Source organism: Dreissena polymorpha, chromosome 5 (assembly GCF_020536995.1).
Source record: "Dreissena polymorpha isolate Duluth1 chromosome 5, UMN_Dpol_1.0, whole genome shotgun sequence".
In the NCBI taxonomy this organism is placed as follows: domain Eukaryota; kingdom Metazoa; phylum Mollusca; class Bivalvia; order Myida; family Dreissenidae; genus Dreissena; species Dreissena polymorpha.
The window spans coordinates 79256975-79329063 of NC_068359.1; the positions used below are offsets into that span (position 1 = coordinate 79256975).

Consider the following 72089-nt stretch of genomic DNA (forward strand, 5'->3'; position numbering starts at 1 on the left):
TGTATCTGAGTCGGAGATTACCAAACATTCTACCACATTCGCACACGCATGCAAATTAGAATGAGAAGGGAGCTGAGCGTGGGTTATTATCCCGATATACCAACGGTTGTTTCAAGTGACGTCACTTTGATTGTCCGCGCACTGTTTATGAATGAAGACGATGTCATTTGATTTTCATTGTTGTGGTGACGTAACGTTTTCGCGGAAAAGTGGAGGACGTTCGGTTAATATAATTCTCATTTATAACGGTAACTTTTAAATCGCGGATAACGTATTAATGAAATCGTGTTAGAATCGAAATAATCGACGTGTAACCTTTGGTTATTGCGCTAATAACAAACGATGTCGTTCCGATGCTTGTTATCAAACCACTCGGGCTGCACCCTCGTGGTTTAATAGACCCTTTTCACAATGTGCCAAAATCGATAGGAGCGCGAAGTCATTTGACTCGCAGAATTCCAGAACGAGGCGGAACGTGATGCCGTTTATAATACCACGCAATGCCGCATCTAATTTCAACCCACCATGCTTTTGACGTTACGATATTGTCAACACAAGATGACATCGTCAGTAAATATCTACTTCCCAGTTTAGGTGTCAATACATTGTATACATTTTCTTGATTAAAGTACTTGTTTTTATTCACATGTTTGCACAAATTTTGACACTGTTTGTTTGAGCCTTTTTATCGCGGTGTTTAATCAAAGATCTATCAATAATCTTGTTTATTGGTATATCTTTTGTTTAATTGTCCCTGTGTTCAGCACAAACCCATTATCTCGTTATGATCAGATACTGTGCCGACACATACTAAATAACAACAAGGGGTCATAAACCACTTGTTGCGGATGTCTGGTCATTTCCACATAATTTACGATACCCCCGTGTCTTCTCGTGGTAGTGGTATTGCATTGTCATTTCTTAGAGTTATTAAAAGTCAAATACTCAACTTTTGCTATAATTCGATGTATAAGATTTTGTAAAAATTGCCATAACATTCGTTCCATATGTACATTTATTAGAATAAGTGATACAAAACTGAACGGAATAAAACAATTGGGACCGCATAAGAAGTTGATATGTTGTTCTTTGTAAAACTTATAATTATGATGGTATGCCTAAGAAAGGAATCGAAGAGGCTTTTTGTGAATAACCATCGTTGTGAAGAGTAAGACATGAAGATTTATTCTTTATTTTAGTCTCAATTACATACAATACAATACAAACATTCAACTATATATAGAAAATTTGGAATACGGACAAAACCCCTCCCGGATAAAAACCCTGCCGTCATTTTCATAGGGGGCGGACGAAAACCCTCCCATGAATAAACATGGGCGGACAAAAACCCTCCCATGAAAAAAACGGGGGAGGACAAAAACCCTCCCATGAAAAAACGGAGGCGGACAAAAACCCTCCCGTAAAAGAATTTAACACTTAGTGCTGCATTCATTAAATGAGGCCATTTATAAACAAGTGAATTTAAATTTAGAATAAATGCAATACGATACAGTGCAACGTTTAATCGCGTCATACGCTCATTCATGCAAAAGACGTGATTTCCGGGAAGTTTCTGAAAACTTTGCGAAAATGAAAGTAAAATTATGTTAACAACTAACAATTCGTTAGCATGTAACTAATTTGTCTTAATTACTTATTTAATTTATCTTTGACTGTAACGTTTTCAATTGCACTTTTGCAGACAATATATAAAGCATACTGTGTTGTCGAATGTAGGTAAAAATGCCAGAGGCAAAAATGCCATAGGTAAAAATGCCAGAGGTAAAAATGCCATAGGTAAAAATGCCAGATGTAAAGTGGTAAAAATGCCATAGGTAAAAATGCCATAGGTAAAAATGCCAGACGTTATATAGTAAATAAAGAATACTAGGTCGGTGCCGAATAAAGCAAAGTTTATTTTGCGAGGCTTAGAAAATCTGAACCACGAACCTTGGCGAGTGGTTCAGATTTTCGTGCCGAGTAAAATAAACTTTGCTTTATTCGGCACCGACCTAGTATTCGATTTATCCCATCAATTTTCTTAGTCGCAAATTATTTCTTTAAAAATAGGATAGGGAAATCGAACTACACGGAAAATCCCAAAGTTATTTTAAGCAAACATTGTTTCATTATTTTAATCGTGCCGAGCCTAATACATTACAAAAATATCAGTAACTAACCTGTTTTTCTGTTTATCATACCTCTAAGTCCCCAAATTTTAAGAAATAATGAAAAAAACAAACACTAAACAACTGCATCTTTAGCGTGAAAGAACATGCATTGTGTTGTATGACGTGTTAATAATGACGTCACGAGTACGCGCACTTAATATTTGTAAATAATGTTTTGTTTTTGCTTTTTGAGTTGCATTATTAGTTAAAAATAAAAATAAAAAATAAATCTTGGTATCAAATTGTATGTTTTGTTGAATCTGAAGCGATTTTACTAAAAATGATTACTTTATAGTTGATTCCGAGTAATATGACCATTCTCCGCCGCGCGTGACAGCTATATTTCAGCACTGCCGAAATAGAAGAAAATTTATTCCACAGTGGTTTATTTCGACAATGCACGTCTGATGATGGTCTAAAACAGATTTTTGAGCAATATTTTTTAAGGATAATGAGTATTGTACAGAAACAATTTTTTATGTATTTTGTTGTTTTGTTGTTTTGTGCTTTATTTATTCTGTTTATTGGTTGGGATTTTTTGTTTCTTTGATGAATCGGTCATTAAAGGAAACTTGTTAAATTCATTGTAAAAGCTATTGGATTTTTATTGATGTAATGGAATCTTTAGATTTTTGAGGATAATAAATTATTAAAGCAATGTGAAAAACAAGCAGGGTTTTGATGGTGATTATGTTCACATTGATTATTAAATGAGGCATGTATTGCTACGTCTTGCTAATTACAACATTTAAACTTAGAGCCGATAATATAAAGATTTTTTAGAGAGTAAATTTTCCCCCCACAACTAAAATTTTGTACATAACATCTAACTGTATTTTTTTCTTTATCAATTGCGGATTTTAAAAATTCACTTAACTTTGTTAAAACAGAAAGAGCTTTCTCTTACATCATACATTCTCACAAGTCATATATTTGTACAAAATGCATAAACATATTTTTGGTGTTATTTTGATGCATGTGTATTGTGTATTTATTATTATGGTTGTTTGATGTTTAGCTGTATATGCTTATGTCGCAAATAAACTCGCTGTTCTGTTCTGTTAATTTTATAATATTGGGATTTATTGTGCTCGAATCAAAGTCAGGGAAAGTCTACACTGTGTATTAGCAACCTACGCATCGAAACTTCATACCGTTGGTTATAACCGCAATAACCAACGGTTACCCGTCCATTATTTCTTAATTCTACCACATTCGCACACGCATGCACATTAGTTTGAGAAGGGAGCTGACCGTGGGTTATTACCCCGATATACCAACGGTTGTAAGTATGACGTCACTTTGATTGTCCGCGCCCTGTTTATGAATGAAGATGATGTCATTTGATTTTCATTGTTGTGGTGACGTCACGTTTTCGCGGAAAAGTGGAGGGCGTTCGGTTAATATAATTCTCATTTTATAACCTTTAAATCGCGGATAACTTATTAATGAAATCCTGTTAGAATCGAAATAATCGACGTGTAAGCGTTAGTTATTGCGGTAATAACCAACGGTTCGTCGTTCCGATGCTTGTTACCGAAACCATTCGGGCTACACCCCCTAGTGGTTTAATTAGTACTACGCATCGGAACTCCAAACCGTTGGTTATCACCGCAATAACCAACGCTTACACGTCGATCATTACTAAAATAAATGATCATTAAAATTACAAGTTTTATCATCATATTATCGTCACTGAATCTTAAGAGAAAGAAAGTTCAGTCAATTCACGATGTAACAATGTATTGACTCATGTCATCAATTCTATAATGGTCTGATGTTTCTTTAGATTGATTGCGGGCTTAAATCGTTTATTGATTGACAGCTGGCTATAATACAAACGATGTATCAATGTCAGAAACATGGCAAAGCATTTGGGAAACACTACATATATTCACAGCAACTTTATGTAAACAGTTTTGATATGCCAATATACATATATGAGTTTAGATTAGTGTAATCAAATCAAAAGACTGTTATATAAACATTTTTATTTAAAAAGTTGCGTTCAATCAGCGGCATATATAAGCAATTGGCCCATGGTTTAATAAATAAATAAACACAACCAGTAAAGGTTTTTGCATGAGTTAGTTCTTTAGTTAACAGCATATTTCAAACGTCAGTTTCAAATAAATATCAACGTGGAAAAACTCGACTCTCTTCCTTTCTAGTTAAATATAATTACGCGATATTATGTTATTTCTTTGTGTGTTGAATTCGAAAGCCACTGAAGTCAACAGACGTTTTTCATTTAGAAGTTAAAAAAACAAAAACATTTCGAGCTTAAATTTGAGATGTAAGTTCTTAGCTCTAAGATATCATAAATTGTATGTTCTGTTAATTGATACCAGAAGGAGCAAAATATACATTTGATATAAAAGTATTATATTTCTACTGTTATAAAAAATATTATAACCTCACGAACATGAGTAAATGTACGTCGTGTAAAACCATTAATATAACCAAGCATTCTCGTGGTTAGGGATGTCTTCCATAACCAAAACATTTGGTCACACTAGTACATCGAGTTCAACCGTTTATTACCGGGAACAAAGATGCCTCGCCATAAATTTGACAGTCCTTGACAGCGCCAAATCAGCGCTTTCTTTGTTGTAATTTGCCTTGTTGTTCGAATTGGTGAACCCGTGACCAGCTGGGTACATGAAAAGCTCGAAATCCTTCTTGCCCTTCATGGCCGCCTCGAATGCGCGCGCATCTGCCGGCGCAGAGAAGCCGGCGATGGTGTCCAGTTCCCCGAAGTGCGCCTGGATCGGGATTATGATTGTCTTGACGTCACAACGCTCCGCCTTAGGTATGCCGTAGAATGGGGCGGCCGCCGACAGCTCCCCGACGAGCGCCGCTGATGCGATACTCAAAGCACCGCCCATGCAGTATCCGGTAACGCCTACCTTTTTTGAAAAAAATAGTTGTTAAATAACATTTTATAGAGCTGGTTTAGAAATGGATGGCCTCTCCATATAAAACTACTTTTAGTGTATTGACCCAAAATAGAATCCTTTTAATGGTTTTAACGCATTAAAGAATTAACGTATACGTTTGCCTTCTTAAGACGATATGATGAGAAAACCTTTCTACGCGAACATAATTTATGTTAAAAATATAGGAATATGACCGATTTACGATTTTTCGGACTAAGACACATAAACCAAGCGCATTGTAAAATAACATTTTATTTGAACAAGTATTGGAAAAGAAAAGCGGAACGAGTAAAGTGGAGTAAGTTTAATCTATGCCCCCGGATCGAATGATCGGGGGCATATTGTTTTTGGCCTGTCTGTCTGTCTGTCATTCCGTCATTCTGTCATTCTGTCCCAAAACTGGGTTAAAGTTTTGCGATAGCTTTTGAAATATTGAACATAGCAACTTGATATTTGGCATGCATGTGTATCTCATGGAGCTGCACATTTTGAGTGGTGAAAGGTCAAGGCCATCCTTCAAGGTCAAAGGTCAACAAAAAAACTCAAAGCGACGCATTAGGGGGCATTGTGTTTCTGACAAACACATCTCTTTTTTTCAATTAACCCAACATTTTGGTCGCAAAAATCACTGGCACATGTACATTGAAGATAATATTCAAGTATGGTTATTCTTCAAACGCATTATAAAAGGAAAGAACTTAATACACTTTGAAAACACCCGGAAAATGTGAACGTTAACCTTATGCAACACGCAATTGAATATGTGAAACCAATGTATCCTTTTAAGGACATGATTCACATTAAGGTAATTAAAACCCATTACCTGACAAAATATTATTTCGCCTCAGTAAGAAAATACCAAACAATATAATTACCAACAAAACGAATTCCGTTACGTAATAAAAAAGATACCTTTCTGCACCCCTTGCCCATCAGGAACAGCGCGGCGCCTCGGATATCCTCTATAGCTCCTGCCCAGTCTAAGCTGCCACTCAGGTGCCCGGCTTCCTCGTGGTCCTTTGCAACCTTCCCGCGGTACAGGTCGGGAACCAGCGTGACGAAGTTGCCCATTTCCGCGAGTTCCTTGCCACGAGCGATGATTTGCTCGTTCATTCCCCACCATTCCTAATCATCATATTAAAACAAACATGCTTCATCAAAAGAAGCAACAATAACAGCAAAATCTATAACATCCAAATAATAACGCTTACGAATGAATCAGGCGGGCGTCCCAATTATTAATAAAGTAACGTACCAATATTTGAAGGGTAGAAACAGAACTTATGAATAAACGTAAAATTTAAAATATTAGATAAATAAATATCCCTTTTTTTGACCTCAACTTTGACGCCCGCAAGAAGCCAAACCTCTCCAGTGTTGTCATAACAAAAGTAGCTTCTGTGCCTGCCGCTGATGTAGAAAACCACGAATGGTCATTTTTATTAGAATATCGTGTTGAATGAAATAAGGAAAAACAACTTTTCGGGTATTAGTGTCTATCAAGTGAAAGTACCATTTTTACTTTGCAAAAGGATTTTTTTCTTGAAATCGACTCGAAAGAGATGACACAACATAAAAAATTTAAACGCAAGCTACACTGGTGTTTCTGGATTAACCCATTTATGCCTAGCGTCTAGAAAAAAGGCCTTGGCAAACAGCGTAGACCCTGACGAGACGCCGCATAAGGCGGCGTCTCATCAGGGTTTGCGCTGTTTGCTTAAAGGGATTTCTGTAAGAAATATTCTAAATATAGAAATAAATATACTAGACATCCCTAATTTTGGAAATAAATTGATCCAATTCAGAAGGATGGGAGAGTCCACTAGGCATAAATGGGTTAATATTTCAGTGTATTTATATGGCGTGTACAGAGACTACTGTACTCACCTGTAATATCACGAGGCCCATGTTGGACGTCTGTGGGTCCAGTACTCACCTGTAATACCACGATGCCCATGTTGGACGTCTGTGGGTCCAGTACTCACCTGTAATACCACGAGGCCCATGTTGGACGTCTGTGGGTCCAGTACTCACCTGTAATACCACGAGGCCCATGTTGGACTTCTGTGGGTCCAGTACTCACCTGTAATACCACGAGGCCCATGTTGGACTTCTGTGGGTGAGGCCCATGTTGGACGTCTGTGGGTCCAGTACTCACCTGTAATACCACGAGTCCCATGTTGGACGTCTGTGGGTCCAGTACTCACCTGTAATACCACGAGGCCCATGTTGGACTTCTGTGGGTCCAGTACTCACCTGTAATACCACGAGGCCCATGTTGGACGTCTGTGGGTCTCCGTGCATCATGCCCGGGCAGTCGCCGAGAGCGCTGTTAGTCTTAAATGTGACTGACGTCATATTCTGTCAGACGTGTACGAAAGAAAATAGGGAAATAATTAAAATAGTAATTAAGGAATTCGCTTGAAGACAGTATGCAGGTAAAACTCTCCTCTTTATATGGATTTACCTCACATTTCCACAAGTGTTATCTCTCACAAAACGGACGATGCGATTTGTAAACAATACTAATATTAATTAGTTTAGAAGTCACTCTGCGATCGTCAATCGTAAGATTAATACTTTTAAATTGTAAAGAATTTAAGTTCAAGCGTTTTAAATGACAATAGCGCGTACGTTTAACATTAATGTTGATTTTAATAATCAAATCGACAGCTTTAGGAGTTAAATACATATTATTAAATGTTCATGTCAAACTGTGTTCAAGTTACTTGATAAAATTATAAGTTCATAAGCAATAAAACTAAGTTTTGTAAATAAGATGTATAAAATACTGACCTGCTGATGTTAAAAATGCCGGACAGAATAACACTGTGAAACATTACCAAAAACAATAAAAAGGTTGAGTTGTTGCTCGTAAATCTGTTTAACCCTTTGCATGCTGGGAAATTTGTCGTCTGCTAAAATGTCGTCTGCTGAATTTCTAAAATTAGCATTTTCTTAATTTTTTTTCAAAGAATACTATCAGAATAGCAAACAGTTTGGATCCAGATGAGACGCCACGTTCTGTGGCGTCTCATCTGGATCCAAACTGTTTGCAAAGGCCTTCAAAATTCGGTTCCCGCACTGAAAGGGTTAAGCATCTTATATGCATCTGTTCCTCAATTGATGCTAATTTGTAATACAAGGCTTTTTTTCCATCAGTCTCAGATTGTGTTCGTTAATTGGATAATTCGGTGAGGCAATATGAATCAATCAAATTACACAGCGACTCATTACGATCCATGTATAATAAAATAGAACAATTAGGTAAATACATGGATCATAACGATTTACGGTATAAAACTATTATTATTATTTTTACGTCGTTGATAAAGTCAAATTAATGTTAAATTACATAAACAATTACTTTAACAAACTTTGTTATTCTTTAATCAAAAATAACCACCACACACGTTTTACTATACTTCGTATAGTGTACCGTTAGGGAAAATCGTCACATTATTCAAACATTTGGGTGAAACTTTATTTAGAAACGTATAATTGAACAACAAATTCGATTTAAGACATCGTAACCGGCAACTGCATCCATTTTAAGCAGTAATAACTCGATACGAATGCCTTGTTTAGAAAAAGTACATATTTTTAACAAATTGGTACCGCAAGGTTTTTACTATTCTGCTGAAATCTGGGGCACGTAAAAGAAAAGAATGTTATAAGAGACTACACATAAAACATTTTAAATAAATATGCGTCTACAAATCAACACATATATCAACACTGTATCATGGCGAATTACAAGAACACCCTTTTATCTGTTAAAATTGAACTACTCATATTTTAATATTGGTTTGAAAAATATCATCTACAAATGACAGTCGATTAAAAAGCGGACACAAAATTTGCATATACCACATTAATTTTACTTTACCAAATCATATTAATACCCGAGCAGTTAGGTTTAAGTTATATATGAACGGAGCAAGAAACCTTCATGGACAAGTATGTTCAAACATACACTTTCAACGATTATTTGATCATAACAAACAACACTTGTAAAGAGCGAAAGACAATTCACCATAATCCTCTACAATGTACATACTGCCGCATCAGATATACGTTCCATGCAGAACAATATCTTGATATCATTGCAACGAACACATTTGTTAAGGCCCCAACGAAATAAAATATCAGTCTTTATAAAAAAAGTAAATTAATTCTTCTGATTTATAAAAAAAAAGTTTAAAACAAATGCTCTTAAACAGATTATCAACAATCCAAATAGGAAAAAAAACAATTAAGCGAGTTTAATGACATCATCGATACTTTAGCAAGAACATGCATTACTGACGCGGCGTTTAAATTAACGTTGAAATTCAAATGCCTGCGTAGTGTAGCCGAAGTAGCAGATTTTCCTATATATCCTTGGTTCAAATCAATGGCGTTCATTTATTTTTTCCCCTGGTAAGCTTCTCTACTAAAAACTAATCCATATAAAAATCTAAATTAAGTTAATGCTTTTGTTCAAAAATACCGAAATCGCTGAGCATGCCCCTTTAATATCTCAACACATGTGTATAACAGTGACCGTAGTAAATGGTTTCACGTGATGATAGGGTTTAATAATTGTTGTATGTATACACTACTATTAAAAAGAAACTAATGCAGCTATAAATTTAAAGTATACACACAACTATCAAATATATCAATAACACAGATTTTAATCTCGATAAAAACATAATGCCCTACCTGTATATCTTCAAAATCAGACGATCACATGTATTGTCAATCTGGATCAGCAGACGATTAAATGCAAATATCTATCTTACGGAGGTTCCGGAGATAGTCGACGTATCACGATTGAGGTTTTACGACAAACTATCACATCATGGTTATGTGTCTATTTGGCTTAAGATTATTTGCACAACGATTTCGGTCCACGACCTGTTAAATGTTGATTCAAGGACCTCATGGTTATCGCGAAATTTTAATGGGTTAAGATGTTTTAAAGCCACATGAATTCTCAAAATCAACGAATATTTCGTTAAATATTTCGTAAAATAAAGTTAACCGATAATAAATCAGTCTTCTTGCTAGCAATAGCCAACATTTCAACGCTAGATGATGTCTGGTAATATTTATTTTGTGTATGACAATATATCATATGAGAACTTCCCGCGACGATATCCGAAAATTTTACGAGCGAACGCGAGATTGGCTTCGAGCTTTCGACGCTGCCCGAAGCCATGCTACTGTTTGATCGTAAATGTATGTATATATATATATATATATATATATATATATATATATATATATATATATATATATATATATATATATATATATAAATTATTAGTATACGATTGTTAACCGGTTCCTTCAATTCAAAACGACAAAGTTTACGCCGATACTGATACGTATAATATATGTTTTAAATGTGGATGAACTATGCTGCAAGCAATAGTGGGAATTTCCCAAAAATGCAAATACCTTTAGAATAAAACTGGGTTTTTGACTGTACAGCAGAACATTATTCGGTATTGTGTATAATCTTAATGCGTTTAGTTTTGGGCATCGCTTCTTTAGAACTTTAATTATAGTTTTTTTTTATTCATCACCGTTGTATCTTTGTTAAAACATTTATCTAGGCTCGTATATGCTCGCTTCAAATATGAGCCACGTTCTGAGAAATTTGGGCTTAATGCATGTGCGCAGTGTCTTCCCAGATTAGCCTATGCAGTCCGCACAGGCTAATCAGGGACGAGACTTTACGTTTTAATATTATTTTTAGTTTCAAGGAAGTCCCTCCTTACCGAAACTAAAGTTTAGGCGGAAAGCGTCGTCCCTGATTAGCCTGTGCAGACTGCACAGGCTAATCTGGGATGACACTTTACGCACATGCATTAAGCCCAGTTTTGTTAGAAGAAGGCTCATATAATTATAATCGTATAAACTCGGTTTAAAGGAATATATGTAGCCATGTGTATTAAATAAAGATGAAACGTTGATGGTTTTAAAACTTATATAAAAGTTCAAAAGAAGTCATACGCTCTTTTTCACGCCGGGTATGCGAATACTTCGTTGACGGATGGCACTTCACTAACAGAGAACAACAAAAGCCACGCGCGAGAGGTGAGTTCTTCAGTTCTTTTTTGTATTTATGTTCTGTTTATTTGGTTTTTAGACACAGAACATTGTTTGGGTGATTCATGGTATAGCACTTCGTATTGCGAAGAAAGAAATTCGCTGAAAAACGGTGAATTATTTAAAAAAAAAAAAGACAAAATTCCGTCGTTAATCAGCATGAATTGAATGATCAGTACATATTTTAACAAAATAAACATACTTGGAAATAAATCAAGAACGTGATTACTATTCGAAATAAAAGATCAATATATCCAGTAATGTTACAACATGTTACATTTTATGTTACTAATGTATTTGAGAAAATTCAAATGTTTTAAGAGTCGCATGCACATTTTTCATCTGTACTTCGTTTACCGATCATCTAAAAAACAATGGCACTTCGTTTACCGACATCTAGACACTTTTTTTCCAGATATAACACACTCGTTTTTTGGTGAATCAAACATACAGAATTCGCCGGGGAATACTGTAAAAGTAAGCAGGCAATAAATAAAAATGTATGTACTTAGTACGCAAATAAAAAACGAATTACCGAGGCATGTTCTTATACCTTTGAAATATAATTATGATTTGGTATAAATGTGAAAAATAAATGTAAAACAAATTGGATATGTCTATAAATGAGTAAAATCTATATGACCATATATTTTAAATTACGTTCTAAACGGTTGATCTAAAGCATTTATCTTTATGTCCAAATGAAGTTACTAAGTCTATTTACTTATCTATTAGATAGCATGTCATGAATAATCACTCTGCTTAAACTGCCTCTCAGAGATTAATATCAGCAGCGATGCAGGTTCGAAATTCTATTGGAACTTTTTGGCTCAATGCCAATAAACGAAAATAGCAATAAAAGAACGAGCGGGGTCGATTTAATCACACGACAGTGGTGTAAAAAGTTATGCATATCCGTCTTTGTTTTTAATATAAACACAACACGTGCTGCATATGAAGTTGCATATAAGTGACACAATTATTTATTACAGGATGAGTGAATCGGAGCTTATGAATGCCGCCGACGGTTCGTTGTTGGACATTAGTTTAGAAGAAGAATTGTGTACAAGCGAACGGTTCTCGTGTGGAATTTGTGAGGTCAGTTATGCTAGGAAAGCCTACTTGAAACGTCATTTGAAGACACATGAGGATGGATGCATAAAGTGCTCAGTGTGCACTAAGTTCTTTAAGACTGAGGAAGACAAGTTCTATCCTATATAGCACCCTAAACTTCGTTTGTGGGGATATACTAAGTACTGACTCCATAATATAACATTTAAACATTTTATGTACGCATTCCTTTTTTCCAGAATCAGTTGTTTTTACGATTTAATTTTACCCGTGTTTCTTTAAACTCAACCTATACAGTGATTTAGGGTCAGGTGAATCGCACTTCGAGCAAACGTTAGCGTTGCGTAAAGGGAAGTGCTCCCTATAAGCAGGGCTCAAAATTAAGGGAGTTTTACCATTCTCTTTAATTGTGTTGCTACGCATAAGTATCGTCGTGATGATGCGATTCAAATAAGCACAACCGACATAGGGTTTTATGAAGAACAAATGTGTATTTGCCTCATAAAGACCCCTTCACTACAGTTATCTAGAGCCCTGCTATAAGTAAAATTAAACATTATCCGTTGTTTTTTCATTTCTCTGAATCTCAAGTTACCAATAAAAAAACAAGTTCATTATGTACACATTTATTTAATAATAAATATTATCTTATTTGAAAATTGCAATTATAATAAACATAGTATAAATTAATAGTAATGTGATTTTTGAAAAATATATTTTCAAAATGTTGCGTATGAATAGCCATAATATAAATAAATGCATTTAAGGTAGAACATAAAACTCAGTTATTAGAGTGCCGGCTTTGTTGGAAGTCTCCGTAATCTGAAGTGCCCTTTATCGGTAAACAAAGTGCCTGCAACTTTATGTATGCCACCTATTACAACATGCACTATCTTTGTTTATATTTCATTGAATACTTTCAAAATTTCAGTATTTGAAGTACAGTGATTACTCTACATGCTGGAATAGCAAACAATTTCTTGCAATAATTTTAAGTAGTTTTATTTTGTTAAAATGTTTACTCTTCATCCAGTTGATGCTGTTTTCCGATCGAATTTTCTATTTTTTGGGCAAAACTGTACCATTCTTCCGTAAAATTGTGTATTCCCAATACAAAAGGATACACCAGTTATCAACTTGACCATGTGTCTTGTCTTAAAAACTAATCTTTAGGATATAACTTTAAATAAATCAGAGGAACTTACCTCTCGCGCGTGGCGTTTGTTGTTCTCTGTTAGTGAAGTGCCATCCGTCAACGAAGTATTCGCATACCCGGCGTGTTTTTTAATCGTCAACATGCGGTATAATTAAAGAAACATATTTTTTAAATCGTATAAATTCGCTTACAGCGTTTTAATTGTGGCATTGATATTGCATAAACTCGCTTTAAGGCCACTATTAAATATGTCTTTTCAGCTTGTATGTTTCGTATCAATGCGAACTATAAGTCTGACCACGTCATGACATATCGTCTGTTTACGTCGGATACAGTCGATTGGTGTTTAGCGGATTTTATTGAGTAACGGATAGCTTAAACGTTTATTGCAAAATACTTTCATTTATGTTAAGATTTATAGTTTTCTATTAATTGAATACAATAAGCCTATCATTGTTAAGTCGATTCATGTTTTTGTTGATGTGTGTCAATGTTTACAACTGTTTCTTTTTTCGAAAGCAAAACAAGGTCACGTTATGTACGCACCGTTTTTGTGACGACAGGAAAAGTGCGGACGAATGGTTTCTTGAATTTTGCAGATTTTGTTTGGTAAACATAATGTTCGTTGATGTAATATTTTAGTATTATGTGTCCTTTACAAAAGTAAGAATGCTCAGAAACCAATTTGATGCGTACCATATAAAATAAGCATGAAAGCTGCAACTCGGGATTTAGTGAATAACGGACATGTGGTGACCCATATTCAGGAATGTGGGGATTGTCTCAAAATAAATATAAACTCAATTGAAGCTGTCCATGTGGTAAGCGTGTGGCTATGATATTAATAAGTTTTTAATGTGGCTATGATATTAATAAGTTTTTAATGAAAAACAATCAAATTATAACGAAAAATCGATTTCTCTGAAAATATATTTTCCGCTATCAAATCTATATATAGATTCAACTCAAAATGACCCGAATATAGGGTGCATCGCTTTGAACAGCAATTACTTCATCAATTGTGCAGCGATTTCCATGAATTTGGTCTTATTAAACGCAGAAATAAATTTCCTTTCTGGAAATGTACATATATTGCAATTATTTTTTACAAATGCTGTGTCAAATTTCAATAAATAACACAATACACATGTAATCCGATAAAGACCTAAGCGATCCGGTAATGGCTGAATCAGTGTACCATGAAATTCGCGCTGTAAACAAATAATATTTTTCGGAAATTTAAAACCGCTGGGATGTTTTAATAGGAAAGACATGTGTCTATCTAGGTTTAATGGTTTAATTACTGAATGCATGGTGTTTACGTTAAAATGAGACTCGAAGTCCTTAGCTATCCGTTATACACCAATCGACTGTATAAAGTCGTATTTCACATAAAGTTACGAAAATGCGCAAAAATTAGGTTGTTATACAATAAATTTGAAAGTGCTTACATCTACTAACTCGAAATATTGAAAAAAATCAGAAATCTCGTGTAAGCAGTTTGTTTTTCACGGATGTAGTATTAATAATGTCAACGTGTCCGTAAATAATGTGAAACGTGACGATGACGTCGCATTGTACAACAATATTGACTTATTTTAATAATAACAATAACAATTTTCCAGAACAGTAAATTTATAAATATAATACTAATAATGTTGACTAAACATACTTCATGTTTAACACTAAAATAATGTGTCCACAAAGTCGATAAGATTAATTAACACCAAATCATTCTTTCACTCGTTTCTTAACATCCAGCCATATTCCATTTTCCGTTCTCATGACTACTGCAAGCTTCTTTCTAATGGTCTGCCCTTCCTTAACTTTGAATGTGTACCTGAAGTGGATTTACATATACTGATTATATGTACAGCAAATTATTGCCTATGCAATCTAATCGAATTACATGAACAGCAAAGTATTGCCTACGCCATCTAAATAAGTGATACATGAACGTCGGTTCTTGAAGCTTGATGGGTATCCGCCTTAGTAACCAACACGCAATTATATAAATACACAAATACATAAATACAAAATTATCGAATAGTAACACTGATCAATTATGGATTTATAAGAATAACCGTTTATGAATTACTGACGTATTTTCATGTAAGACTATAACAGGGTGCAGGATCACGTGACTTTTTGGGGTTCCATCTTTTAACTTTAATGGATTTTAACACGACGGTAAGTGGTTCTTTACTTCAAATAACTTTTTTAACAAGTTTTCTTAAGCATTTGAACTAGTGTATAAACGACAGGCTGTTATGCTTCTTATAATAATGTGAAATACATCAGAATTACTTTATTTAATGGGCATGTGTTCTTGTTAAAAAATTTCATTTTTACTGCATTCATCGCACACGGTTATATTTCACGCAACGTCACCGATTTTAGATGTATTCAAGGATTTATTCTTATACCTTAATATATCGGAACGAACTGCAAGAAAAACTGTCTTTTATGCACTATAGTTTTTTTCATAAATGTATTTTAATAACTTGAGATATTTGCAAAAATAAAGTTCTTAACGGTCTGATAACATTCTGTCCAGCCCGTGTGTAAACCCCTGAAAACCCCGTTTTTTGTTCTGCACCCTGTGTACACATGGATAACGATAAACACACATTTACCCGGAATCCAGTTTGACAGTGAACATTCTTAAACAACAGTACTAAAGAAAGCATTCAACATTAACTGAAATAGTAAGTCTTTCATCAGACCAAACATTTATAATGTGCGTGACGTTATGAAATCACATATTTATAAACAGCAACTATTACCTGTTTATAAGTCGGGATAGCACAATTTTTAGTTCGTTCATGGCAAAGATTTGTCCGATGCAGTTCCTAAAAGATACAAACAGCTTTGTCATACTACATATAGGCTGTGGCTTATTGTACCGGTATAATATAAAATATGGTAGATCTATTATTAATTATAACGGATACGACATTATGTGTGTTGTGGAATAATTGCCATGTTTGAAAGTCACATTTTTATTTTACTGACAAATCGTACTATATTTACTGTACATATTTAAAGTTTTAATCACGAAATAATCATTTAATAAAACATTTAGTTTTTGATATTATGCGAATAGTATTCGTTAAAAAAAAGCACACTATACTAGAGCGTTACACATTTAAACAGATATATCAATAGAACTAACCTTTGCCCGGCACTGAATGGCAGGAAGGCATACGGGTCCATCTGTCGCGCAGTCTCCGGTTCGAATCTCTCTGGTTTGTATTCGTCATAGTCCTCACCCCAGACCGTGGCGTTGTGATGCAAGTTGTAGATATCCAGGGCTACATGGGTACCTAGGGTTGAGTGGCAGGCATTCAGTCAAAATAGCGCCATTCAAAGAAATAAATCATTTGGCCTTTTTTTTTCAGTGCATATTTGCATTATTAACTTAGTATGAGCGGAGTTTTCAGAGAGCAAAAACACATCAATGGTTGAATTATCGAGAAAAAACAGGCCTAAACCTGTTTATGAAGCCTCGAATTTCTCATAAACGCATGTCAAATTACACATAAAAAAATGACCAAAATAAATAATACGGCAGGTTATGCATACTTGCAGAGTAAAATGTGCTCTACCATCAGACATGCACAATACATGTGTATGATTTATATAGCAAGAAAAGTAATTAAACAATCAATAATGTATCTATTGAATACCATGTTAATTACAATGTATATAGCTCGACATAAAAAGTCTTTCAAATTCGCAGTTCTATTAATCGGTAATAAAGCAAAATAAACCCCGACTAAAGAAAACAGTGTCCTTTTGTAATTTTGAAACACAGTTTTGCTTCTTTGTACACTACAACGTTATCCTTCCCATGATTCGTTCTGTGTCGTAATTCGTTCTGTGTCGTAAAACAGACTGATTTAACTGCAGACATTGCTCGTATTAAATCTTATGAAACGGTTTATCTGTTCAATGTCAGTAATGTGTTCCTCTTCAAATGTGACGCAATCCGTCATTCACCAAACGGATTCCAACAACAGCCAGCTTAACCTTTACCCATTCTAGTGTGCCAAATATCAAGAAAATATTTGACAAATTGAGTAAGTAATCACTGGAATGTGATAATTTTCATTGTGACCGCCCTCACCACTACCATAAGGAATTCGAAATTTCAGCCGTGCTCTGTGTAATCCGCGCAGGCTAATCAGGGACGACACTTTTCGCTTTTATGGTATTGTTTGTTTACAGAAAGATTAGCATAAATCCAGTTTAGGCGAATAGTGTAGTCCCTGAGACAACATCTGGGACGACACTTTACGCACATGAATTAAACCCCATTTTCATAGAGCACGGCTCTAATATAGACAACTTTGCACAAATCCTAACAAAAAATCTAAAATTAATCCATACAGGTATTTCAGCGGTTTAAACTGTCCCAGCTTGTATATATATATATATATATGCGCAATTGATCACTGTCTCTATATGAGAGATAAACATTTGGTGACAATAAATCCTCTCCTGCGCTTTGTTCTGCAGTTTAATTACTGATCATGGTGTATGTACCTTCGGGAATGTGGTATCCCTCTAATGTAACGGCCTCAGTCATTTGTCTTTGTATGAAGAACACAGGGCAGAACAGACGGAGCCCCTCTTTGATACACTGGGTGAGGTACTCCATCTTTGACAGGTCTTGACTGTGGCGGTAAAGAATTGTGAATTTAATCGTTGCGTGAGAGACGGGCACACCGCAAAATGAGGCCTTTAATTTCATGATATGCGATGATTAAGGGAGAAATACGTCCAGTCAATGATTCCCCAGACAATATCACTCCTGCTCGAGTGACATGATTAGGTTTGATTCATTCACCATGGCTTGGTTCGGACATTAATATGATTTTTGTTTTATTATCATCGTCAGTGTTTAATAAAATGTTCGAAAAATAAACATTTAATACATGACGTACTAATGCACTTTTATTCGCATGAAAGCAATTATCTACATGTTATTAATCACATGACGCAATATTCATTACGTCATCAGAATAAACAAAATGTGAGCAAAGAACATTTACAGTACACATTCTGCATACACTAGCATGCAATACAAAATGTTATCAGTGTGCTATCATTTCATAAGTGGATATAAGTCACCAATAGTTTCACTTTGTCACTCATGAAAAAGTAAACAAAGAAAATGCTTTATTAAATCATGTAAAACTTATTACACTCGACAATTTATATATCGTCTCTATTGCAAGAAGTCTAGAAACCATACATTTACAGACATATAGAGACCCGTATCCAGTTTAAATTGGTTGATTGTAACACAATTATTTAAGGCGAACTCCGTCAATATTAAAGTATTGGATCATGTATACACGTTAACATTGCATATTGCAATTGCTTAAATTTACAAATATACTGCTTAAAAAGGGTTATATTTTCGCAGCCCAAATTGGTTCAAAAACATTGGGTAATCTCTTCATTCAATCCAAAGCCTATTCTGATCATACGGTCTTTCGTTACTTTTATTTACAAGATTTTTCAAAATACATATATCTGACAAGTTGAATTTTAGCTCGGTATGCACAAGTATTTGCTAGTAATTCTAGGTATAATACATATAATAGGTCGTATTATCTACCCACTATTGTATGACGTCATTGTCCCTGTCCTGGAAAATGGAGTCGATTTCCTGACGACATTTCTCCTGTATTTCCGGATGATTCGCAAGTGCGTATAGAATAAAACTGAGCGCCGATGTGGTCGTGTCGTGACCTAGAAACCGACACAAGAATCAACGCATCAATCGTTAAGTTTAAGGCGTGTTCTTCTTTTAAAATATTAACCAGTAGCAAATCATGAAGCGTGTATTCCATGGGTGATTTGAATGAATCTATGAACAAGCGTCTAAATCCAAATTATATGTAAAATTTCCACGTAACCAAATAGCAAGTTTCGTGCGTTGAAGTTTGTTCTGTAATGTTAAATTATAGTCGTACATAGGCATTCTTTGAATAACTACCACATTTTAAAGAGCAATATTTTCTCAATCAAAAGGTTTACCATTCTATATACTAGTTTACATTTACCATTATACAGAACTATATCTGAATTGTGAATAATTCATGTGGTTATTTAATACTCATCAAATAAACGGATCGTATATGTATGTACATTTAACAACTCTATTTGTATGTAACGGTATGTAAATAATTACAAATAAAATATGTGTACACGAATATCATTTGACGGAGTTTAATGCGCGTGTGTGTAGGTTTTGTTAGTAAGATGTCATTTAAAACAAAACTTTGCAAGCTTTAATGTTTTAAACAATGTGGTCATTGGAGCTTAAATTTCAAAACGATGTAAATTATAAGTTAACGTGGCACTTAATATTAACCTTCAAACAGGAAAGTGTCCACCTCGTCCCTGACCTCGTTGAATGTGAGACCACGCCCATCTTCGTCCCGAGCCTGCAATATGATGTCTAGGAAGTCCAGGCCCTCGCTTGTCTGTCCGTCTGTACGCTGCTTCTGGTATAAACAAGAGGCATGATACTGTATAACTAAATACAGCCAAAACGGTAAGAAATATTGTAAAATGTCATTCGTTTGGTTTAGATATTACAACTTTCGCATGTTGTATTTACATGTATGTCGCTAATTGTGGATTATATGACTAATGAATGTTCTTACACTCTTTGTATTTTATTTCATATTCATTGTTTGAAATGTGACTTTAATTACTGTCGCTATGCTCCTAGAAATACCAGTTATTGTTTCAAAGTTATTTTAGTTACACAGTAAACATTTACCGGAATTTGCTGTATCTCGGATGACACAAGTCATGAGTAACAGCCTTTTATAATCCCTTAGAAATCACATATCATTGGGCTTTAAAGGGATAAGTGATTTGACCTTATAGTTGATTCAAAGTTGAGGAGATCAAAAACTAAGAAATATATCATCACTTACCATTGTCTCAAGGCGTTTCTTTATCATAGCTTCCGAAACATCGTGCACGAGGTCGCATTGTCTCGTGAAATCCCTGCCGTCTCGCGTGAAGTTAAAGTAGATGAAGTCAAATGCTTGCAAAACGTTACTGAAACAAAACAAATAAAAAAGTATGTTTTCATAAATTTGCAACGCATTTTTCTGTATTATTGCATAGATCTTCCTGCCTGTGTCTGTATTTTGTTCATATAATGCATCACCTTTGTTTGTATGTCGTCATAAAATGCAACGCTTTTGTCTGTATGTTTGCATAGATCTCTGAATGTGTGAGCATGTTTCCATAAACAGTACTGCCTTTGTCTGTATGTCTTTATATATCGCGCTACCTTACTGTGTATGCCCTCATAGATCGCGAACTTTATGTATTTATGTCTTCATAGATCGCGAAGTTTTTTTCTGTGTGTCTTTAAAGATATCACCGCCTTAATATGTAAGTCTTTATAGATCACGCCGCCTTTGTTAACATGTCGTTCGTTGCATGCTTAAGCTTAACGTCATCGAATTAGCTTGTTATGTGGTTTTATGAATCAAAAATATATTTCGCAAATGAAATATACAATGCCTTATGAAACATTAAAAATCAAATACTACTCACATGGACCTTTTGATCCAAAGATCAGTGAGCCTGCCTACTGCGTGTACATACGGATTATTCTCCCTGTAAACAAAGAAAAAAACGTATCCTCAACAATAACGAAAAAATCAATATAGAAATACAGGAAATAGCAACGGTTTCGACATAAACAAACGTGAATGAACATCTGTCAATATATTAGGTGTTACGTACGTTAACAATTTGTCAATGCGATTCTTTTAAATTGGACAAAAACCTCAAAATAAACCAACGTTGGTGGCATGCATGTGTGTATCATTTATTATTATTTAATGCGACAGCATACTCCAGTAGTTTTAAGTCATTGCTGACAAATTTTTGCGGGTTGCAGTTTTGAACATAACTTACCAAAGTTGAAAGTTTAAAAACAACTCTCACAAAATACAAGAGATAAACACTTAAGCTTTTTGACAGATTGAACTAGAATCTCACCTCATAAAGCAATTTTAACTCAAGATAAATGTTAGATACACACACGACTTCTGTTGATTCAGTTTTAATATGAAAGATTTAAAGAACAAAACAAATTAATTAAATGTTAGATACACACACGTCTTCTGTTAATTCAGTTTTAATATGAAATGTTTAAAGAACAAAACAATTTATGTTAAAGTGATCATCGTCAACGTCTCTAGCTGGAAGATACTTATCGTAAACGTTTATATGGAAAACAAACTGATAAATTCACTCCTAACTTAAGATTATCGTGCGATTTTATGGGTGGGGTCATACATTATTACAAATCCTTCCCTCTAGCCGGAAGATTAAGACTATAAACGTGTATTTTCAACATTTCTTTCTATTTCTAAGTTTCTAAGTTTATCGTATAAAAAGCAGGTAAGAAAATAAATATAAAATCTTAAAGAGCAAACAATTTGTTAACTTAAATTAAGATTATGATAAAACAAGAGATGTTTTCGTCAGAAACACAATGCCCCCTATTGCGCCGCTTTGAAAAAATACAAAATAAATTGACCTTTGACCTTGAAGGATGACCTTGATCTTGAACTTCCACCACTCAAAATGTGCAGCTTTATGAGAACGCCGCTTTGAATAATTTGTTAGACCTTTGACCTTGAAGGATGACCTTGACCTTGAAGGATGACCTTGACCTTGAACTTCCACCACTTAAAATGTGCAGCTTCATGATTACGCCGCTTTGAAAAAAAATAAAAAATTTTACCTTTGACCTTGAAGGATGACCTTGACCTTGAAGGATTACCCTGACCTTGAACTTCCACCACTCAAAATGTGCAGCTTCATGAGAACGCCGCTTTGATTTATTTTTTTTTACCTTTGACCTTGAAGGATGACCTTGACCTTGAACTTCCACCACTCAAAATGTGCAGCTTCATGAGATACACATTCATGCCAAATACCAAGTTGCTATCTTCAATATTGAAAAAGTTATGGCCAATGTTAAAGTTTTCGGACGGACAGACGCCATTAATTTGACATTTGACCTTGAAGGATGACCTTGACCTTTTACCACTAAACATGTGCAGCTCCATGAGATACACATGCATGCCAAATATCAAGTTGCTATCTTCAATAGTGAAAAAGTTATGGCCAATTTTAAAGTTTTTTTCGGACGGACGGACAGACTTACTGACATACTGACGCACTGACACACTGACATACTGACGGACAGTTCAACTGCTATATGCCACCCTACCGGGGGCATAAAAATTGATGTGACATGAACCTAGATCCTACCCTTCTGTCTGGCAGTTGGTCTCCCGGGAAAAAGCGCATCTCGAGATGATGTCTAGGGAACATAGGCCCAGATGTCTGAACACCTCGAATGACTGACCGGATGTAGCGAAACATTCCATCTTGCTCTGAAGTAGATATCATCGACATATTGTTTTTATTAGGATACTGGTGTGTGTTTCGGAAATGAATGATATAGTCTCATGCCAACAGTGGATCTTAAATGCCTATTTAAGCAAGATGTGCAATGTTCTGGTAAATATGCACTATTAGTTATATTTACCAGCATTCAAGGGACCAAATATTATGATTTCACAATCTGACGAATTACAATAAGTCAACCTCTCTTACACGTATGCGCATCAACGGCATGCTTTTTCCCCTGCGCGGAAGTTACCAGATTTTATATTAACAAAATACGCTATATCCAACAGGATCAGGAACGTAAACGCTGCAAAATGTTTGAGCAAGGGATTATCCGGGTCTCAACAACTTGGAAAATCCCATCGAACCCCATGTACAAAAAAGGTTGACCGATTGTAGGTACCGATGAAACTTACATTCAAATAATACCTGGTGACACGTAGTGTGATTATGAAAGGGTTTAAGATGTATCAGCCTTTACTTTACATGAGATCAGTTCTAGACGCATTCCTGATTTACAGTAATTCTAACGCGAGTGAGTGCAGCGAATTGTGTTAATATTTTAATTTTAAAGGACTAAAGCCTACGTATTTCAACCCACCATCAGTACATCCGTACACGCATTCTGCTTGCTGAGATAGGACTTGAGCATGTCAAAGTGGAAGGCGGGAGTTAGCAGACGTCGGTTTCGCGCCCATTTGTCCCCATTGGCAATCAGGAGGCCCTCGCCCAGCCATTTTATCCCCAGCATGTACGCCGTACCAGGGCCGCGGGGTTTCTTGGCTACATGCGCTGAAATAATAAGATATGCACATTAAAGGCAGATGAATGCACATATTCGTGTTTTTTTACAAAACTGGAATTAATGTTTTATTTTAAATCCCATAACAAACATAAAATGATATAATTAAAAGGAAACCATAATCTATTGAAAATCTAACACGTTACCGCTGGGTCATTCAAGACGAATTGAAATCTTTGCTTGTGTATTTGAAACAATTTGTTAAGAATTAACGTATTTTCCATAATATAGCATTCGGTTAATATCAATTTGTCTATAAAGGAGCCGATGCAGTTTTATTTCTTTTAGCACCAATAGTTATTTCGCTTGTTATAATATAATTCATTAATTTTTTTAAACGAAGGCAATCTTCCTTGTTTCAAATATCATATTGCCAAAGCGCGAACAATTACCTTTAAGAAACATAAACGCATAATTGTAAATATATCGTTGTTTATCGATTATTTAACACCGACTTGGAGTTCTAATGCTTAGGACAACACCATGGGAGCCCGATTTAAGTACTATTCACGCATAAGAACCTCATAGAGTTGTTATGTAGCCGATAAATAAAGATTTCCCATACGTGATTAAAAACAAAACATTAGTCAATTAAAAGATGCTGAAAGTGTATCTTTTCAGAAGTGGGAGGATATATGTCGATTCAATGTTTCATATTCTTAGAATTATGGAGAGGGAAAAAAAACACTCACAAGCAATACTGACAAAGTTTAAAATAATCGACAAAAATAACTCTAAGAACAGAGAAGTCAGCTTTTGCGAGCTTTGTTTATTTGCATTTAGAAACGCCCGTTTTGCATTTATCACCAAACATATGTCCATACACCTGCGCGGAGACACTGAAAGTCGTTTTTATTGTCAACCTTTCGATATTTAACATGTATAAATTATTTAAATAAAATCTACAGAAATTTTAACAATTGCTATAAGCATCTTCGTGTTTCTCTTTGCGTTTTTGCGAGTAATATTGCAACGCTATTTATGTAATCCATTTTGAGATCAGCTGATATAATTTTTCGATAAATATATCATCTTAATACAGGGTTAATTTTATTCATTTCAAATTGTGTGTGATGATTCCATGTACATTCTGAATATATTGCTACGTGCATGCGTGAGCGGTCTTATAATAAAAATATGTTATAAATTGATTTTGAAATTAAAAGCACATTTTTATCTAATGTATATCTGCTGCTCCGAGAATAAAGCTTATTTCCGACCGAGTTTATATGTATATTCATGACAGCTATAAAATTTAAATATTTGAAATAGTAACCACAAGTTAAGTACGTTCACTTGTAAGATACTTATATTATCCAAACGTTATTTTACCATAATTGCCATGAAATAATCCTACGTAAAGATCAAAGATTCAACTAAAACGTTAGTTTAATGAATAACCTTAAAACTGCGTTAACTTGTTAACATATTTTAAATAGTTTAAAGTGCTTAATTTTTCATACCGGAAGCACGCAGGATAATCTTCACAGTATCCGGATGATGCACTATCAGTATACAGCGCAGACGACCGAACCAGAGCGCGTGCAGACGTGGGAAAGGGCGTGTGTAGCTGAACTGGAACTGAATACCGTCCTCGCCCGGACCTGGGTGCTGTTAAATAACCATACATGCGATTGATGATACTCGAATGTTTTACAGTAAAATCGTGGTTTATGTCATATCCGTCTCCCGTGAAGACCCTAAAATCAACGATATATTGCGATATAAGATTGAACTAGTATTCAATTCCATACAAACAAATAACTAAAACAGAACATTCGTAGGCAATACTAGTATACAGTTACACATAACCATCTGCTTTTTTTCAACTTACGAAGAAACTTTTAAAAACTATTTGAAATAGCACTGAAGTGTGTACTCAGGGTGTACTCAGAACCACATGACTGTGTGGGTTCCCAATTAAACGTTAATGGACGTAAACACACCGGTAAGTGGTGCCATTTTTTCAAATAACTTTGAAAACATTTTTTTTAAGAATTACAACTAGTGTATAGAAGACAGATTTTATGCTGCTTATGGCAATGTGAAATACGTAAGCGTTTCTTTATTTACTAAGACTGTGTTCTTGTTAAAAAATATCCTCGTGTACAGTACGGTTATGCTTCACGAAACGTGATTTTTTTCAGATTTCAAATTGCAAGAAAAACTGTCTTTTATGCACATGTATTTCAATAACTTGAGATATTAAAAAAATAAAGTTATTAACTGTGTGTTTACATTCTGTCCAGCCCGTGTGTAAACCCCTGTAAACCCCGTTTATTCTGCACCCTGTACTAGGAGAACAGTTATGTCATATGTGACAAACGTAGTTCAATACCAAGGACACCCCGTTCGCTATTAAGTAACGCGAGCTTTCGTGATCTCATTAGCGAAAAGGGTAGCTCCAGACCAGGATGTTCGTATGCGCAGGACGATCCGATGCTGCTCTTGTCGAATAAGACATGAAGTGTATTTTCGCATGACGCGTCTCAATAATGATAACATAAAAGACGCCCACTGACTGAAGAAGTGTAAATGTATTTGTTTAATGAATGTGCCATCGTCGCTAAAATAAATATTTTATTCAATCTTATTTAACCGCTTTCTAAGGTAAACAGAGTCAATGTTTTCACTAAAGATTATGTAATTCTTAAACAGTTAAAACAGGAACCGTCGAAGTGAAAATGTGTATGAAACAAGCTCGTTCGAACATACTTTGTGCATGTGACCAAAGAACCAGTGGGTGTCTCTGTCACTTGGTAACTTGTCGTAGACCGCCAGCCATTTCCTGTACCGTCTGTACCATAACACGAGCTGGTACACACACAGGGCGACCAGACCGACCAGTAGGGACGTCGACACGCTCGGACTATTCACAGGTAGAAGTTCGAACATGGAGGACAATCTGTTGATATATGACAGGTGAAAATCACGCTTACAACAGACTTAAATAGAAATATCATGAACATGTTGTTGTGTTTTTGTTTTTACAGTTTTCTACATTTTGAACATGAATGTACGTGCATTTCTTCCAAACGAGCTAATGTAACTAGTGTGATTACAAGCATGAAGCCGTGCGTCGTTCTTACATAGCTATTTTGTAGGAAAGATTGTGCGAATTACGCTAAACTTTACAGGTTGAAGTCAGACATATATCAATGATAAATAAAAAAAAGGCATTCCAATTGTGACTTACTGTGGAATCATAACGTAAATTTACTCAGTTAACATAAGACATCTGTATTTCGAAATTCTGAAAAAAACATGTTGTTGAAAGATATATGTTATACTGGCATGTAACCGAATGCGGGAATTCGAAGTCTACATGACGGCAACCGGATCTGTCAAAAAGGACGCTAAGGTGCGTGTCGCAATACTTCTGTACTGTGCAGGACCAAATATCCTTGATTTATATGACCAGGCAACGTGGGAAGACCCGGATCACAAAAACGATCCCGTCAAGGCCCTACAAATGATAGAAATCTATTGTAACCCCCGTAAAAATGAAGTTCTTGAATCGCACAGATTCTGGTCAACGCCTGTCCAAGAGCCATTTGACAATTTCTTAACATAGTTAAGAAAACGAGCCTCAACCTGCAACTTCAAGGACACTGACAGAATGATCCGTGATAAGATAGTATTTACCACATCAGGTAAATTACAAGAACTATTATTAACTGAAGACGAGCTTAATTTAAACAAAGCGGTCAAATTATGTCGAGCATATGAACAATCATTGAAACATGTCCAGGAAATAATAGACAAAGATGTTAACAAAGTACAGCAAAGTACAGCCAGACAAAAAAAAAGAACACTGTGCGAAGCAAAACAAGCTACCAACCAAAGCCGCAATCGGGAGGCGGAAAACTACAACGGGCGAGGCATGGTATGGTATTACGCAAGAGGGGGTTAGAGGGTTAGGGTTAGGGTTTGGGTTAGTGTTAGGGGTCGGGTTAGGGTTTGGGTTAGCCTAAACCTAACCCCTAATCCTAACCCTTACCCTAACCCTTTTTGGGGGTTATCAACCCTGACCATGCCTCGTCCGTTGTAGTTTTCCGCCTCCCCAATCACAGCCGTGTGATTACTGCGGTAAACTCCATGCACCGAAAAAGGAAGAATGCCCTGCATGGGGTAAGAAATGTTCCAAATGCGGACACATGAATCATTTCCAAGCTAAATGCAGACCTAACGTTCACATGGTCCAAGACGAAAATGATGAACTTGAAAGTGATGAATTCTGGTTAGCACAATTTGACTCTAGAACCCGAGTAATAGCTACAATGGTAGTAAATGACTGTAATGTGAAATTTAAAGTCGACACAGGTGCTGAGATCAACACGATTAACCAGAAATATGTGAGAAAATCACAGGTCAAAGGAAACGCGTCTACACTAAGAATGTGGAACAAAACAAAGATGAAACCACTTGGTGAAGTGACACTTCCTGTAAAAAATCCAAAAACTGACAACATTTATGATGTCAGATTCATCGTTGTCCCGAACGACTTCCAGAACCTGTTAGGATTGAAAACGGTGCAAGAAATGAACCTTATAAACATTAACACAAATGCCTTTGTGGGGAAAGTTGAAAAAGATCTTGGTGATCTAGGTGAAGCTAAGCTCTACGTAGAAGTTGTTTTGCCAGCACGAAAGATACCAATCGCCATCCGAGCCAAGTGAAACACGAACTTGACAAGCTTGTAGAAAGAGGTATTCTTGTTCCAGTCGAAGAGCCTACTGAATGGGTGAACCAGATGGCCGTGGTACGAAAATCTTCAGGGAGCCTGCGTATCTGCTTAGACCACCAACCTCTAAACAAAGTGCTGAAAAGACAGCGGTACAGATTTACCACATTTGATGATGTCTTGCCAAATCTCAACCAGGCAAAGTTGTTCACCAAAATGGATGTCAAAGAAGCATTCTGGCATGTGCAATTAGATGAAGAGTCGAGCAAGCTCACAACGATGATAACCCCTTTTGGACGATTCCGATGGTCAAGATTACCATTTGGGCTATGTGTATCAAGTGAGATCTTTGCAAGAAAGCTAAACGAAGCTTTGAATGGTCTCGAAGGCATTTTTGTGATCGCAGATGATATCATCGTCGTTGGCTGCGGTGAAACAGAACAATCCGCAAAGTCGGACAATGACCGCAAACTGAAATCACTTGCAAAACGATGCTCAAAACAGAACATTATTCTGAATGAAGAAAAGACAAAGGTCGGAAAAGAAGTGATCTTTCATGGACACAGAATAACAGACAAAGGTGTTTTGCCCGATAAGAACAAAGTGAAAGCCATCCAAAACATGCCGAAGCCGAAAAATGTTACAGAGGTTCGACAACTCTGCGGACTAGTGCAATACATGAGCAAATTTCTACCTGATCTTGCGTCGACCATGGAGCCCATTCGTCAACTAACGCGTAAAGATGTCAAGTGGGAATGGACAAATGAGTGCGACGAAAGTTTAGAAAAAGTGAAAGCACAAATCACAAGCGCCCCAGTTTTGGCGTACTTTGATCCTGAAAAAGTCGTGCTGCAAGTGGACTCATCGCAACACGGACTGGGTGCATGTCTTCTGCAGGATGGACATCCTGTGGAATTCGCCTCGCGTGCTCTAACCTCCGCTGAGCAAAAATGGGCGCAAATCGAAAAAGAAGCACTAGCAATTCTATATGGACTGACGCGATTTGACCAATACACCTTTGGAATCAAAGTAGTAGTGTAGAACGATCATAAACCATTAGAGACTATTTTGAAAAAGCCTTTGGGACAAGCGCCAAAACGACTACAAGATATAATTATGAAACCCCTGAGGTATGACATCGAGTTCCAGTATGTGAAGGGCTCAGATCTCGTGATTTCGGATGCTCTGAGTCGTGCATACCCAGAATCAAAGGAAAATGAAACTGCAGATCGGTTGGACATTCGAAATGTCAAAAATGGTGCATTCGACCATTTCCAGATGCAAGAATTCTGGAAATCAGACGCGCAACAGAAGAAGATTCGTCAATGCAAGAGCTTCAGCACTTAATAATCACTGGATGGCCGAAAAAAAGTGACATTAGTGCTGAACTCGGACAATATCACCCTCTCAGAGATACTCTCAGTGTGCAAGATGGAGTGATCTTCAAAGGTGAAGCAATAGTTATTCCAAAAAGCCTGAGAAAAGAAATGCTGCGAAGACTGCACAAAGCACATCTAGGTTATGATAGTATGGACAGAAGAGCCCGCGGAACGATCTTCTGGCCGGGTATGAGAGCAGAACTGCAAGAGTTCACGAAACAATGTGTACAGTGTGAGAACAGAAAACCTCCCCCTCAACAGGAAAAGTTGAAACAACATAGTGATGGACTACGACCTTGGGACAAGGTCGGATCGGACTTGTTCAAAATACAGAACAGGTTATTTCTCGTCGTCGTAGACTACCACTCAAGCTTCATCGAAGTGGATTTACTGACAGTGGCAACCAGTCAGCAAGTGATTGACAAAATGAAGAAACACTTTGCTAGATTCGGAATTCCCAGAGAACTGATAACTGACGGTGGACCCCAGTATATGTCCACAGAAGTCCGTAACTTTACACAGAAGTGGGGTATAAAGCATCACATCACGTCGCCCCACCACTCAGCATCAAATGGTAAAGCTGAGAGTGCTGTGAAAGCCATGAAGACACTGATCATCAAGTGCCACGAGTCGCGTACGGACCCGATGGAGGCGATCCTGGAACAACGAAACACATCTCGTGCCGACACCAAGAGGAGTCCAGCTGAGATGATGATGAATCGAAAGCTTCGCACCATGGTACCTTCGCGCGTGAAAGCAGAGCCACGTTGTGAATCGCGAGGGAATCGTAAGAAATCGGTGAAAAAATGGTTCGATCAAAAAGCGCACGATCAACCAAAAGTAAAAATCGGTCAATCAGTGTATTTCCATAAGCAGAGCAAAAAGCCCTGGCAGAAAGGCATAGTTGAAAATATCAATGGTGATCGATATATTGTGCGTAGTGAAGAAAGTGGGCTATATGCCAGAAATCGTGTTCATATCCGTCCGACAAAAGTCGAAGTGCAGATTCGCGAGCAATCTCCGCCTCGTTATAAAAATATGAATTCTGAAACTCGTAATCAAAGCGCGCCAAAGACGCATGAAACTACTCGTATGACTGCAACATCTTCAACAGGCAACACGACAGCAGCCTCTGAATCAGAACCAACAGCAGCTTCAGAATCCGGCCCGAGCAGATACAACCTAAGGCCCCGCGGAAACATTCAAAGACCCCAGTGTCTTAAGGGTTTTGTGTGAATCAATGAATAGTTTTCATATGTCTAAGACTGAAGATTAGATTTAAGGAAAGAGATTTTAGCTACCAGCTTGATAATTTGATCAGAGTTTTAAAATGTCAAGAAATGACAAACTGTTGAACATGTTTAATTCTAGTCAAGTTAGTAAAATACAAACTGTTTGAACATTATTAATTCTAGTCAAGTTTGTAAAAGTTTATATGTTAGGACTGTTCTAAGAGTGATTACTATTGTTAAGTGATCTTAGTTTTATAAGTTAAGACTATTTTTAGAGTTAAACCATTATCTTGATCATTTTAATTGATATTGTTAACGGATCTTAATAATATTTTTTTTAAAGAAAGAGGGATGTTGATAGATATATTTTATATTGGCATGTAACCGAATGTAACCGTTAGCCAGTCTAATATATGTTGTACAAGATTTATGTCCCTTTTGTACTCTTCGTAATAAAGTAATCAACACATGTCTTAACATAAATTTGCATACCTATATAAAATTTAATATACGCGGTAAGATGTAATCGTTAGTGGATTTAAGATTCATTCGTTTGCTAGATACTGCATTATAGTTAACTTGTGATAAACATAAAGTAGAATCGTACTCAGTGTAACTGTGTATGTGGGGCATATTTACGTCCATAGTTTGGGGTCAGTCCATTTTATGTTCCACTCAGATCCTTGCTTTCTAACTGACGAACTCTCCATTGAGTGTCAATCTTGGAATTATTCATGCGAACTCTGACGCGATAAATGTATTGATATATTCTTCTATCCCCCATTATTTGTTTTGTTGTAACCATATTTTCCCGAAATTGTTAAGACATATACGTCACGGTTAAATTGACAGACGAATGCCGATATGACTTCCCAGCGGGACAACCATAACCTGTTCGTCGAGGATTTCGGTAACGATCACATTGTGCATTATTATGGCACATATGTCATGTCCAGTACACTAGGAGATTTTTGACGCAATAAAATCCGTGTGACACCCCGTTTGAAAACCACCAATGCTTTGTAATGACCGCGCCATATAGATGATTCAGGCTATAAATCTCTGTATGTTTGAAATGGAAGTTCCATTATAAAAGTAGTGGTTAAGAAAAAAGTGTCTTGAGTTTTATTGTGACTTATATTCTATTACTTTAGGAAAAATATGACGTAGCGCAATAACTCGAGGTTACGTGTAAGTTCATTTGTATAAGTATCTCACTCAAAACGGAATTACACACATAATTATTATATCCTTCAAATACAGACTGGACAATACTTCCAAGTTCATTACAGTATATTTTGCTCGTTCGAAATACGACTACTTTAATGTTGGAAACATACGCTATTAAATGTTGTTGCATTTCTGTTCAGCATGCCAGAAAAGTTAATATACTCAATCAGAGCTCATTTGAAAGCAATGTCCCTTTAATATCGTTTAAGCCCGCTTATATCAATTACTAGCTACAAACACCGATCGTTTGTGTTAGAGATAGCACAAAAGATTCAAAACAACAACTATTCTCATTTGGGTAGAGAATAACGCGTTTTGTTTATTATTTGTTTTATTCGGACCAAAATTCGTAGTGTTATTATAAAAAAAAACATAAGAGATCGGTGCGAAATCTAGGACTTTCCTTGTACCTCATGTTAGTTACACCAATATTCGCATTTTCAGTACCAAAAACAAGGCTATACAAATGTGTGAAAGTAACCGGTATTTAATGTTAGCATCATAAATAGTAAACACGCGTTACGAAGAAGGTACGCACGAATAACGATATTTATTATCATACCTGCGTCTTCCAGACTAGTTCCAAATCTATTTTTAGAATTGTAAACACTACGTTTACATGTAGTTCATCGTTTGCAACTATAGGGAAACGATAAGAGAGTTAAAGGTACACTGCATTTCACAACAGCCTTAAAGTGGTAATACACCAAATAAATTCTTGAGTTTGCAAGAGTTACTTTATAGACGATTCGTATGTTTGTTGTTATAATTGATATATATTTTACTTCATTAAATAGTTTCCGTATGCGGGAAAGAATGATTTTTATTTGTTCTGTTGTTCCAAGGGCCACATCGTGTGAACTATTTGGTCACACCACGGCTTCAAACAACACAACACGCGGGTATACACACAATTAAAGTTATCATATAGGTAAATAAAATATGAGCCGTGCTCGGTGAAAGTGGGCTTAATGCATGGGCATAAATTGTCGTCCCAAATTAGACTGTGCAGTCCGCACAGGCTAATCAGGGACGACACTTTCTGCATTCACCGGATTTTTGCGAAGAAGAAGCTTTCTTAAATCAAAATATCATAAAAGCCGAAATTGTCGTTCCTGATTAGCCTGTGCGGACCTATGCATTAAACCCCCTTTTCACAGAGCACGGCCCATATTATATACATTAAGCAAACTGAACATCATTGAATCATTGACCATAACAATAATTAATACTTGTCTTTCCACCTTAAACTAAATGATTGAGTATCCACCGCTTATGTGTTATAGATAAACTGTGTTGATCTTTTTAATCATTCTTTGTTTGTTGTGTTACACTGACGATGTACGTTGTGCAAGTCATGATTAAACACACCTTCTGTTCTGTTCTATTCTATAATGTTCTAATGTGTTCTGTCCTGTCTTCTCCTATCCTCTCCTGACCTGTCCTGACATATCCTGCCATGTCCTGTCCAGTCCAGTCTTGTCCTGTCATGTTCGGTTTTGCCCTATCCTGTCCCGTTCCGACCCGTCCGGTCCCGTCCAGTCCAGCCCTGTCTTGTCCTAACCTGTCATGTTTAGTCTTGTCCAGTCCAGTCCTGTATTTTCCGGTCCTGTCCTGTCCGTTACTGTCTTGTCCTGACCTGTCCCGTTCTGTTATGTTGATATGCTACACACATATATGTATATGTTCACACTAAGGAAGCATGCTATTGTTATACTTGAAATCGTAAACTATTGTTTTTCATTGCGACATCGTCGACATATGTCGTAGTATGTACCTTGTATTTATAGTACTATTTTCACGACGGAAAAAGGCATACATGCTAACAAGCAATAATAAACATGGTTAAATAATTCGAAGGTCGCCGTGGTGAAATGGATATGGTGTCCGCCTAGCGACCCGGAGGTCACGGGTTCGATCCCCACCGTGAGAGCGTTCTGTAGATCTCCCCCAAAGACACCAAGTACTGATTCTAGGCCCAGGAAACGGACTCGAGAGCGTTTATTAAGCCTTAGGCTTTCGATGCAATTGAGCTAAATTAAATAGGTTTAAACTAAATAATTCGCCTTTTTTGACACAGTCAACATTACATTTGGAGAAACATATCAATATTTAAGAGCGAACCGCGCATTTTGGCATATTTCAGGTAAACTTCAAGTGTATTGGATACTTTTCTAGACACACGAGCTCTGTTATAGGTACAGATTTTCATTCAAAATTGTATACGTGATCATTTGACTACATTCGGCCCAAGAACGATACAATCAGTCATCCGTTACGATTGGACGCTTTATCACGTGGGGTCGGTAGCATGCACTTTTTCAAAATGCGCGGATTCGCTTCTTAATATTCATATGAGCCATACGTTTTTGAAATTAATTTTATATTTTCCTGTTGTAAGAACCCACCTTATATGATGAAATCGAAATAAATTTATAATTATATGAGTTTCATCATTTCCACGTGCAAAAAGACGAAACTATATAAACCCCACGTGCTAAAGCGTCTAATCGTCACGGATGAATGATTTTTTCTCGAGCTTGCTCAGAATGTAGTCAAATCATCACATTAAAATGTTTTAATCAAAATCTTTATTTATAACAGAGATATTAAAGTTTGAAAAGTGCTGCGTTAGAAAAGTCTCCAAGTGTGTGCTTCGTATCCGATTGAATATGTTCATAGATAATATCTGGTTGTTGTTTATAAATATAAGTGTATTCATCATGGATTGGAAAACCTAAACCGCGAGTCTTGAGATTTTGTTTAGGATCTCGTTCCGAGCAAGGTAATGTATCTGGACATTTAACTCAACAACAAAAAACGACTTGAAACAACAATTCAATGACATCCTGAACATAATGATGCCACTATACTGCGCGTATTTGCAGTATTCAACATTTGTTCATGTGCAACAATTTATCGGATGAAGTGTGCTTATCGTAATGAAATATGATTCAATAAATAAACGAAATACTAAATTTAACATTGTGTGTTATTTAATAACGAAATCACAAGTATAACTAGTATAAAGGTTGCAGTCTTATTTTGTGCAGTTTACAATTAAGAAACACAACATTATAACTGTTTTAATTATAAGATGTCTTATTTAAACCAGGCTATTCACTTACGATTGTAATTTCTTAACAAGTCATACATAGTGACAAAGATGGCATTTTGATATATCATACTTTATCGGTCCATTCGTTTCTTTTGTGCTGCACACGTTGCCAAACTTCTATTATACAATTATTAAGTGAAATGAATTTCTTCTTGCGCCCGCGGGAGAAAACGTATTCATTAATACCAGTTGTTGGCAAGTTTCAAATAAGCAAGCAATTCTACTTACCAAACACACTGCAAACATTAATGAAACATTTAGATACTTGAACGCTTTATGCAAAGCATATGGTTACACGGCGTACAAAGCATACAGATACCCTACATGTATCACACGGTTGACTCTGAAAAGTAAATAAAATCAACGAGCATTAATGTGTTGGGGTTCCACCCTACAACTTCCAATACAAAACCACAAGGGATTTCAACACTTTATTTCACCCTTTTAAACTGATCCAGGATGTAATTCAAAAGTTCAGCGTGAATACAAATGAAAAACATACACATTTCGATGCAATTGTCTATTCAAGAGAACGCGTTGATATTTATTTACCATTTATTAAATAAATGGCCGGTTGCAAAACAGCGCAACATAATTGTAGCTGTATAATGATAAATGTATGCTACAATTTAATGAATTGCAAAAAGAAGTAAATCTCACGCATCACACTTGTGTATCATTACGTCATTTAAATAACCTCTTTTTGCAACAAGTTCCATGCTTGCGTCATTTGTGCTTAATTGAACATTTGTCTTGTGTATGCATGTCTTTTTGTTAAACTCATGACGGCATGTAAATGTGTCACTGTAACTTATATAGGTCGACCTCAATGATAGCAAACGATCAGTGATATTTTAACTTCATTCATTGTTTCACTGTAATAAATTCCCCAAATAACTCATATTTGTTTAAAACAGAAAAAAACACAGTCCAGATTAGTGATCGATTTGGATGTAACTTAGGTAGTAAACTATGAAATAAGCCACCAAGATTACTGTTTTGAGTATACCTCAACATATATTCAAAAGACTTATTAAAAGTGTAACACATAAATAACAAAATCAGCGCAAATAATGAGGACGTGTATATGTCTAGATGATAGGACCTTCATTAAATTACCATACCATTATCTATGTACAAATGCACTCTTTGAAACAGTATAGGATATAACAATAGAATCAACACATTGATTATTAAGGACACGATGAGAATGGATAACTCACATATTAGCTACCGGTAGATGGCAACGGAAAATAAAATATATGTATTGAACAACGTATAAACACCGTTATTATAATCATATTAAATTACTTCTAAGTACTAAGTAGAAAAACCCGTCAACAAGATAGTTTACATTAAAAACATATTCATCAATAATATAAAATAGTGTTTGATACGCGAATTATGACGATCTTTCATTCCATTAAACAAACATATTTCGTCCACAAGTATGATACAATAAAAATTATACAAGTGAATCATGCACTAAATCTTAACATATAATCCTTGTATTATTACTAAATGATATAAATCCGGAAATATTAGTTTTCTGTTTGCATGCAATTGAATGCATACAAATGGATACAATCAGGTATTATCTAATTAAATAATACAGGATATTAGAAAAAAATATATTATTTGCAGTCCGATAAGCACAGGGAATTATCCAGTAATACATTCAGGAAATGTGCAAACTCTTAATATTCCTTCGTAAATAGTTCTTGTAATTTATTTGTATTCAATGATATACTCTGGATAGTACTGAACGTGGTCGAAGATGCAGAAGATGCTCGGATTGCGTACGTTGTCCACGCAGCTGTCATACAGTCTGACCTGACCATCCGGTGTCCGGGCTATCTCAGGCGGCCTCCGTAAACCCTGCTGCCCTTTAGTCCAGCGTCCCACCAGTACACGACACTGCAACATAAACTTGTGACCCGTTTTTGGATCAGCCGTTGCATACCGATCCGACATATCTGCTGTCGAAGCAAAATAGGCGCCATTGCCATATATCGCACCGACGTTTGTTCCGGCAAGGCGCATGTCGAGATTGTGAGCGCATACAGTTTGGATTATGTCCGGTTTTGTTCCATGGAAAAGGTTCATCTCGTTACCGCCGATTTTTCCATCTATGGCTTCCATCTGCTTGCGTTTGCTGGAATATATTAGCATAGATGAGTATTAGACGTCAAATTCATATATCGACGATAAGCTTGCCTAAAATAATAATAACCGTATTTGTTTTTATTTGGTTTTATGTTACGAACACCTTTTCGTACTTGAATCTGGGATATATACGAAAATACACTGCTACTTTATAGACTTATATAAAGGCTATATAAACTTGCTCCGGAATGCGCTTGAAATTGCGGGTACAAACAAACACGACGCATTTAACAGCCTTAAAATCTTATACATTATCAACTGTTATCATTCTGATCCAACTATCATTGGTTGATACAGTCGGTAAGCGTTACGTTTTCTCCTTATTACATAGTGTTGTTTTTTCAAAGATGTGTCAGAGGTTTCGAATAACACCTTTCGTTATTTATCTCTTTAATAACGTAAATAAACAAAACCGAGGCTTTTATATAAGACACAATTAAAGTGTAAAATGTATGCTACTGGGATCACAACTTCTAGATTGATGTTGACAAACTGTGTACGAATATATTTGACTTCATTTGATGCCAATTACATACGGTATGAGATGGGTACAAGTTTTGCGGTGAGGACACGCGATTATTTTATCACAACTTATTAAATATTCGGTTATAAACATAGATATAAAAATACATGTACAAGTTAAACAAACTCAAGTTATAAAAATACAAAAATTAAAACAAAACAAAAAAATCTTAAAATTTTTCATACAATAACTATTGAGTATATTGAAAAACAATTAAATGAAAGAAAGTTATTTCTATTCCAAAACAATAACAATTTATCTAATACGCGATGGGGTTCTTGTACATTTTTCGTGTAACTAGAAACAAACCACAATTAGTAAAATGTTTACAAAAGAAACATTACCATGTATATTTATAACACATTTTAGCTTTCATACTTACGAACAGTAAAACTCCCAAAGAATTTTGCTTTGAACCCTGTGTATTCTGACGATTCTTTTTCTAAGCGTTTGAACGAACTTGCCCATTACAGTTCTGAATTCCTCACTCATAGTTGAAAGATCAACTTTAATAACGTGTTGATCGGGCCTCATCGTCATCCAATGTGATGGCAAACAAGACGACGTTTTTGATAGTTCATGTTCTCCCTTTTGTTCTTTAGTTCTATGACAAATCACACCAATCCAATTGTTTAAAACGATAATCATTCTATTTCGTGGCTTTAAATTTTACATGATTTTTATCGTTCAACTCCACCTATGAAGAGTTATGTGTTTGCAAACATCTTCAATAGATGTATATAGCGTAAATATTTCAGTGTTAATTATTATTTTAATTAAGTTGATCACAGCAATTTCTCTTAATTAGCTGTTTCAACATTTTTTTAATAAACTATAAACATATGTTAATGTTCACTAAACAAATGTGCTTGATTTGATTAGTTATTTGTTTAAAGAAAACCAAACGACATCGTATGAACTTACCTTTTGGTTGAATTTTCTTTTTTAAAGAACGAATGCGACTTATCATGCAATCGTCTTTTATCCTCATAGCAAGTGGAACAAATGTCATAGTCGGGACAAGAACTACACCTCCAGCGGGTACCCCGAATTGGAGAGACTTTGCAGACATCACATCTTACACCTACATGAGGCGTACCTGATAAACACAGAATCATTATTAGGTCAGGACCCAATCAAACATTACATAATTATGCTGATGTTTTTGCATAGATACATTGCACACAAATTTATGAAATACCACTAAAGGAACTAAAAGTTGTCCTGATCCAATTCTGGCGTCATTTTTAAAGGTTTATCAATGAGGATGTTGACTAATAAACTTTGCATGGCATGCGTTAAAAAGTTTGCGCAGAAATGCGTACAAAATAATTATGAAACTATACTAGTCTTATTAAAAGGTAACGTTATATATATTCACCAGGTTACAATGGAAATGGGTATTACATTATAGCTGTTTATATTTCGATGAACAGCTAGTTATTTAAATATTGCGCATGTACGTGTTCGTGTCTTTGTCTTAACTTGACCAGATAGCATTTATGTACACATTACGATAGTAATTCGCCTTCAGTTAACATAACATTATTAAAAGTGTTTAGACTATAAAATACGTCTGTCGGAGCAATTATTTATATTTTATATTTATACGTTACTCTATTATATGTAAGTAAAGAGGGTTGAAATGTACCTGAACCGTCATTGGTTTGATGGATTCTTTTCGGCACCGCTTGAGAGCTTGTTGTTCTAGTAGCTTCCGCCTGGTGTCTGGAAATAATATGGGCCACGCTCTTAGTTAATCGGGCTTTATCTATATGCGATAAGTATCGTCCCAGATTAGCTTGTGAAGTCCGAATAGGATAATAAGTGACGACACTTGCCACTGGAATATTTAAATTAATTGAAAGTTCTTGTAAACGAAAACCAATTCCTTGAAAGGCGGAAAGAGTCGTCCCTAATTTGCTTATATGGACTTTCCGATTTTTCCCGAACGCTGCTTAATTTAAATTAGAAGTGTCGAGTGCCAAAAGATCCTAATGAAAAAAAAAAATGCATTTGAAATAAACGCATGATTTTACGATGTAGTTTGCTATTTGTTTACAACAGTGAAGTCGATTAAGTTTGAGTTTGATTTCGTTAAACATTCAAGACATGAAGACACTTCAGTACATGAAACTTTTGAAACAAAACGCCATTTATTTCCAAATTAAATGATGGAAAGTTAGTAACTGATTTGATTTATAAATTTTGCGATCTTGAAATCTTATTTAAACTTGATAACATTAGTGTGCACGTCCTAGCAGACTATTATGAATGTATGTATCTGTGTGGGGTATTGGCGGTCCAAGGTCTTCCTAGCAGACTATTATGTATGTATGTATCTGTGTGGGGTATTGGCGGTCCAAGGTCTTCCTAGCAGACTATTATGAATGTATGTATCTGTGTGGGGTATTGGTATTCCTAGCAGACTATTATGAATGTATGTATCTGTGTGGGGTATTGGTATTCCTAGCAGACTATTATGAATGTATGTATCTGTGTGGGGTATTGGTATTCCTAGCAGACTATTATGAATGTATGTATCTGTGTGGAGTATTGGTATTCCTAGCAGACTATTATGAATGTATGTATCTGTGTGGGGTATTGGTCTTCCTAGCAGACTATTATGAATGTATGTATCTGTGTGGGGTATTGGTATTCCTAGCAGACTATTATGAATGTATGTATCTGTGTGGGGTATTGGTATTCCTAGCAGACTATTATGAATGTATGTATCTGTGTGGGGTATTGGTCTTCCTAGCAGACTATTATGAATGTATGTATCTGTGTGGGGTATTGGCGGTCCAAGGTCTTCCTAGCAGACTATTATGAATGTATGTATCTGTGTGGGGTATTGGCGGTCCAAGGTCTTCCTAGCAGACTATTATGAATGTATGTATCTGTGTGGGGTATTGGCGGTCCAAGGTCTTCCTAGCAGACTATTATGAATGTATGTATCTGTGTGGGGTATTGGCGGTCCAAGGTCTTCCTAGCAGACTATTATGAATGTATGTATCTGTGTGGGGTATTGGCGGTCCAAGGTCTTCCTAGCAGACTATTATGAATGTATGTATCTGTGTGGGGTATTGGCGGTCCAAGGTCTTCCTAGCAGACTATTGTGAATGTATGTATCTGTGTGGGGTATTGGTATTCCTAGCAGACTATTATGAATGTATGTATCTGTGTGGGGTATTGGTCTTCCTAGCAGACTATTATGAATGTATGTATCTGTGTGGAGTATTGGTATTCCTAGCAGACTATTATGAATGTATGTATCTGTGTGGGGTATTGGCGGTCCAAGGTCTTCCTAGCAGACTATTATGTATGTATGTATCTGTGTGGGGTATTGGCGGTCCAAGGTCTTCCTAGCAGACTATTATGAATGTATGTATCTGTGTGGGGTATTGGCGGTCCAAGGTCTTCCTAGCAGACTATTATGTATGTATGTATCTGTGTGGGGTATTGGCGGTCCAAGGTCTTCCTAGCAGACTATTATGAATGTATGTATCTGTGTGGGGTATTGGCGGTCCAAGGTCTTCCTAGCAGACTATTATGAATGTATGTATCTGTGTGGGGTATTGGCGGTCCAAGGTCTTCCTAGCAGACTATTATGTATGTATGTATCTGTGTGGGGTATTGGCGGTCCAAGGTCTTCCTAGCAGACTATTATGAATGTATGTATCTGTGTGGGGTATTGGTATTCCTAGCAGACTATTATGAATGTATGTATCTGTGTGGGGTATTGGCGGTCCAAGGTCTTCCTAGCAGACTATTATGAATGTATGTATCTGTGTGGGGTATTGGCGGTCCAAGGTCTTCCTAGCAGACTATTATGAATGTATGTATCTGTGTGGGGTATTGGCGGTCCAAGGTCTTCCTAGCAGACTATTATGAATGTATGTATCTGTGTGGGGTATTGGCGGTCCAAGGTCTTCCTAGCAGACTATTATGTATGTATGTATCTGTGTGGGGTATTGGTATTCCTAGCAGACTATTATGAATGTATGTATCTGTGTGGGGTATTGGCGGTCCAAGGTCTTCCTAGCAGACTATTATGAATGTATGTATCTGTGTGGGGTATTGGCGGTCCAAGGTCTTCCTAGCAGACTATTATGAATGTATGTATCTGTGTGGGGTATTGGCGGTCCAAGGTCTTCCTAGCAGACTATTATGAATGTATGTATCTGTGTGGGGTATTGGCGGTCCAAGGTCTTCCTAGCAGACTATTATGTATGTATGTATCTGTGTGGGGTATTGGCGGTCCAAGGTCTTCCTAGCAGACTATTATGAATGTATGTATCTGTGTGGGGTATTGGCGGTCCAAGGTCTTCCTAGCAGACTATTATGAATGTATGTATCTGTGTGGGGTATTGGTATTCCTAGCAGACTATTATGAATGTATGTATCTGTGTGGAGTATTGGTATTCCTAGCAGACTATTATGAATGTATGTATCTGTGTGGGGTATTGGTATTCCTAGCAGACTATTATGAATGTATGTATCTGTGTGGGGTATTGGTATTCCTAGCAGACTATTATGAATGTATGTATCTGTGTGGGGTATTGGTCTTCCTAGCAGACTATTATGAATGTATGTATCTGTGTGGGGTATTGGCGGTCCAACTTTTCACTTATACATTGAAATCCATAAGAACTGTGGCGTATTTTTTCCTTAATTTTTGTTTACGTGTAGTGTTTATCTGAACATTTTATCTAACACAGATTGAAGAGTGAACCTACAATACACATCCTGTTGTTTCAATCTGTCTAAATGAATGCGACAAGTCGTGCACCATCCTGTGATCCTCAAAGCACGCGGAACACATGTCATAGTTAGCACACTCTCTGCATTTCAAACGGGTACCCACGATCGGGCTCATAGTGCAGACGTCACACGTCACATTCTTGTGAACGACTCCTGAATAACAGAAATATAGAACGGTTTCACATTGTTACCCGAATTATAAATAAAAAATATACAAACGGTTTATACTATGAATGCAAACACAAGTGTGTTCAATACATTTAATGTCAATGTTCCACTACAAAAAAAATAACTTTCATGACAAAGGTTATCGCAGTATCACTTGTTTCTTGCTTTTCAAATATACAGCAAAAATATGGTCCTCTTTTATTTGTATGTATATATTATCAGCCTTTGTTAATTAAACGTATAAAATACGCTCCTCTTTTAATTTTGTGTACCTTAAACATTGTCGTCTTTTAATTTTACAAAATAAAATCCCATTTGTGTGTGTGTACTTATCATTTCATCTGTCGCTTTTTTAATTTGATGTATGCAAAATAGGATAGTCTATTAAATATTTGTTTGAAAAATATGGTTCTCTTCTAAATTATCATAACCGAAACATAGTCATCTTCTTTGTTCTCTAAGCGTGTATTGTGCCACAGCTGTTATATTTTAAAATTTATAGTCAAACTTTATAGTATGTTTTGTTATTCATTCGAAACCATTAATCCTTTTTATTAAATGAACATAGCTGAAATAAAAACTTTAACAATATCATAGTTATACCTGCGCGATTCACTTTATGCATTTTCGAGGATCGTTTATTGTTGACAAGCAGGGCTCTGCAAATATAAACATAATGATTACAACTATAAAATCACGCTGTATAAATCAAAAAGCATAAAAATTGGGCCTTACGAAATTCGCGTATACACTTTATTTTGCATCACCATAACATAATTTGTTTTGGTTCGCTTGGCTTTTATTTTGTCTTTGAAATATACACACAATTGAAAACCATAAAATGAGTGTATAATAGTAATTTTCGTTAAATTTAAAAACAAACACATGCTTTCAGTGGGACCATGCCGTTAACTTTTAACGCAATATGATCTCTAGATGACATGTATAACACAGCCAATACAGGTAGCATAAAAGCATTGCAGAAATAACAACTGGCTGTGGACACAATGACGTCTGTTGAGTCAGCATGTACAGAATACATCTTAAATCAGACTGCAAAACAAAATTCAAAATGTTAAGCTTCATGGCATATAATTACCCTGTAAATGAGTGACTGTTGATTTTCTTGAATGAATGGTTCATATCGTGAAACATTCTAAGATTCTTGTAGCACGATGTACACATGTCGTAATTAGGGCAATCTCTGCACTTCCAGCGGGTACCCCGGATAGGACGCTCACAGCAGACGTCACACCCAACACCATCGTGTACATCAGCTGCGAAACAGAGTAACTATGAGATTTAACTGGTATAAGGCACATTAAATTTTCCACATAAATGCATTAATAAACAAATGTTAATATATGTAATTATATATAATATTATTTCATTTGTATCACTTAAATGCAATAAATACTTTGTAAACAATGTATTTATATTCATTTTGTTAGTTTGTTCTCGTTTTGGTGTGTTTATGTTATTGTTTTGTCTTCAACTAAATGAACATAATCAGTTTAATTTAGCATTAACGAAGTGTATCGGACACTTAAAGCACTGTATGCTACGATTGTTTATTTTGTAATTTATATCAAATTTTGAAAATAAAAAAAGTATTAAAAAAAATTACATGCTTTCCGATGGTCTATAGAGAAATATCAGTGAATAAAAACTGATATTTCAACGTTTCAAACAGTGAAAAATAACAGTTCAAATAAACGATAATTTGCATTGTTTGACCTGAACTTATATAATACATCTTTGGTTTCCCCATTAAGACCCTTAAATGGTACCAAGGGCGAGTACTGTGAATTGATTGTTTATTAAAATATATGAAAAAGCTTCCCTTAAAAATACATTTTATAAAATTTCGGGGCTCTAAACGTGGCATTATTTTGTCCGTTATAGCGAAAAAACAAAAATAAATAAGAATAAGCATTAAATAAAAACAAAACTGTTTAATTTGGTGGAATATCGATTGTAATTCGCGCGTTATCATTGAAACAATATATTTCACTCGTGGATGCGCCATATATAATTTATAAAATATAATTTTCTTTGATCATTTGTGAATTAAAATCGATATTCCACCGAATCCAACAAATATCCTCTATATATTTTATATGGGCCAGCGCAGATTGGAGTGAGCGGATAGCTAAGTATTTCCAAAGTGAAGACCAATCCAGGTGAAACTTCTATCGTTAGCGCCTTCACTGCTGGTTTTTAGCTCTGTTTAAATAAGGTGTTTAGTAGACGTGTTACATTTTGGTTTGTATGTGGTAAGTCAACGTATTGTTCAACATCCACACTATCAGAATACCGTGATTGTTTTACCTGCGTCCGTCTCGAAACTGTCAGAGTCAGTGTCAGAGTCATTACCTGCGTCCATATCAGACTCACTGGTTGGGGACTCTGCACTTGTTAATATTGTCCGGAAGCTGGCAATATAAATATGTTATTAATAACACATTCGATAGGTGTACTTTACTTAAATGTGGCATGCTTATTCTACAATAATTTAATAGTAACACGTTCCTGTTTATTCCTCTTTATTTGAGCGCCGTCTCAGTTTAAACTAATATTCGGTAGTTGACATAGTTTATACATGATTGGCTGAAAGTTTAGTTGAATATTTGTCAAAAATATTATAAGCAAGTGCTGTACATAAACATTCAACGAAATTGGATGAATACAATGTACATATCAGTATAATCGTTTTTTTCGGAGGTTTCGTCAACCGATGTATAATCAAAGGAAGGTTGAATGCTTTATTTATAACCTATGCAAGCTTTAGCGATTTTATGATGTAAAGTATTAAACACACATTCAACTTGTAATACACATTAGTATATACTACTATAATGTGCTGAGCTGAAATTGTCGTATTATGTTTTAAGCAGTTACTGTAAGCATGGAAACATCAGTCTTGTTACAAAATATAAAAAATAGTTAATGTTTACAACCTGACTTTAAAATTAACCTTTGACTGTTTTATATCATATATTTAATTGCATTTTTATATCAATATGAAACATTTAAACATACCATACTGCTGAAATGTAACCAGCAAAAAGTATGCATGTTTGCTTTTGTTGGAATGGAAATTATATACATCACAAATAGATGTACAAATGTAGTTGGGAAAAGTAATTTTAAAGTACTAAAATGGCGACTAATTTACAGGAACCGAAATGTAAACATGTTGAATATTGTGCTTAAAACTAAATCAATGAAACCTGAAACCAATATCAGCATATACTAAGTTAAATGAATGTTAATTTTATTTAACCCTTCTGTAGTGATGAAGATGACTGATGGAAAACTAATGAAATCCATGCAGGGAAGATTATTTGCTGGAGGTATTATATGGGTTTCGCTTGTATTAAACATCTAGGTCCTTCTTCAATTGAAAACCAATGGTAAAAACATCTTAAAACCATGACCAGAAATAGCCATCTGGACTTTGCTGTCATCAACAGCATTATTGACTGTACATGGAAATATTTATTGTGTATCTCGCATTGCCAAAAAAGACGGCACAGTTTAGACATTATAATTGTGTTTTATTGCTTATCGACATTGCTTTAAATGTTAAGAAGAAACTGTATAATTTGCTATTTAACAACAAATTAACATTCTTTTTTTTTGGAATAAACAAAAGCGTGACCAGTTGTGTCTTACCATGCGATATACCACCATGATATCATGATGTATATATTACCAATGAATACATAAAATATGTACTTATTTTAAGTCACACACTTAAAAGGGTATTCGTACATCATACTATTATTTAGTTTGATCCTTTACAAATAGCTTGACATGGTGCATGAAAGATAAGAAACACATTTTACCTTACATGAATTATTCCATACTATTCATGGAACTGTTCTGTAGGACTGTAGAGCCCTTATTTAACCCACCGATATATAAACATTATACGTTTAGATTCATTTTTAGCGCGATTTATTTTGAAAGCATACACCTAATTAAGACACTCTCAGTGTTGTTTGTGATAAAATTATTACTTGCATTTCGTGTCTTAAGGGAGGATCTTGAAACGGTTCTTTTATCGAAACCGTGACCTATTGATTGCTGGGAGAAACTATTCACTTTACCACTAATGCTTGAAGTAAACACATTCTTGGCATTTTGCATAGGCTATTGCATCAAGACAGACACGGGGTTCTAAAGAACTAGACATTTCGCTTCAAGTACAACTAAAGTATTATTATTTAGAATACAACCTTATTTTAAACTTTTATCGTAATGAATCATTTGTGCTACATGTCTTGACTTCCAAATGTTTAAATTAATTTTGCCTCAAGTTGAAAAGCCGAAACACCACTTTTCGCTGAGTTCTGAATACCAACTCTCACACTTACATATTACTGACAGGTGTATCAAACTTCTCGAAAGTATGCGACCTATTGTGCCTCCACCTTTATTTATCGTGGCACGCATAACACGAGTTATAGTTAGGGCAGTAGTTACACTTCCAGCGAACGCCTATGATTGGTTTTTAAGCGCATACGTCACACTAGACGTCCTTGTGGCCAACAGCTGAAAACATAGTTACGTTGGCATACCATAGTGACCATAGTGACATTCGTTGTGTCTGTCCTGGTAAGGCAAAGTGTTTGTATAACAATGAGATTTTTTAAAATTTTATTTTAAAAGATATTGTTATTTCAGAATGATTTTTTAACCGATTGCATTATCTGTACAATACACCGTGTCCTGCTGAACAAGTTTACCAAACTACACACATGTCGGTCAAACTCCTTGTTAACATCAACACAACAATCACTTATCTGTATTATACCACACTTGATGATTGCATTATGGATTTCGTAACCAAATAAACCTTAAAGTATGTAAATGAGTAATACAAGTGTGTGTTGGAAATTAGCTGTTTAAGGTACTCTACACAACCACATTGATTATTTGTCAACCCAGTTCGATAGATAGCATTCTAAGATACTCGTTGTTCAGAGTATGTGATAGATATGTAAACATATGCATTTATTCAGCGGGAGCATATTTAAAATCGCTGAGTTCATTATTATCTCCGTTTTACACCGACGTAGTAACTAGATAAACAAAGCAGAATGTTTCAATATTGTTATCAGAAGGATTTTATTTGATATCAGTGCTCTATTTACTGAATTGAACGCCATGGATTGTATTGAAATCAACTTTACAAGTGATAATTGTGTAAACACTGATTGCTTATGTCTGTACAAGCACATACATGTAGCCATATAGTGTTACACTTACGAGGGTCCCATTAGCCTCGGACAAATACATTTGCATTATAGAATATGCCGCTTACCAGCTGTAACTTACGAAGCAAATATATACATCACTATGACGATGACACAATTGTAGTTGTTCGGTCCACCTGCATTTGTTCTCCTTCAATCTGCCATAATGCGACAATATATCGTGTGCATTTTTTATAGGCTTATAGGCATTCCAATATACTTCTCATTGTAAAAACAAAAACAGAGGTCCAGAACGTAAATAGTTGAATATAGTAATCAACTTACCGCAAAACATACGAGTAATTTTCAGAACATATCAGGATGAAAGTATTGTATTTTACCGAAGATAATGTTTTTATGCATGTGTGTAATGTTATTGTTCATACAACCATATGCTTATGTGGCTTCTGGTGTTGATGATGATGTTGACGATATTGATGAATGTTATCTTATGATTTATTCTATAGCAGTACGTCATTATCTTGATAAGTCTTTTTAAAATTGATAAGTATTGATGATGATGATGATGATGATGATGATGATGATGATGATGATGATGATGATGATGATGATGATGATGATGATGATGATGATGATGATGACGACGAAGAGGACGACAACGACGACGACGGTGACGATGACGATGATTATGATGATGATGATGATGATGATGATGATGATGATGATGATGATGATGATGATGATGATGATGATGATGATGATGATGATGATGATGATGATGATGATGATGATGATGATGATGATGATGCAAAAGCATGATTAAATATCATCAATTATTAAGAATTTAATGCAAACATTTACACCCACGGCGATTATATGTGTATCATGAATTACATTATATTTAATTGTGTAATAGATTCTTTATGTCATACTCAACATTATTCAATATCACTACTTTATTAACTCATTTGGAAATGTCAGTTTGGTTTAATCATACCTCCGGATTTGATATTAATGAAACAAATACCAAACAAACGAATTCATTTCGGTTTTATACGCTTTATGAAAAAATTATGTTTAAATTAATCATAACTACGACTCACCTAAATCTTCAAGAAGATTGAAAGCGTGAGGCAAACTGGCGTATAAGAAAACGAAAGCGGAAGTATACTTGCCGGACGTAATTTGTAACTTATTTGATCGATCGTTTTTTTTTGTAAGTACGCGCTACATTTATGAAAATATTGCTGAATGTTCCAATAATCAGTCTTGAATGATCCTAGCTAATAAGCCTAATGGTTTAATACTTTAAAAAATTTTAAGATGGTCTAATCGATAATTTCGTGATATATGCATATGACAGAGGAAACTGTCATAAAACAATTATTTAACCATTACATTTATCTTTCATATAGTGTTACCTTATCTGAAAGTCATAACGACAGTTGAATTCAAAATTTCGTTCTTTCGTCGATACCAAAATCATGAATCGCTTTTGTTGAAGCAAACTAATGTTCTATCTTTTGTTTTTCGTTGCATGGGTATTCTAACTATGTCATTGTATGTACATGTAAAAGGAGTACTGAGTTTTGAGAGGAATATGAAACGCAATTAACGTATTGCATTAAACATTTATTTCGACGATTTTCTTATATCAGTTCTCCTGAACATATTAATGGTTTATTATTTATAACAATGATTTTCTGTTTGGGTACTTTAAAGACAAAATAAATATAATCGGTTAAATTTAAGCGTGTTTGTGTGTTGTATTGCTTGTATGATCCCCGACAGGAGGAACATATTGTTACCGCTTCGTAAATCCGTCCGAATTCTTATGTTGATAGAATTGCATGGGGATGAAAATATTTCCCGCATTATCGTTTTTGTCCTACTCGCTGTCTTGAAAAACGACCCTCCACAAACTTACCACACATTGTTTGCTCGCGAAATCTATGACACTTATGATCCAACTTTGATCAAGCTGCACATGTGTTAATTTTATAGGTTTCATTTGCGCTTTTTTAAGATGCTGCTTCAGCATCGTCTAAGTTATCATACCATGGACAAATTCTTCGCAATGGCCAGCTATGAAAAAGACCGAGCCAGTCCGATTGAGATAGTGTCGATTTTCTAATCGGCATATCTCGCTGATTAGCATTGGTAACATTCTCCAGCAGAATTGTCGTTCATGCCTCAACATCGGGAACGACTAAAATGCCCATATGACTCATATCGGTTGATATGATTGAAAAGTGCTGATATGAACAGAAAATGGCTTTTAAAATGTATTTTCCTATATTTTTGTTATATGAAAATCGTTCTGTAACAAAAATACACGTCACTAATGTGTAATGTTACGATGGAATGAATTTAAAAGCGTTTTTCATTGGCATTTTAATTTCAGTAACTTCAAATTAATATCCGCGAATATTAAGAACCAGTCAGACCACAGCTTTTATTAAATTGCTCTATTTTGAGGCAGTCTTAACGTATTTATCGCATATTGTGAATTTTTAATTCAACAGTGATTTGTTCATAACAAAACTGCAAAAAAAGCGCATAAATAGTGCCTATATTCGTTCATATTCGCACTTTTCGTGCATATCCTCGGATATGAGTCATATACGCATTTTAGACGAACCGCTCAAGGTCATACAACAATGGCCACGCCCATATGAGAATCTTCACACTCGTGTCAAAACTTTCTTACAGCATACATCGGCTTGTTTGGCTATTTAGAAACTGTCATTTAGGATGTATGAGTTATTTATTAAATAAATCTCCGCTAATGTCAACAATGGATTCAATTCGCAGGATACATTCGATGTGAATGCAGGACTTTCTGGATCTTGACAGTTCGACACGGCAAAACTGGTATTTTTAGTTATCAATTTAAGTCACATTTTGTTTTGTAAATTGTATTCGAGCATTTTGCGACTTATTGAATGACTATGATACCCGATATCAACATATCACATGGGATTTGCAGATCACAAAGCTGTCCTGAAAACATTGAGTACAAAGTCTTTACTCATATTACGGGTTTGTATTATTTCTTCTTTCTATTTTAGTATTTAATATCATTTTTAAGTCAAATGAACTGTGTCACAGTAAAAGAGACATTAAGGCGATTGTGGCCAGTTTGGATCCAGATCAGCCTGCAGTCGCTTGAAAGCTGTTTGCTTAAAAGCGGTTTTCTGACAATAACAAATAGTTTAATTGGATACTGATTAGACTGCCCTTTCCCTGTGACCTGGCTCAAATAATAGTATTGTCATTAATCAAATGATTTTATTTCGAACATTAATCAAGAGTTTTTTTTCTGGACCTTCGGGATTAATGACTATATCACTTTCTTGTTGAGACTTGAATAAAGCGATGCTAGGGGGCGTGAGAGATGTTGCATCTACCATTATCTCTCATGAACTGACTCAATAATACCGAGTCGGCAATATTTGACTTAATTTTTGGTTTGGTTGCTCTGACGAGTGATCGAAAAAAATCAGAATCTTGCTAAAAGCCTAGTGGTAGAGTGTCGTCTTTGATTAATCAGTGTGTTTAAAGATATATAAACATAGCTCCAGCGTCAGAGCTTCATGCAATGAATATTTCAGCCCGATCTTTTTCCTTATAGATATTTTCGCTAGTTCCTATATTCAATGCAGTCAACTATATGTTAAGAAGTATCTGTACACATTGGTAGATTAAATTTGTACATTAAATATTATTTTTAGTGTTAAAAAGATATAGTACAAGTGTTCATGCTAGATGAATTAAGAGCCTTAGTCAAGCGGTATTTAAACATTTTGAAATGGTAAAATTTTCTGAAATGAACACATTTTCTCTTGAGCACTGGCCAGATATAAAATGTATACTATTTAACCACTTTTATAATGAAGCCCTGACCTGATCTCAAATGTTTATCCTTTTTCTATGGCACCCTGGTCATCTCCTGTTGATCACCTAACAAACACCTATCAAAATGGCAAATTATATGCAGAACAGTTCATTTTATTCAATGGTTGAATGAAATACTGCAGAAAAAAATTGACATCCTTTTCACGTGAAAGTTTAACTTTCACAGTCATGGAAAAAGAGCCTGCACCGAACACAGATCAAAAATACTTTTCATTTGTGAATCAACCCATATCTGTGTGCAGCTATTGCTTATTTAACATATTTTTTGTACATTTCTTCAATAAACTGACATCAGTACACGATTTTCTTCATTAATTCAAACATTCCTAACAGGCTACCACTTTGTTTACATATTTCGATTATATTTTGACGTGCATAGGTAGGACCGCATTACCGCTTACGAAATGTGTATGGCGTATCATTTGTGTCGAAAGTCAACAAGACGTACTTGGTGACAAGAGAAATGTACTTTGACGTACAATATATATGTCGAAGTACAAAAATTGTACTTCGATTGTACTTCGTGCAATTTGTACTTCGACGTACAAATTTTCTTAACAGCTGATCAAAACACTTGTCTCATGATCCGCTTTTCCTTCAGATTTATTCATAATAAATGTTTAAAATCTCGTTTTTTAATTGAGGACAAAAAAAAATAAAAATATCAAAATTGAAAAAAACAAATTTTACAAAGAAGTTTCGAGTATTAAATGCATTGAAATAGATTATATACCCTTTTGAAGAAGATTCAAGGTTACCTTTTTTTAAAAATAAAATTATCAAGCATATTGTGAGAATTTATTGACCATGCGGGGCGGAATATCACGGTCCAGCTCATTACTGTGTAGGAAATTCCCAACGGTAACCAAACAGTTACCAAACGATTACGGGATTAAAAATGCATAATAATCACCCTGGTTTGGTTGTATTTTGTGTTAACCACTATTTGCATAAGTCAGAGGTTAATTACGCCACGCCAGGTCAATAAATACGCACAATATCTATGAGTTAACAGTCGATAGTCGCATAATTTGGTATAAATAATAATAATACTGTTCAATAAATACGCTCAATATCTATTAGTAAGTGGTCGATAGTCGCATAATTTGGTATAAATAATAACAATGTTCAATGTCAAATATCTCTTAAAGCAACAGATGTAAGGCGTCTTCTGATTGGCTAACAGTCAAGGGTCAGTAAAGACTGAACGTCGAATAACAATTTTGTACATCGAAGTACAAAAAATGTTCTTCGACGTACATTTCTTGTTGACTTTCGACCCAAATGGTACGCCATAAATGTGTATTCATACTATTGCCTTCGAGGTACTTATCCGATGTTTGAAGGAAAGGGCAATAATGTGCGCGTGTGGGCCAAGGTCCCCAGGCGTACTACGTCCCCGTACCCCCAATTTTTTTCCGTACCAAAAATTTTTCGAACCCAATTTTTTTTTTCGTACCCATTTTTTTTCGTTTCCAACTTTTTTTCGTACCCAAATTTCTTTCGTACCCAATTTTTTTTTTCGTACCCATTTTTTTTCGTTTCCAACTTTGTTTCGTACCCAAATTTCTTTCGTACCCATTGTTTTTTCGTACCCATTTTTTTCGTACTCTATTTTTTTCGTAACCAAATTTTTTGGGGGGCATTTATTTTTCGTTTCCAAAATTTTTGTACCAACATTTTATTTCGTACCCACATAAACAATTGTGATGATGTAGATTAACTTAAATTGATGCTTTTATACCATCCTCTTCAAAAGCATAGTCACACCAGTACTGTCAGTACTTTGATTGTAAGGTCGTTACGCCATAATGTATTTTATTGATATTGTGCTCTCTTTGTTAATTATATGATATGTTGTAATAAAATGTTCGTTTCCGTGCGCGATCTTCAGCCTAATTTTCAGAATGTGATTAAAATGTAGTTATCAATTAATTTTCAGGAAATAACTGACCTTTTATGACGAATGAGGTAATTGTTAAAGGAACGTTTTGTTTCTTCTCGATTCTCAATTACTTACTACATGTAAGGTTGGACAAGCACATATTGTCAGCTCGTTTCCAAAATTCGACATAGCTGTAGAGGATATATAGAACTAAATAGCAGATTTCAATGACACTAAAGCAGACCCCCTTCCAATAGGTCATGCATATATTGCAATCAACATACTCTTAGGCTTTCAGTGACGTGCAATTGCCTCATTTGCTTGTTCCTTTTTATTATTTAACTTATATAGTAACAGAGTGGATTGTCGGAGAGCATCCAACATGAGAAAAGGTTTTATCAATACGGGGTTGTTTTTTCTTGGCAATTTACAAATAAGCCAGCATTTTTTGGCATATAAAACGCAATGCAATCTGGCAAATGAATGAAACGTTTAAATAATTGGACGCTTATGCAAGCATCTGGTTAAAATGCGCACGAAGCACAAACACATGCCCTACATATTTCAGATGGTTGACACTGAAAAGTAAATAAGATAACACAAATTAATGTGTTCGAGAACCTCCCAACAACTGCCAATACAAAACCACACGGGATTTAAACAATAAACACAGAACTTACAAACGTATCCACAAATATTCAAAACCCTTAAGAAGTAAATACAAATGAACAAGATATCACCGAATTTCAATCCAAATTCATTGGCAACAAAATTCGTGTATATTTAATGAACATTTAAAAACAAAATGGTCAAGTGCAAAATAGAGCAACTTCATTGTTACTGTCTAAAATATTATGACATTAAAAGAATATAAAAAAGAAGTACTTCTCACGCATCTCACTTTTGTATCATGACGTCATATTTTGTTGAAAAAAGTTCCATGCTTGAGACCGTGTGACCAAATATTCTTTTATTGTGTGTATGCATTTTTTTTAAAGTAAACACTGTAAATTTGGACATGGATTTGTCAATGTCACTTATAGACGTCAATCTTGATTTTAGCAATCAATCTGTAATATTTAAAATACATCAATATGTTTTCATTGTAATTCAATGCTCCGCTAATATTCACATTTCCCCGATACAGATTAGAATATTATTCAGGGAAATGCTTGATATCAAAGTAAAATGAGTAGTTATCTTTGAAATAACACACTCTGATTCTTGCTGTGATTGCAACCTGACATATGTTCAAAAGATTTATTGAAATTGTAACAAACATTATGACAAATCAAACACCAAAAATAAAGAGGACAGGTTTATTTCTGTTCGACTAGATCATGGACCCTTAATAAGCAATACCAATCTTTGTGTACATAAACATTCTATAAAGCTAAAAAGGACATAATATTGCAATCAATGCATTGATTATTAATACCAGCATGACAATATATATCTCACATATATGCTACCGGTAGGTTGCAATTGAACATAAGTTTTAAAAATTAAAAAGCAACGATATAATACTCGTATTAAATAACTGCTAAGTACTTTGTAGAGAAGCTTGTCAAGATTATAGTAACCATGAACAACAATGTCATAAATAATAGAAAATTGTGTTTGATACGTACATTATTCCTTTTATTCCATTGAACAAACATAATATGTCCACAAGTCTAATAAAATAAAAATTATACAGGTCAATCATTCTGTTCATTTAAACATTTGATCATTGTATTATTACTAAATGGTATGAATCTAAAATATCAGTTTACGTGTTTGCGTGTTATTGAATCTAAATTTGTGAAGAAACTTTAAAATAGAGGACTTGCAAATTGTGACACGGTGATCGTAAAGAAGATGAAGTACACTTTCTGTTTGAATGTGATACTTTCAATGATTTACGGCGCATTCACATGGCGGCTATATCATCTGAGCTGACGAACCACAATTCTATTAATAAACTTACTAATGTCTTTATGTCCACGAAAACTGTCGAATTATTGTTAAAGCATACTTAAAAAGACGAACCGTTATCTATTAATAGTTCTGTAAAACATACATTCCTGTACATATGTTTTTTTCATATTCATATTCGTAATATTTTATTCACATGTATCAGTGTTTGTGGTGTAATTGTATATAATTTGAAATATTCTTTTTTTATGACTTCTAGGCCATGGGGTCGGTTGCATAACACATTATTTTACATATTAATATGAAGTTTTGTTATATTGTACATGCCACTATAATTAACAATTTACTTACTTACTTAACAAATGGATATAATATTTATTGTATGATCTAATCAAATTCTTGAAGATGTAAGCAAAATATTATTTCAAATTTCGATAAGCACAAGGCAAGATCCATTAAAACATTCAGGAATTGGGCAAACTCTAAATATTCATTAGTAATAGGTTGTAGTAATTTATTTGTATTCAATGATATGCTCCGGATAGTACTGGACGTGGTCGAAAATGCAGAATATGGTCGGATCACGGACATTGTCCACGCAGCTGTCATACAGTCTGACCTGACCATCCGGTGTCCGGGCCATCTCAGGAGGCCTCATTAAACCCTGTTGTCCTTTAGTCCAGCGTCCCACCAGTACACGACAATGCAACATAAATTTGTGACCCGTTTTTGGATCAGGCGTTGCGTACCGATCCGACATCTCTGCTGCGGAAGCAAAATAGGTGCCATGGCCATATATCGCACCGACGTTTGTTCCGGCAAGGCGCATGTCGAGATTGTGAGCGCATACAGTTTGGATTATGTCCGGTTTTGTTCCGTGGAAGAGCTTCATCTCGTTCGCACCGATTTTTCCATCTATGGCCTCCATCTGCTTTCGTTTGCTGGAATATATTAGCATAGCTTTGTATGAGACGCCACATTCATATATCGATGATACGCGTGGCGAATATAATAAAACCGTATTTATATTTTTATGTTACACATACTTTTTCATACTTGAATTTGGAATATATTCGAAAATACATTGCTACCTAATAGACTTATTTGCGGGTACAAACAAAGACTACGCATGAACAGCCTTAAAAGCACATACATTATCCACTGTTATTATTCTGCTGCAACAATCATTGTTTGATACAGTGTGTCAGTGTGTTTGATACAGTGTGTCAGTGTGTTTGATACAGTGTGTCAGCGTAAAGTTTCATACATATTACAAAGTGTTGTTCTATTTCAAAGTTGTGAGGTTTCGAGTAACACTTATCGTTATCGTTTCTCTTATATATCGTACATAAACAAAGCCGATGATTTTATATCAGACAAAATCCAATTGTTTAATTGTGTCTATAGGGATCACAAGTTCTAGATTGATGTTGACGAACTGTGTACGAATATTTTGTTATTTATTGGATACCAATGTGCGAAAGGTGCTTCTATTCAAAAACGATTCATATCGTAAGTGATAGCTATCATAGTATAGACGGGTAGCCTTGGAAATGGTTAAATCTAATAAGCGATGGGGTTTTTGTACATTTGACGTGTAACTAGATACAAACCACAATAAGTACCTGAAAAATGTTTACTAAAGAAACATTACCAGGTTAATAAGTAACAAACTTAAGCTTACATACTTACGAACAGTAAAACTCCCAAAGAAATTTGTTTTGAACTCGGTTTATACTGACGATTCTTTTTCCAAGCGTTTGAATGAACTTGCCCATTACAGTTCTACATTCCTCACTCGTTGTTGAAAGACAAACTTTTATTACGTGTTGATCGGGCGTCATCATTATCCAATTTGATGGCAAACAAGACGACATTTTAGGTAGTTCATGTTCTCCCTTTTGTTCTTTAGTTCTATGACAAATCACAACAATTCTTTAAAACGTTTATCATTCTATTCCGTGGCTGTAAATGTTTAATGATTTTTATCGTTCAAATCCACTTATGAAGAGTATGTGTTTGCAAACATCTTCAATATATATATATATATATATATATATATATATATATATATATATATATATATATATATATATATATATATATATATATATAGTGTGAATTATTATTTTAATTTAGTTGATCATAACATTGTCTTTAAATAAACTTGTTTCAACATTTTTTAACTATAAACATATGTTAAAGTTGACGAAACAACATTGCTTGATTAGATTAATGAAAACCAAACGACGTCGTATGAACTTACCTTTTGGTTGAATATTCCTTTTCTACGAACGGATGGGAAATATCATGCATTCTTCTTTTATCCTCATAGCAATTGGAGCACATGTCAAAGTCGGGACAAGAACTGCACCTCCAGCGGGTACCCCGTATTGAGGAGACATTGCAGACATCACTTTTTACACCTTCATAAGACATACTTGATAAACACGGAGTCAATATTACGTCAGGACCCAAACAAACATTACATATAATGATGTTTTCTTAAGATACATTGCACATTAATTGCTCAAATACCAATTAAGGAACTAAAAGTTGTCCTGATGCAATTCTGGCGTCATCTTTGACGGTTTATCAATGAGGATATTTACAAATCGACTTTGCATGGCATGTGTTGGAAAGTTTGCGCGGGAATGCGTGCAAAATAATTATGAAACTACGGTATACTATTCTTATTCTACAAGGTAGCATTATATATATTCACCAGGTCTTGTTAGAATGGAAATAGGTATAATATAATAGCTGTTTATAGTTTGATGAACAGCTATTTATTTAAATATTGCGCATTAACGTGCTATTGCTTTTGTCGTAACATGAACAGATAGCATCTATGTAAAAAATTATTATAGTAATTCGCATTCAGTTAAAATAACATAATTAAAAGTGTTAAAGACTATAATATATGTCGGAGCAATTATTTATAACGTTGCTACATTATATGCTAGCAATGAAGGTTGAAATAAAATCAATGCACCTGAACCTTCATTGGCTTGATTGATTCTTTTCGGCACCGCTTGAGAGCTTGTTGTTCTAGATGCTTCCACCTGGTCTCTTGAAATAATATGAGCCGCGCTCTTGGTTAATCGGACATAATTTATATGCGTAAAGTATCGTCCCATAATATCCAGTGAATTCCGAATAGGATAATAAGTGACGCCTCTTTACACTTATATGGAATATGTCATTTAAAGGAATGCTGTTGTAAACAAAATTCATTGCATGAAATGCGAAAAGAGTCGTCCCTAATTAGTTTATACGGACTTTCCGATTTTTCCCGAACGCGGCTCAATATAAATTAGAAGCGTCGAGTAAACAACTATCCTTATGACAAAGAAAAATTTATTTGAAACAACACGCCATTTATTTCCAAATTCAATGATGAAATGTTAGTAACTGATTTGTTTGATAAACTTTTTTCGATCTTGAAATCTTATTTAAACTTGATAACATTAGTGTGCACATATGTTATTGGTCTTCTAAGCAGAATATTATGTATGCATGTCTCTGTTAGGGGTATTGGGGGTTCAACTTTTCACTTTAACATTGAATTCCATTAGGACTGTGACGTATTTTGGACCTTAAGTTCGTTTCCTGCAGTGTTTATCTGGACATTTTATTTAACACATATTGAAAGGTAAACCTACGATAGACTTTCGGGTGTTTCAATCTGTCTAAATGAATGCGACCTGCTGTGCATCTTCCTGTGATCCTCATAGCACGCGGAACACATGTAATAGTTAGGACACTCTCTGCATTTCCAACGGGTTCCCACGATCGGGCTTATAGTGCAGATGTCACACGTCACACTATTGTCCACGATATCTGAGAAACAGCAGTATGTTAAGGTTATAAATAGCTAGCCGCAATATCAATAACATTGTGCAAGTAAATGACTTATGAAATTCAAGCATCATAAGAAAACGTGACATCCCTTCAGTCTTAATTATTAAACCTGAAGTTATCCACTTGGATCGGTGGATGCTATGCGTATAAACAAAAGTATGCGATACGCGTATTGTTAAGGTTACACTACAAATATAACTTTCATGACTAAGGATATTGCAGGATCAAATTTCTCGCTTTTTTGGTCCTCTTTAAATTGCATGTATATAAAATTTGACCCTCTTTTTATTGCACGTTTACCAATACGCTCCTCTTTTTATTGTATGTATGTATGATAAATAATGTCGTCTTTTAATTGTATATATACATAATAAAATCCCATTTTTCTGTGTACTTCTAATTTTATCTGTTCAAAATATGGCGCTATTTTAATTTAATGTATGCAAAATATGGTACTCTATTAATTATATTTATGAACAATATGGTCCTCTTCCAATTTATCATAAGCAAACCATTGTCATATTTTTGTTCTCTAAGCGTGTATTGTGTCACAGCTGTTACATTTTAAAATTAATTAACAAAGCTCATAGTACACGCCGGGTATGCGGAAACTTTGATAACAGATGGCACTTCGATACCAGATTACAACAAAAGCCACGCGCGAGTGAGTTCTTCAACTTTTTGCATTTATGTTCTGTTCATTTGGTTTTCAGACACGTAACATTGTTTGGTCGATTAATGTAATAATACTTCGCATTGCAGAGTAAAAAATCGTGGAACAAACATCGGATTATAATAAAAAACATAACATTCCATAGATAATCATTATGAATTCGATGATCAGTACGTATTTCAACAAAATAAAAATACTTGAAATAAAGCAAGAAAGTGCCAACTAATCGAAATAAAAGATCAATATGTCCATTAATGTTACAACATTTTAAATTTTAGTTAAATAACGTATTTGAGGAAATTCAAATGTTTTAAGAGTCGGATGCCAAATTTTCGTGGACACTTGTTTTACCGATCATCTCAAGGACAATGGCACTTCAATTCCAGATTACTCGACACTTTTTACCAAAAACAACACACTCTATTTAGTGCATCAGAAATGCAGAATTCGCTGTGTAATACTGTCTAAAATTAGGGATGTCTAGTATATTTATTTCTATATTTAGAACAATTCTTACAGAAATTCCTTTAAGCAAACAGCGTAGACCCAGATGAGACGCCGCATCATGCTGTTTGCAATGTCCTTTTTTCAGGACGCTAGGCATGAATGGGTTAAATTACATTTAAAATGTAACTCATCAGACATATCGAAGGTGTTAATTTAAAATTGTTTAACCTCATGTACTATGTAATTTTAAATTACATTCTTTGTAGCGAAACGGCTGATCTAAAGCATGTATAATTATGTCCTTATGAAGGTACTAAGGCCATTTACTTATATACTAGATAGCGTGTCATGAAACATTACTCCGCTAAAACTGCTAAGAGCTAAATTTCAGCAGCGATGCAGGTCCGAAATTCTATTAGAACTTTTTGGCTCAATGTCATGAAATAAAAAATAGCAATAATGGTACAGGCGGTCGATTTAATCAAACGATGGTGGTGTCAAAGTTGTGCATACCCGTCGTTGTTATTAATATAAACACAAAACATTCTGCATACGAACTTGGATATACGTGACATTATTATATTAGCAGAAATTAGCATTTGAATCTTATTTAAAATGTGTACTTACAATATTAATTATATAAAGTAATAGTAATAAGATTTTTGAAAACGAACAACGCCATTTTTTTATATTTCACATGTGTATGTAATAACGTTCTGCATAGATTCCCAATGTGTCGCGCTTTACAATTCAAATTGATTCGTACTTCAATATGTTTGGTGAGAATAGCCGTAATATACATAAATGCATTTCATGTAGAAGATAAAACTCGGTTATAAGAGTGTTCAATTTGTTAAAAGTCTCTGTTATCCGAAGTGCCCTATATCGGCAATCAAAATATCCGAATCTTCATGAATACCACCTATTAAAACATGCTCTATCTTCGTTTATATTTCATTGAACACTATCAAAATTTCAGTATTTGCAGCACAGTGATTACTCTTCATGCTGGAAACAAACAATTTCTTGAAATATTTCTAAGTAGTTTTATTTTGTTGAAATGTTTACTGTTCATCCAGTTCATGCTGACCGAATTTTCTATTTTTGGGAGAAAAATCTACCATTCTTTCGTGATTTTTTCTTTCCAATATAAAAAGGATACACCATTCATACACTCGACCATGCGCCTACTCTAAAAAACTAATCTGTATGATATAACTTAAAAAAAAACTGAGGAACTTACCTCTCGCGCGTGGCTTTTGTTGTTATCTGGTATCGAAGTGCCATCTGTTATCAAAGTATCTACATACCAAGCGTGATAGTTTGTTTTGTTACTCATTTGAAACCATATATCCTTTTTATTAAATGAACATAGCTGATCAAAACCTTTACGTATATTATGGTTATACCTGCGCATTTCGCATCATGCATTGTCGATGGACGTTTATTGTTGACAGGCAGGGCTCTGCAATATATAAACATAATGGTTACAACTAAAGAATCACGTTGTATAAATAAAAAATCATAATAACTGGTCCTTAAGAAATTCGCGTATACACTTTATTTAGCATTACCCTTAAATATTGTGTTTATTTGCTTGGCTTTTATATTGTCTTTGAAATATACACATAGTCGCAAACCATATAATGATTTTATAACAGTAATTTTCGTTTAATTTAAAAACAAACACAAGCTATCAGTGAGACCATGCCGTTAACTTTTAACGCAATATGACCTCTAGATGACATGTATAACACAGCCAATACAGGTAGCATAAAAGCATTGCAGAAATAACAATAGTCTGTGGACACAATGACGTCTGTAGAGTCGGCATGTACAGGTAACATCTTACATAGATGCTTTATACAGACTGCAAAACAATATTCGAAATGTTAAGCTTCATGGAATATAATTACCCCGTAAATAAGGGACTGTTTATTTTCTTAAATAAATGGTCCATTTCATCCACCATTCTAAGATTCTTGTAGCACGATGAACACATGTCGTAATCACGGCAATCTCTGCACTTCGAGCGGGCACCCCGGATAGGACGCTCACTGCGGACGTCAAACCCAACACCATTGTGTCCATCAGCTGCGAAACAGAGTAATTAGAAATTTAAGGGTTACAAGGCACATTAACGTTTCCACATACAATGTATATGCATTAATAAACAAATGTTAATCTGCGTGTGTGTGTGTGTGTGTGTGTGTGTGTGTGTGTGTGTGTGTATCAGAGTTCATGTTCAGACCTTATTAGCCTCTTCACGAGGTCTTTGTAACCCGACCTATAAATATACCATGTTTAAATCCCATATGATAACAACCGTCATAATTTGACTGCAATCATCAATGATGGTGTGCCACCGGTGTCAGGAAGAAGATGCTTGCTAATTGTTTCCAACGTGTTGTGCAATCCGGGTTAGGTCTTTTGTACCGGTTACACTGTTGCTTTAACCCATTTATGCCCAGTGGACTCTCCCACCCTTCTAAATTGGATCAATTTATTTCCAAAAGAAGGGGTGTCTGGTATATTTATTTCTATATTTAGAAAATTTCTTACAGAAATTTCTTTAAGCAAACAGCGAAGACCCAGATGAGACGCCGCATTATGCGGCGTCTCATCTGGGTCTATGCTGTTTGCAATGTCCTTTTTCAGGACGCTAGGCATGAATGGGTTAAGCTGTGTATATTTAAAACGTATAGTAGACGGGTAAGTATATTTAGTGTTAATTATTTTATAACTCAATGAATGTTCAACACTCACAATATCGTGATTGTGTTACCTGTGTTCGTCGCGCAACTATCTGAGTGACTGTCTGAGTCGGTTAATAACGTCTGGAATCTGCCAATATAAAAAAGTGGCATCAAGGAAGATAATTGGCATGCGTATTGTGTTTAAACAATGATATGCCCATTCTAAAATAATTTTATATTAGCATGTGTCCATTTCGTTCACTTTATTTGATAGCCTTTTTATTTTTAACATTACATTCGGTAATGGCACTCATTTTCGCATGTTACATTTGAACTATCGTATGCATATTCATTCTAAGCAAAATAAATGTTCACAGATTGAAACATAAAGGAGCACATATCAATATATTTGTTTTTTAATAATCAAGGCATGGAAAATTTAACGGTGGTTAATGTTATATGCATAGCCTATATTCTCGACGAACATATTTTCATTTGTTGATGTTTGTATTCAATCGGGTAGATACTTCAAAAATTAACTTCTTTTGTGATCAGCTACAAATAAAAAATAACTCAGCTATTACTAGTAGACCCTATTTTACGTTTTGCGTTTACAGTGCGTGAGATTTCAGCGTGCATTATGAAGTTTTTATGTCGTAATAATTTGTTTTAAATGAAGATAATGAGACAACCACCCACTTGGTACTTGTTTTTGCATGTTCATTATTAACAATTTAACATTACGATAAGTTTTCGAAAATTTCACAAAACATTACTATGTTGGTTAAACTATGTAAACCATCGGAGTCTTTACATAAGGGAGTATTATAAACTCATTTGCAAATGTACTATTATTTATTGATTTATTGTTATGATTAGTATTATTTTTACTACAATTTAAGAAATGGTAAGAGCTTTTTTTTAGCACAAATGGTTGTCCTATGTTAATATGTGAATCACATTTGCAACTTGATTAATTCACATATCTTAATATAAATAAAAGGTTGTATGTTTATGTAATATTTCCAGCAACATCTTATATTGTGTGGATGAAGAATGAAGTAAAGAGAACATGATTTATAGTACAAACCATATTCAGACTCAGCTAAACAAATCAATTAAATTTCACAATTAAGAATTGTACAACATTATTTAATAGGGACGACGTGTGATAATGATATAAATGTTATTGCATAGTTAACATTTTATGTATGATTTAAGTAATTAAAGGGATCTTTTCACGCTTTGGTAAATTGACAAAATTGAAAAAAGTTGTTTCAGATTCGTAAGTTTTCGTTTTAGTTATGATACTTGTGAGGAAACAGTAATACTGAACATTAACCATGCTCTAATATAGCCATTATATGCATCTTTTGACGATTTTAAAACCTAAAAATTATAAAGCGTTGCAACGCGAAACGATCGAATAATTTGGAGAGTTCTGTTTTTGTCGTTAAATTTTGTGAAACTACGAAGGCTGCTTATATAAGGTATAAAATACGTCATCAATGTGTACTCGGCGGAATAGCTCAGTAGGCTGAAGCGTTTTTACTTTAGGACTCTGGCAGGACTCCAGGGGTCACTAGTTCGAAACCTGCTCCGGGCAATGTTCTTTTCCTTTCTAAATTTTTTTTTCTTGATTTTTTACTGGAGCTTTTATGATCCAATGTTTACATTTATCACTATAAAGCATTTAATGAATAAGTTAAAAAAATGCCAAAATCTGTGAAAAGGCCCCTTTAAAGCAACAAATACAACAGCACGATTATGCATAGTGACATCAGTCTAGAAACAAAATATACAAAATGAGTTTGTGTTTATATGTTTATAAGAAAGCTGCAACTTTCTGACAAACGCGTCTTAGTACTTGCAAGGTTTATGAGTTATTTAAGTTATAACAGTATCACCTGTTTGACCACATGTATAAAAACAATTAGGAAAATTAAATTGTTATGTTGACAAATGCCACATCAATTAAACAGCACTGCAATACAATCATAAAAACATGTTTTAAAATCTGCTATTGCGACTGAATAACTATTTGTTCTTTACACTGTATGAACACCAAATTGCTAATAAATCGTCAAACTGTTAATTCTAACATCGATGTATACAAATCTAATTGCTATGCACACTTAATAAATGTTCTAATAAATGTCTGTTAATTACAATTTATAAAAAAACAACTTAAGTTCTGATAGTCGATCAGCAATAAGTATACATTGTTTGTTGTTGTTTTTTTGCTTTATTTTGAATGTACATAACATGATATAAAACATAAAATCTGTTTAAGAATGGTGCTTTCATCAATCCGCCTGTTTAGACATATAAAATCATAGCATAGAGCATGTAAATACACTTTAACTCTTTCAGTGCGGGAACCGAATTTTGAAGGACTTTGCAAACAGTTTGGATCCAGATGAGACGCCACAGAACGTGGCGTCTCATCAGGATCCAAACTGTTTGCTATTCTGATAGTATTCTTTGAAAAAAAATCAAAGAAAATGCTAACCTTATAAATTCAGCAGACGACATATTAGCAGACGACACATTTCACAGCATGCAATTGAGACTAACTCCTAAATCAAATTGCAACACACAATATAGCTAACGGAAAGATAAAAGTTTGATATAGTACTAAACTCTCCAAAATATTTGATTGCAATCGAGTTTCAAAAAATGGAATTTAAGCTGGGTAGTGAAGAATGGCGTAAATAATCACACAACAATATAAGTATATTACTATAAAAAAGCACAAGCATCGTACTAGTATCGGACTTATCAGAAGTCAACGTGTTCAAACAGAATACCCCGTTCTGAAACAATAATTTGGCTTGCAACCAGCAAAGTTCCGACGAAAGTAGTCCCGAAAATTATTAAACAATTAATTTAACATTAATATAACATTAAACAAATAACATAAAAAATACTAACCATAATTCTGAAGGTAAAAATCACACTCGTTATTTGATATTTCACGTTTATATTAGATTTGAAAGCGTCAAAGTGTTTTGCTAACATTATTAATTACTGCCATGAACCTAACCCTATAAGATAGTAAAAATGGCAGGTTAACCATCATATAGTGGCATATGCCCCAATAGAGCTTATCCGGAACGTATGCATCCCTTAGCAAAAATATTTTTTATGCAGCCCCGACACTCCATTTATCACATATCGACAACATATGTGATGTCACTTAAATATGCAACACAATGCATACTCCCAAGGATTTATTTATAGTTATCTTAAATTATACCTGATTTTTTTAAGGGAACACAACTTTTTGCTGAGAACGGAATAACAACTCTTACACTTACATATTAGTGACAGGTGTATCAAACACGAAACTATGCGACCTATTGTGCCGATGTCTCTTTTCTTTGTAGCACGATTGACACATGCTATAGTTAGGGCAGACGATGCACTTCCAACGGGCTCCTATTGTTTGTTCAGCACATACGTCGCATTGGACGTCCTTGTAGCCAACAGCTGAAAACATAGTTACGTAGGCATAGTAACTATAGTTGCCAAAGTGACAGTCATGGTGTCTGCACTGGTAACGCATAATTACTCATATAACAATTATTGAACATTACTATTTAACACAATATAACTTTAAGAATGAAATTGGATTTATTAACAAATATGGCATGAACGATGCAACATCATGTGCCCTTCTGAATTCGTTATACAAATTTATTAACATAATTATCAGTCAAATCATGTGCAATCGTGATTGATTTATTTCTCAAATAAGTCTTTGAAATTGTTAATCGATAATTAAACATGGATTTTGAAATCAGTTGTTAAATGTTCTCTGCCCAACCACATTTAATATTTTTAACCCATTCCGAAAGAAAGCATGCTCATATACTCGATGTATTTACTGATGAGCACTTCATAGACTTTACTAATGATACTTGTGCAAACACTGATCGCTTATAACTGTACAAGTACATACACGTAGCCCTATGGTGTTAAACCTATGACGCTTCCATTAGACTCAGACACTTAATTTTACATAACATAATATGCTGCTAACCTGCAGTAACTAATGAAGCAAGGAAATCCATCACTGTGACGATGACAACACTGTAGTTATTTGGTCCAACAGCATGTGTTCGTCTTCAATCTGCCATAATAAATATTATACACATTTCATATACGGTATCGTTTGTTGATGCATTCCTTTTTTGGCAATCCAATGTCGTGCACTGTTAAAATGAACATATATTGATTTGCATTTTGTGACAAATAATCTAAGATAATCTGTCTATCGACAAGTTATGCTATGCAATTTTGTTTTACTACTCATTATTAAAACGCACACAGAGTTCCAGAACAAAAACTTATAATAGTTTAATATAGTTATCAATTGTACTACGAAATATACGAGTAATTGTCAGAACATGTAAGGTTCGCCTTCGTGTAATGGATATGGTGTCCTCCTACCGACTGGGGGTCACAGGTTCGATCCCAACTACTAAAGCGATCTTTAGATCCCCTAAAGACACATAGTACTGGGTTTGGGATACGATCAGATGCTTGTGTTGCTTCTTATGTCGATGATGATCTCGACGATGTTAATGGATGTTATCTTCTGATGTATGTTATGGGATTTTGTCATTCTGTTGATAAGTATTTAAGTATTATACGTACATTGTTGCTATAAGTGATGTCTATGATGGATCGTACTTTGATGTTGATGATACCGGATCACGTTCTTCTTTTACGCAAACCAGAAAAACAAACTTTTATTCAGTTTATGTTGTGTTTTTTGTATTCATATTCGTATTTTTTTAAGTTAAACATACAATACATGATGACAGAATTTAGACCTGTTTTTGTATATAAAATATGGTAAAACGTTCAATTACAAATGAGATCAGCTTTATATTGTCTTTTAATAAAATACAAATATATTTGGACAGCAAACCCTACACTACTCGGTGAAACATTAGAGCCGTTTGAATGCTTGCTTTCGCATTGAACGTTGACATTGTAAAGCAAAATGACAAGTCCGTAGCGTTCCCCGCTTTCGCCTCACAGAACAGAACAGAACAGAACTGTATTTCGACTTGTAAAAAGTACATCGTCTGTCTAAGCCATGCTATATTATACATTTTAAAAGGTCACGTGAAAAAGAAAATGGGTGTACAAGAAAAATTAGTGTACATAACGTATTCCATAATACATGACATTGGTTGGAAACAATCATCGCAATGTTAAAACATATTATTGTGACAGGTGGCAATCGACTATCATGCTGTTTATATTGATGTATAATAAACAAAAATGGAGAGTGGATTATCTTACGCATATAAAGTGGATGAATATGCTAATAATATTGAGAGGCAGTGCACATTTTTGTAAATATCTACAACAAATGAAAATTAAACAAATGAAACTATGACAACAAATTAAACAATCAGGCACGAATATTTCACATCTGTATAATAGTAGATATTAATTATTTCTTTAGTCGTCTAGAGAAATGTGAAAGGTGAATAATAAATTAAGAGACGATACGGATCATTATAATAATTATAAATAACACATATGCATTAAATGCGGAAACACAAGCAGGCATTTCTTTTTCACGTCATGATGTTGCAGGTACTGGTACTGCATTATGAGGATTATATACATAAAACAATCAAGCAATCAGAAATAAAAAACTCACACAACCAAACCCGTGGAACATAACATTTCAGCTGATATTTAAACAACATTTACTATCGATTTCCTGAGTAACAGAGCCTCTTTCACAAAAACAGAAAACTTAATAAGAACATCTTTATTACATGTGCTCATAAGGCTTAATAATTTAAATACTGAAGGCCGTTTGAGATAATAAGATTAGATCTTTTTCATAGAAAAAATAAAATCAAAACATTACATCATGTCCACGTATATGACGTAGAGCCTCTTATTTTCATTGAGATATTTCTGAACAAGAGAATGTGAAATAAAAATTGGATCTACTGTGGAACGCCTTTTACGAAATCCGAATTATTCATCCGAAATTCTGTTATTTTCCGTGCAAAACTTATCAATGCGTTTATTTATGACTGTATTAAATAGTTGGGACAAGCAGCTTACAAGTGTTATACCACGATAATTATTAACATCGCTTGTGTCGCCTTTTTTATGATGTGGTATAATCAAGCCTTCCATCCAGTTTTCTGGGTAGTAACCCGCATTTAAAAGCCCGTTAAAAATATCACACACATGACTAGCAAGAATAGAAATACATTCTAAGAAATACTCGTTTAATTACTGGTCGCTACCTGGAGCATTACTACGCTTGAGCGATTTAACTGCACTAAGGATTTAACTCACGGTGATAGGCTGGTCAAGTTCAGTATTACAAACAGATACATAATTTAAATCACGATGTGCACAAAAAAAATCTGCTTCTTCATTGTAGCAGTTAGAAAATCATTACTTAGATTAGCAAAGTGTTATTTAAATGCATCAATTAAAATATCAGCATTATCGAATTTTATTTTACTTTAAAAATATTTCCATTCTTTGGGTTTACATATTTTAAGACGTTCAATCTCTCATCTTTCATTTTTGGTCTATGACTTGTTTTTTAACATTGCCTTAACGATTTTCTTATAAGAGGCTCTACGTTCTATTAAAAGTATCCTATTTGCGTTATTGTGATCAGAATTAAATAGGCGTAGTGCTTGCAAATACAATACCCGCGCAGATTTACATGCATCGTTCAACCAATCTGCATGTTTATGCCCCCCCCAACACTATAGTGGGGGACATATTGTTTTTTCCCTGTCTGTTGGTTTTTGTGTTTGTTTGTTTGTTTGCCCCAACTTTCACATTTGCAATAACTTTTGCAATATTGAAGATAGCAACTTGATAATTGGCATGCATGTGTATCTCATGGAGCTGCACATTTTAAGTAGTGCAAGGTCAATGTCAAGGTCATCCTTCAAGGTCAAATGTTAAATATATAGCTTCAAAGTGGCGCAGAAGGGTCATAGTGTTTCTGACAAACACATATCTTGTTTAACACAGTTTTTGTTGATAAAAAAGGCTTGTCATTTACAAAATAACACCAAGAAAAAAAATGGAATAACCACGGGTCTAATAATTTCAGAAAAATCATCGACCGTTGTATTAATAGATTCCCTACAACATATATCAATACTTTGGGTAATAATGTTGAAACGCGGTAAGCACCCAATAATACCCGAACGGAAACACTCCGCGTTTTCGTCGTTCCATTTATGTTTAATATCGCACTGTGGATACTCGTTCTGATCAGGCTTTGGGCATAATAATGAAAAACGGCATGGTGCGTGGTCACTCCATTCATTAAATGGTTCAATGGCAATATCCTTGACACGTGAAAAATGACGTTCATTCAGAACAATCGATATTCGAACAAAACGTGTAGTTACTAGTATTAAATATACGCCCATTCACAATACGTAGAGAGGTATATTTACAAAGATCTATTAATTTAGTACCGTGGCTATTCTGAACATTATCGACAGAGGCTCGTACGGGGGTACAATCAGGGTCATAGTCAGTGTCATCAAATGCATTATTTATGCAATCATAAGGGATAAAATCGCATTTTTTACCAACTCTACTGTTAAAAGCACCACATTAAACTACACATCCAACAAAATTAAAATCAGAAATACCTTGTTCAATAGTTTCAAACAAATCAATATTACAATTATTGGCCGGGGATTCTTCAACCCAAATATACAAATATATACATCTTCTACAACATTGACAAATGTGTGATCTAATTTCATCCCAATAATGGTGTCATGATGATTTTTAACTATTTTAATGCCATCCTTCAAATGATCTTTATATAACAAAATAATACCTCCACTATTTCCCCACGTTTTACGGTTTTAAAATTTTCCTATAATAGTTATGTGATGTGTACCCATTAAAAAATATTACTATTAGAATTAGTCCACGATTCATTTAAAAAGCAAATATCAGAATGAGCAATAATATTGACACAATGAGCAGATTGCTGTTTCTTCTTCGAGAGTTCGTACACGTTCCACTAGAGAATGGAAAGCTCACCCACATCGTCCCCCTAGTTTCTAACCGGTTGACCGTCCACGTACAGGGTATCATATACCAACTAGGCAAGTTTGCCCTGATCCCTGGCTTCCTTCATATGTTTTACCAGTTTCCGGCGCTTGTCAGACACCGCCTTCGGAAATTGCTCAAACGTGGAGTAGTTTGTGCCCTTTAGTTGTTTCTACTCCTTTCGCACTCATTCGCGGTCCTGACAAAATTTGAACATTGCCACAATATTCCTCGTTTTTACAGGAATCGGATGGCCAGGTGATCTATGCACTCGCATAAACCTGGAGAGCTTCAGGGCTGACTTCATATGAACCCTCAGCTTCCGTTCCAACACTTCCGCTGGCTCACTTCCGGTCGCATTGTCTTCTGTAATATTCGTAAAAATTCGATTGTTTCT

At 35.0% G+C, this 72089-nt stretch overlaps 5 protein-coding genes across 24 annotated transcripts in view; 1 reads left to right on the forward strand and 4 right to left on the reverse strand.

Annotated features, from left to right (window-relative positions):
- Nucleotides 1-4147: 4147 nt before the first annotated feature.
- On the reverse strand, nt 4148-9984 carry LOC127882192 (protein usf-like). 8 transcript variants are annotated; one of them, XM_052430698.1, is made up of 4 exons: nt 9818-9984; nt 7367-7471; nt 6023-6235; nt 4148-5080 (listed from the first exon to the last, which is right to left on the reverse strand). In XM_052430698.1, exons 2-4 carry the CDS (start codon nt 7466-7468, stop codon nt 4712-4714), a joined length of 684 nt encoding a protein of 227 aa, XP_052286658.1. In that variant the 5' UTR covers nt 7469-7471; nt 9818-9984; the 3' UTR covers nt 4148-4711. The 8 variants fall into 8 exon arrangements, with proteins under 8 accessions (XP_052286658.1, XP_052286666.1, XP_052286660.1 ...); XM_052430706.1 differs by lacking the exon at nt 7367-7471 and having other exon boundaries at nt 9818-9973; XM_052430700.1 differs by lacking the exons at nt 7367-7471; nt 9818-9984 and adding an exon at nt 7318-7353.
- A 5072-nt stretch (nt 9985-15056) lies between these two features.
- LOC127882193 (cytochrome P450 4F12-like) lies at nt 15057-32904 on the reverse strand. 3 transcript variants are annotated; one of them, XM_052430709.1, is made up of 14 exons: nt 32800-32881; nt 27003-27178; nt 26428-26617; nt 25176-25323; nt 23512-23702; nt 22770-22894; nt 21036-21098; nt 20402-20528; nt 19828-19957; nt 19073-19202; nt 17988-18118; nt 16615-16765; nt 16226-16291; nt 15057-15279 (listed from the first exon to the last, which is right to left on the reverse strand). In XM_052430709.1, the coding sequence occupies exons 3-14, from the start codon at nt 26605-26607 to the stop codon at nt 15171-15173; spliced, it is 1551 nt and encodes a 516-aa protein (XP_052286669.1). In that variant the 5' UTR covers nt 26608-26617; nt 27003-27178; nt 32800-32881; the 3' UTR covers nt 15057-15170. The 3 variants fall into 3 exon arrangements, with proteins under 3 accessions (XP_052286669.1, XP_052286667.1, XP_052286668.1); XM_052430707.1 differs by having other exon boundaries at nt 19828-19960; XM_052430708.1 differs by lacking the exon at nt 27003-27178 and having other exon boundaries at nt 19828-19960; nt 32800-32904.
- On the forward strand, nt 28466-31011 carry LOC127831378 (uncharacterized protein K02A2.6-like). The gene is made up of 2 exons (XM_052356364.1): nt 28466-29276; nt 29675-31011. Exons 1-2 carry the CDS (start codon nt 28466-28468, stop codon nt 31009-31011), a joined length of 2148 nt encoding a protein of 715 aa, XP_052212324.1.
- Nucleotides 32905-35773: 2869 nt separating the features above from the next.
- On the reverse strand, nt 35774-49692 carry LOC127881852 (protein mono-ADP-ribosyltransferase PARP14-like). Of its 11 annotated transcripts, none has more exons than XM_052430007.1 (9): nt 49623-49692; nt 45353-45411; nt 44076-44253; nt 43580-43635; nt 42784-42961; nt 39696-39772; nt 38969-39143; nt 38427-38648; nt 35774-37510 (listed from the first exon to the last, which is right to left on the reverse strand). In XM_052430007.1, the coding sequence occupies exons 1-9, from the start codon at nt 49685-49687 to the stop codon at nt 37084-37086; spliced, it is 1437 nt and encodes a 478-aa protein (XP_052285967.1). In that variant the 5' UTR covers nt 49688-49692; the 3' UTR covers nt 35774-37083. The 11 variants fall into 11 exon arrangements, with proteins under 11 accessions (XP_052285967.1, XP_052285966.1, XP_052285965.1 ...); XM_052430006.1 differs by having other exon boundaries at nt 39702-39772; nt 45308-45411; nt 49623-49689; XM_052430005.1 differs by having other exon boundaries at nt 45308-45411; nt 49623-49689.
- Nucleotides 49693-55309: 5617 nt separating this feature from the next.
- Nucleotides 55310-72089, reverse strand: part of LOC127881851 (uncharacterized) — a 19772-nt gene continuing 2992 nt past the window's right edge. Inside the window, exons 2-12 of the mRNA XM_052430003.1 lie at nt 68264-68330; nt 67647-67736; nt 66922-67093; nt 63691-63749; nt 62822-62999; nt 62315-62370; nt 59587-59764; nt 58917-58993; nt 58188-58347; nt 57614-57835; nt 55310-56862 (exon numbers count right to left, since the gene is read on the reverse strand). Of these exons, the coding sequence (XP_052285963.1) occupies nt 56436-56862; nt 57614-57835; nt 58188-58347; nt 58917-58993; nt 59587-59764; nt 62315-62370; nt 62822-62999; nt 63691-63749; nt 66922-67093; nt 67647-67677 (1560 nt within the window). The 5' untranslated portion in view covers nt 67678-67736; nt 68264-68330 and the 3' untranslated portion in view covers nt 55310-56435. The remainder of the gene's footprint in view (nt 56863-57613; nt 57836-58187; nt 58348-58916; nt 58994-59586; nt 59765-62314; nt 62371-62821; nt 63000-63690; nt 63750-66921; nt 67094-67646; nt 67737-68263; nt 68331-72089) is intronic.

Bases quoted from the DNA above. Each gene is read 5' to 3' on its own strand.
- LOC127882192 (XM_052430698.1), bottom strand. From the start codon at position 7,468: ATGACGTCAGTCACATTTAAGACTAACAGCGCTCTCGGCGACTGCCCG. The intron at 6,236-7,366 runs GTGAGTACTGGA...TATGATGATTAG, and splicing joins TGGGCCTCGTGGTATTACAG to GAATGGTGGGGAATGAACGA. The intron at 5,081-6,022 runs GTATCTTTTTTA...TTTTCAAAAAAG, and splicing joins TGGGCAAGGGGTGCAGAAAG to GTAGGCGTTACCGGATACTG.
- LOC127831378 (XM_052356364.1), top strand. From the start codon at position 28,466: ATGGCCGTGGTACGAAAATCTTCAGGGAGCCTGCGTATCTGCTTAGAC. The intron at 29,277-29,674 runs GTGCATGTCTTC...GACCATTTCCAG, and splicing joins CTCATCGCAACACGGACTGG to ATGCAAGAATTCTGGAAATC.
- LOC127882193 (XM_052430708.1), bottom strand. From the start codon at position 26,607: ATGTTCGAACTTCTACCTGTGAATAGTCCGAGCGTGTCGACGTCCCTA. The intron at 22,895-23,511 runs GTGGGTTGAAAT...TATCTACTTCAG, and splicing joins CGTGTACGGATGTACTGATG to AGCAAGATGGAATGTTTCGC. The intron at 16,766-17,987 runs GTACATACACCA...ACTCAACCCTAG, and splicing joins GGGATACCACATTCCCGAAG to GTACCCATGTAGCCCTGGAT.
- LOC127881852 (XM_052430005.1), bottom strand. From the start codon at position 49,687: ATGATTTTGGTATCGACGAAAGAACGAAATTTTGAATTCAACTGTCGT. The intron at 44,254-45,307 runs GTAAAACAATCA...TCTGTTTCGCAG, and splicing joins CAGTTTCGAGACGGACGCAG to CTGATGTACACGATGGTGTT. The intron at 38,649-38,968 runs GTAAGTTCATAC...GATTTGTCATAG, and splicing joins AAAGAAAATTCAACCAAAAG to AACTAAAGAACAAAAGGGAG.